The 71,136-nt window shown below is 40.6% G+C and overlaps 3 protein-coding genes, 1 long non-coding RNA gene and 4 other non-coding genes across 12 annotated transcripts; 4 read left to right on the top strand and 4 right to left on the bottom strand.

The window, feature by feature from the left end:
• Nucleotides 1-23,226: 23,226 nt before the first annotated feature.
• On the top strand, nt 23,227-37,957 carry ctps1a (CTP synthase 1a). Of its 2 annotated transcripts, none has more exons than XM_030740709.1 (18): nt 23,227-23,405; nt 27,842-28,024; nt 28,103-28,273; nt 28,363-28,463; nt 29,116-29,232; nt 30,100-30,183; nt 31,066-31,146; nt 31,232-31,383; nt 31,485-31,617; nt 33,181-33,269; nt 33,364-33,458; nt 33,569-33,631; nt 35,709-35,752; nt 35,904-36,000; nt 36,081-36,136; nt 36,396-36,492; nt 36,593-36,737; nt 36,822-37,957. In XM_030740709.1, the coding sequence occupies exons 2-18, from the start codon at nt 27,856-27,858 to the stop codon at nt 36,904-36,906; spliced, it is 1,779 nt and encodes a 592-aa protein (XP_030596569.1). In that variant the 5' UTR covers nt 23,227-23,405; nt 27,842-27,855; the 3' UTR covers nt 36,907-37,957. The 2 variants fall into 2 exon arrangements, with proteins under 2 accessions (XP_030596569.1, XP_030596571.1); XM_030740711.1 differs by lacking the exon at nt 23,227-23,405 and adding an exon at nt 24,587-24,676.
• LOC115787917 (uncharacterized) lies at nt 37,951-39,885 on the bottom strand. Its single transcript, XR_004020553.1, has 6 exons — nt 39,802-39,885; nt 39,153-39,203; nt 38,842-38,907; nt 38,611-38,666; nt 38,327-38,396; nt 37,951-38,153 (listed from the first exon to the last, which is right to left on the bottom strand). It is a non-coding gene; the product is annotated as an uncharacterized LOC115787917 (long non-coding RNA).
• LOC115788856 (small nucleolar RNA SNORD99) lies at nt 38,215-38,288 on the bottom strand. The gene has a single exon (XR_004020647.1). It is a non-coding gene; the product is annotated as a small nucleolar RNA SNORD99 (small nucleolar RNA).
• LOC115788848 (small nucleolar RNA SNORA44) lies at nt 38,452-38,582 on the bottom strand. The gene has a single exon (XR_004020639.1). It is a non-coding gene; the product is annotated as a small nucleolar RNA SNORA44 (small nucleolar RNA).
• On the bottom strand, nt 38,982-39,119 carry LOC115788840 (small nucleolar RNA SNORA16B/SNORA16A family). The gene has a single exon (XR_004020631.1). It is a non-coding gene; the product is annotated as a small nucleolar RNA SNORA16B/SNORA16A family (small nucleolar RNA).
• A 613-nt stretch (nt 39,886-40,498) lies between the features above and the next one.
• On the top strand, nt 40,499-46,205 carry rab42a (RAB42, member RAS oncogene family a). The gene is made up of 2 exons (XM_030740712.1): nt 40,499-40,833; nt 44,338-46,205. Exons 1-2 carry the CDS (start codon nt 40,619-40,621, stop codon nt 44,777-44,779), a joined length of 657 nt encoding a protein of 218 aa, XP_030596572.1. The 5' UTR covers nt 40,499-40,618; the 3' UTR covers nt 44,780-46,205.
• A 5,207-nt stretch (nt 46,206-51,412) lies between these two features.
• On the top strand, nt 51,413-51,545 carry LOC115788853 (U11 spliceosomal RNA). Its single transcript, XR_004020644.1, has one exon. It is a non-coding gene; the product is annotated as a U11 spliceosomal RNA (small nuclear RNA).
• A 368-nt stretch (nt 51,546-51,913) lies between these two features.
• Nucleotides 51,914-64,729, top strand: gmeb1 (glucocorticoid modulatory element binding protein 1). Of its 4 annotated transcripts, XM_030741788.1 has the most exons (11): nt 51,952-51,992; nt 53,544-53,630; nt 54,279-54,480; nt 54,615-54,667; nt 54,780-54,895; nt 55,847-55,950; nt 57,553-57,701; nt 59,333-59,458; nt 59,643-59,780; nt 60,070-60,207; nt 62,009-64,729. In XM_030741788.1, exons 3-11 carry the CDS (start codon nt 54,350-54,352, stop codon nt 62,863-62,865), a joined length of 1,812 nt encoding a protein of 603 aa, XP_030597648.1. In that variant the 5' UTR covers nt 51,952-51,992; nt 53,544-53,630; nt 54,279-54,349; the 3' UTR covers nt 62,866-64,729. The 4 variants fall into 4 exon arrangements, with proteins under 4 accessions (XP_030597649.1, XP_030597646.1, XP_030597648.1 ...); XM_030741789.1 differs by lacking the exon at nt 53,544-53,630 and having other exon boundaries at nt 51,914-51,992; nt 60,085-60,207; XM_030741786.1 differs by lacking the exon at nt 53,544-53,630 and having other exon boundaries at nt 51,914-51,992.
• Nucleotides 64,730-71,136: the final 6,407 nt, after the last annotated feature.

Genomic DNA, 71,136 nt, shown 5'->3' with positions numbered 1-71,136 from the left:
TCTTGGAGCAGCTCATCTTGAGGGACCATCTTCCTGATGTATTTGTGGATAGCTTGCATTTCATCCTGGTTTGTGGATAATTCAAATAAAGATGAAAATGTATTTTTAAACACAACATTAAATCTAATAACTTTAGCTTAGTACCACTCTATAATATATAAAATGCAGCAACTACAGACTGTAGGATGTTTCACCCCTGGTAACTCTGAAATCACTGATCTTCCCTCATGTCAAATCCCAGCCTACCCCATATGAAGCCAAACTTAAGTAACCAGGTTTTAAAGATATATCTTAGCATATTTAAAGTATTGAAACAAATTAATTATTGGATTTATCATATGCTTATTTTGTATATATATATTACAGTAAATTAAAACCATTCTTTTTGCTTTATACAATATTGCACTTGTAGCTGCACTATAACCAATTGTGTTACGTGTATGTAATATAGTACTGAAGAGCTACGTGTCAGTCTATGTTGCTGCTTTTGAATGCAGAGGAAATTTTGTATTCATAAGCTGTCTTGTGCCCACACACACTCCCTTGAATGCATTCCCTTGAATAAAACAAAAACACCAATTTAACTTTTTTTAAGTTGTAGGTGCTACATTAACCTCTGGGACAAACTGCAAACATTAAATGCAATTTCAAAGGCCACTAAAGTATAGCATATAATTTAAAGATAATTCACTTTTTATTTTACAAATCACTGTTTGTCAGGATTATTTTTCTCCCTGGAAAACAATATCATGAAATTGACTTTGGAGTGATAACTTTTGAAAACAATAATTAAAAATGAAGCTAAAACAACTGTTAAAATTTTTGTGAGATAATACACATACAGTGGGGAAACAATTATTTGATCCCTGCTGAATTTGTAAGTTTGCTCACTCACAAAGAAATGAACAGTCTAATGATTTTTATGGCAGCTTAATTTTAATGGATCGAGATTGAATATTAACCAAAAATCCAGAAAAAAAAACACATTACATGAAAGTTGGAAATTGATTTGCATTTCACTGATTGAAATCCGTATTTGATACCCAAGCAAACCTTACTGATTTAGTACTTGGTGGAGAAACCCTTGTTTGCCTTACAACGGTAAGGCATTTCTTGTATTTGCACAGATCACAGGAGGGATTTTGGCCCACTCCACTTTACAGAAACTCATTAAATCCTTTAGGTTTCTTGGCTTTATTTGCCCCACTGTATTAACACCTGCCTTCTTGACATGATCAATAATAACCATGATGCTTTTTTACTGTATTTTAAGCCAACCAATACGACAGTCATAATCAAAAGTATATATTACCCAACACGACTCCCAACCCCATTCACAAATGTAATGGGAATTGGAGCTTCTTCTCCTGGTATTTGGTTGTTGGTTTCGAAGTGCAACAACATCCTTGCTACTATCAAAACTTGCTGACAGGTGATATTTTTGCTTGTTCCTATTTGGAAAAGTTCCCTCTTGACAACAGTTGTCTGATTTTAATAAAATATGTCAAAAGTGACCTCGTGTCTCCTGTGTGTTTTGTGTCATTTCCCTCATAGGTCAAAGGGTAGCTCAGTAGCAAACAATTTAAACAAACTGAGGTCCAAATCTCTGAGATGGTGATCTTCCTGGTGCAGATGAGCTGGAGTAGTAAAAGGTTTGACCACCACTGAAGTAGCCAGCAGTACTTTATTTCTGTGCAATTCAGCTGCAGGTGATCAGAGCCTCCAGTAACACTGTGAAGAACCTTGTAGTCATTTTTGACCAGGATATGTCCTGTAATTTGCGCATTAAATACATATCTAGGACTGCTGCCTTTCATCTACGCAATATTGCTAAAATTAGGCACATCCTGTCTCAGAGTGGTGCTGAAAAACTAGTTCATGTATTTGTACTTCCAGGCTGGACTATTGTAACTCCTTATTATCAAGCTGGTCTTAAAGCTCCCTGAATAGTATTCAGTGGATCCAAAACACTGCAGTGAGACAGGACTAGAAAGAGGGATCATATTTCTCCCATATTAGGTTATCTTCACTGGCTCCCTGTTAAATTCAGAATTTAATTTAAAGTTCTTTTTCCTCACATACAAAAGCTTGGATAATCAGGTACCTGTCATGGTCCTGGGCCGGTGGCCCAGTGTTTTGTTTCTTTTGGTTAGCTCTGTTTTGTTGTACTTTTTGAGTTGTGTTTCTTAGTGGTTCTCCTAGCTTTCTGTTTGCTTCTTTGTATATTGTCTGATTCCCTTTGTCAAGTTTTCTGTGTTTAGTCTGCGTGTGTTATGTTGGTCACTTCCTGTTTTATTTTGTAGTCTCGTGCTCCTTGTGTGTTGTGTTCAGGTTACTTCCCCTGTGTTATTAGGTTCATTTGTTTCACCTGTTGTTCCCTGTTGTTTTCACTTGCCCCTTGTGTGTATTTAAGCCCTTAGTTTTCCTCTGTTTGTTGTTGCGTCATCATCTTTGTTACCTTCAGTGTTTCCCCTAGCTGTGTGTTTTCTAGATTGGTTTTTGTTTTCTACTTTCTCCCAGGCTTCATTGTTCATTACTGCCCTGGTGGAGATTTCAGGATTTTGTGTTTGTGTTAATTAAGTCTCCTGCGAATAAAGCAGTTTTTAGTTTATTCTGCGTCCTGCGTTTGGGTCCACCCCTTCCTCCACACAGACCGTGACAGTGCCGTCATATCTTCACGTTCCTAGAGTTTCCAAAAGTAGAATGGGAGGTAGAGCCTTCAGTGATCAGCCCCCTGTCCTGTGGAACCAGGTCGTATTTTGCACTCAGGAGATAGACACCCTCTCTCTGTTTAAAAAAAAAAAAAATTTACCTTAAAAAGTTTCGTTTTTCATAAAGCCAAATAAGTTTATACTTGAATTTGACATGGTTGTTGGTGTCAGATGGGCTGATTTGAGCATTCAAAAACTGCTAATCTCGATACACAATAATTTCACTTGTGGGATCGATAAAGTATCTATCTATCTATGAAAAAAGAGAAAATATCCTGTGAGCAGTCGTTAGTTCTCTTGGCAAAAATGCCTTGTTGATGCCAGAGGTCGAAAAGGATCTGACTGCTTCAAGCTGAAGGTGACAGTAACTCAAATAACCATTCATTACAATCCAAGGTATGTAGACAAGCATCTCTGAAGACACAGCATGTTGAACCTTGAAGCAGATGGGCTGCAGCAACAGAAGACCACATTGGGTGATGCTCCCTGACTCTTGGCTGACAATTAAAGGTTGGAGAAACATCGCCTGTTCTGATGATGAAAGTGAGGCTATCGTGGTGTGTTCAGAATTAAATAAACAACATCCTGCCAAGAGTCCAGACTGCTGGTGGTGATGGGATATTTTCTTGGCACACTTTGGGCCCCTTTGTCCAACCTGGTACTGGAAAGGTGTACCTAACAAAGGGGCCAGTAGTGAGATTGAGAATCGGTGCCACTTGAGAACCAGTTTCAGATTTTCCAAAGCATTGGAATGGTACACCTCTGAGCTTTTCATTTCCTTTATCAGTGCCAACAGGTTGTGGCAATGCCCAACAATGTCATGCACATACATCTGATGTTGCACTCAATGCACAGGCAGGGGAAGTCATGAGCGAGGAAAGGGTGAACGAGTGTCACCGTGCTGTCGCAAAATTTGTTGTGGAGGGCTTGCTCGTTGGTTGTGTCAATGAAGACATTCTATGTGGCAAAAACTATCCTAACAGAGAAGCAGTGACTCCTCAGTAAGAATAAATTCAGTACTACTTTTATTAGATGTTAATACATTCAGCATATGAAGATAAATAAAAATTATAATAAACTAATTCAGGGTAACAAGACCGAGGAAGTAAAACTAGAAACAAGACACAGAAGACAAACAGCTACCAAAATAAAATAGGAAGCCACAGCCTAAACGTGGAGACAAGACTATAACACACTGAAACCTGACAAAGAAGAACATGAGGAGTTAAGGCAAAAATGGAGAAAAATAATATAAGCAAAGATAAGCATAAATAAACCCTGACCAGAATTCACATGAAAATAAATCCCTTGATAGCACAAGGGAAATTACTGTATTACAGCAGCAGAATGCAAAATAAATTTAAATAATATAAAGTTAAAGTACCACAGGTGCATAGTGAGGGGCTTATACTATTTTATATATACAACAGTAATAGAAAAAACAAAGAAATATAAAATTTTAAAAAGGAGAAGTTAAAGAAGAGTAAAAAATAAGACTGAGATTGTGCAAGAGAGTAGTGCAAATTCCATCAACAAATAATATGTACGTTATAAATCTAAGAAACAGATGCATTAAAGCGTGATTAACCACACACACACACACACAACACACACACACACACACACAGAGGCGAGAAAGAGAGAGCAACAAGAAAAAAGAGAAAGAGAGTGCATCAGCCTAGCTTAGCTGGTTGGCAGACCATTACACAAAACACACACACACAGATATTACACATATATGTTTTTGGGGTTTTTTTTGTCCTGAGCTCATTTGGAGATTCCTCCAAATTTGTTGTGGCACTCGGTCTGTCTTCTATTACTGTGCTTCAAGGTCTGACAGGTTGTGCATTCAGAGATGCTCTTCTGCATACCTTGATCGTAATGAGCAGTTATGCGTCGTTTTGACTTCTATCACCTCGAAGCAGTCTGTCTTTTGACTGATGCTCAGTTTGAACTTCAGCAGGTAGTCTTGACTATGTCCACCTAAATGCATTTGAGCTGCTGCCATATGACTGGCTGATTGGGTAATTTTCTTTAGCAAGCAGTTGTTTAACTCTTCAGTTAAGCAAAGAATAGCACATTTAATATCCAATCTTTTTGGAAAACATTAATAGCCAGCATGGCTCATGAAGATACAAGAAAGTGCAGCATGAGTAATAAATAACTCCAGTAAGGAATATACAGTTCTGCAGATACTCTGATTGACAAGGGATCTTTAGGGATAAAAAAAAAAAAAAGTCTTTGGGATTACCACTTAAACGGTTTAACAGTAAAAGGTTTCAGATACGCAGTAGTTTCCAGGAAGGGGGCTCTTTGGATTCAGGCCACACGTCCATCAGCTAAGTTGTGATGACTCATGCTGTTACACCATGCCTACGCATCTATCCCTCTGCTGCACACCAGCTTTATCTGTTTCTGCCTTTCCCTTCCCATCCTTCTCTGCTATTGTCTCTCTCACACACACACAGACCAACACACATACACACACATTCATGAACTAACCCCTTCCACCCCCTTTTATCCATGAGGCAAAAAAAGCTAGAACACAGTATTCTTCACTGCCACCAATCCGTGCCCTCATTTCAAACATATCTCCTGCCTAATTCACCCAGTTACATACAGACAATTACACAACCAATTCAGCACTCCTCAAAGACTAGCCTCACAAGGGCACTCCAAGCGCAGCAGTAAGCAGAGTGCTGATGATATGGGAAGAAGAGAAAATGTGTAAGTAATTTTAATAAGAGATGGAATACTGTTAAGACCTATTAAGCACTACGATAGTAAATAAAAAATGGGGGAGGGAATGAACCAGTGTGAAATTGTCAATTAGGATTTTCTTCCTGTGGTAACTAGAGGGAATTTGATAAGCCGGAGGCAATAGCAGACACCTTCTGTATATGAAGATCACACAGGCCCTTTTCTCCTTCTGAATGTGAGCTGACACTCTACAAGCTGAAGGCAAACTGCAGATTAGAAGATCTTTTCAGTGAATGCACTGAAGCGGTCATGGTGGAGGGTGTTTTAGGACCAAGTAAATGCCATCCACCTCTGCAGCATCAATGACAATATGCTTATTTTTTATGAGCTTTTTCTGTTTGTACATGTAGACTCTGAAAATAGTTTACATGTGATCATATTTTATAATATGTATCAATTTTAGGTTATCCATGTAGGAGTCTAATCCTGAGGGTGAAATAAAGTATTTCATGTCTACAAAGCAATTGTAGCAATATTGAGGCTACCAGTGAAGCTCTGTTGATGTGTCAGCTGGATTTCCCTTGTACTGTGCTCTTTCCACGCTTGTTTCTGCAGTTGTGTGGATGTTTGTACCGGTCTGTTGTGATAAAGCGATAGCTGACTGTGAAGATGAAGATGACCAATTTTCATTCCTACATATTATCACGAGGTGGGTAGTGACCAGAAGATAAGATTGCGATACAAGCACGTGATTTGTGTCCCTGGCCAAAATGACCCTTACTTAATGTCAGAAGCAGCAACAAGGTATAAAGCTAGGGGGGTAACAATGCTTTCATTTTCAATAATAGTCCTGTTAAATCCTCTCTTACAAACCTAGAAATATTAATCCTATTATTGCAATAGAAGCTCCAAATGCAATTGTCTTTTGTTTTTATTTGATTGACAATTAATTTTGGTGAACAAGGAATAGCATCGGTTGTCTGACATTTCTAATAAAAAAGATGCCTTTTGTGTATATTTACACAAGGTTATTCTAGACATCTGGAATTATCACAGTTTTTCCACTGATCCAATAGAAATCTGTAGTGTGCCTTTTGTCTGTGGAAACGGTCAGTTGCTTGATAAGTAAAGATGCATTGTTACTCATCTTAGGGTTGCTGGTACAATCCCTGCTTACACCGTCATTTGTTATATTTCTCCCCCCTTTTTAGAACCTTCAAGGTCAGTGGCTGATTTCCAAGGAATGTCCTGTACATTGGCACAGCTTTCATTTTGAAACAATATTGAATCATAATTTTGATATGTTGATTGACCATTCAGTTAATGGTTATTCAACTTGTTAGTGTTGCCTCTTTTATGGGAGAATGACTCATACCGGAGAAGGATCATGAGTCAATCATGCTTCAGAACCAAGCAAGAACTATTTGAAGACCAAAGGAGTGTAGTGTCGTAGACTTTCCCACCACAATCACCTGACCTCACTGAGCACCTCTGGGGCACTGGGACAGGTTTGGCCAAACTTGTGAGTTTCATGTAGTGTGTGGGCTGCTGTCATTACAACAAAAGATTGGGAAAAGAAATGCTTAGATATTCTGAATTTCAGCTTCTCTGGTGTTAAGTATACATCATTTTTTTGGTGAGAAAAATCTTTGATAAACTTAAAATGAAAGCAAGAAGAGGCAAATTACTGGTTGTCTCAGTGTGCTGTTTGAGAGCACACTGAGGCTCACAGGACTTTAGGCACAAAAAAGCTATTTAACAAGGTTACAGCATAAAAATAACTTGATATTGAAAATATTGGTGTCTGGGTTAAAATAACTCCCTTTCTAAATGATGAACCTGTATGTTGAAAAATCAGGGGTTCTGAGACAAGTAGGCAGTGAGACCCATCAAACCATTTCCATCATTGTAATAACACTGATGCCAAAGGACGCTGTGGGTGCATCTCTTGTTGCCAGAGACAAAATAGTGGTATTTGACTCCATTGTGTTACCTACACAGGTGTAGTGCCATTTGCCCATGCATGTGCATGTTTGAGCCGTTACTGGGTTGTTTTTCCTAAGGCTTTCAACACAGTGGTAAGTTTATATTATTCGACAATAACAAAGAAAAGCGATCAAATGTCACAAATTTAAGAATATATAAAGTCGCCTGTCTGACCATCTTCATCAGTTCTTATATGCTGCTTTTAGCTCTCTTCTCCCTGGATGGGTCTTCTCTTTTTCATTCTTTCCACTGTGATAGTTGCCTGCTCTCTCACTAACTTTGATTGCATCTCTAAGCCTCACGTATTCTCTGGTGAATTTTGAATGTTCTCGCTTTCCACTGAGTTAATATCAGAGTTATAGATATATCTGACACCTCAGATGGAGCACAGGATTCATCCCAGAGGAGGGCTGCTCTGTGACAAACTATAAACCTGAAATCTGTGTTACAGCTGACCTGTACAGTGTGCAGAAGAACACAAACTATTATTTAATGTGTCGCATAAATGCACACATCGCCGCTGACTTTTTCTGTTTAGCGTGTAATGCTGGGTATTTATTAGAGTCAGTACTAAATACTGTGAGATTCAGACATTAATCCAAGACACTTCCAATCTTTCTGAGTCCCATTAATTGTACATTTGACAGATATTTCAATTTGTATTACATATCTGGGAAAAGAAGAAAAACAAACCATATGAAAGTGATTTGGAGCTGTATGAGTGCCGTTGTGTTCACTGTGCGCCAATTTCTATAATTTGACTAAAAATCTGAAACACTGCAAATCAATCCGCTCACTTTAAAAAAAATATTGATCACCTGCATGCATCTTGTATTGTGGCTCACCTGCAGGCTCAGAAAGGAAATCTAAAGCATATTTAATAAGTTAGCTGCATAATAACTGAGCCCCCAGGCCAGATTTTACAACGCTGTACACCACAGCAAAACCCTCTTTTGGTGTCAAGAAGCCACTGTCGGGATTTAATGAAGAGGCATCGTGTCAGTTTTGAAACTGAAATGTGTGGCCAGGTATTATTGTATATGTATGGCTCAAAGCTGTGAGCGCAGTGTTAAACCCTTGGCTCTGCCCTGTAACACTTCATCAGCTCTCATGCTGAGTGTTTAGATCCAGGTCCCTTTCTGCCTCCTCAGTAATAATCCCAGTCTTTTATTGAAACTGAGCAGAATGGACTGAACTGTGTTCCAGGTTTTTAATCATATTTCTGCACACAGATTAATGCATAATTAAAATGCCTCTGCCTCTATTTTTTTTTAAAATCATACGCACCATAGAAATGTCCATCAAAATGCATCTGTTAATGTGACAAGAGAGATGCGCACATTCACACACATGGCACAGTAACAGTATTTTCATTAACGCACATGGTAGTATTAATCCATAACACAGGTGGAGAACATTTTTCTTCAGCATAATTACTTTCACTTTTGATCATTTTTGTGCAATTTGCCAGTAATACACGGTGATGTGTAGTGAGGTGTTTTATTTACTTTTGCTAAAGGGCTATTTAAAAAAATCCTCCACCACTCATCATTGTCAGCTAATAGTAAATATGTAGTTGATAACTGTAAAATTAAAAATATTTTATATTTCTTCAGCCAGAAAGGTGAAGGAGACTAACAGCATATGTAAAAGAATAAAAGAGAGACAATTCCTGGTTGTTACACAGAAACTCCCGCAGGTATTTCCAGGTAATCATCACATTACTTCAAGTTTGCTTTAATAGGTTATTAACATGGAGTTAGTTAGAAACATGAAATTCATATGCAAAGTTGACAACAGGAAACATTATTCTGAACAAAAACAAGAACTGGGCTGTAGATTGTATAGACTTGGTATGGGTGTTGAGTTTTCAGCAATACTTTGATGTGTTTTCAGTTTGCTATATCCTGTATATTTCTGATGCAATATGGACTCAAACTTTTAAAAACCGAAATCGGAGTATCAAGATAAAATTTGCATGACTTCATTAACTATGCTGATGAGGGGTCAGGTCAGTCATGGGCCATGCCGCTCAGGAATGATCCATGAGCACAGTGAGTGGGAGAGAAGTGTGTTTACAGCATTAATAAATGTACTTACATTAAAAATATAAGAATTTCCTTATTATTTTGGGGACATTGTTATCAGACGTATCAACTGCATCCTCAGTATGCAGGACATAATGTTTATGAAATCGTGTTGGTACTCAAATGTGAAAAAACCCAATGTTCCAGCATGAGTTTCTTTAGCAGTATTTTTTTTTATAAAGAATTCCCCTTTCATTGCATTGCATTTGTTTGTGCAGTGTGTGAGTGATCGAAGGTGTAGCATGTGTCACATAACCTTGTTTCTAGTTATTGGGCTGTAAACCTATCATCTGTGAGTCAAAGACAGTATATTATCAAGACACATATCAATATTAAATGTTGCTGCATGATGACTACAGAGGATTTCAGCAACATCATACGTTTCTCTTCAGTCTCCTCTGGTTCATTCTTATGACCACAAGCTTCCTGCTGATCACCAACAACATACCCCAGCATTCCAGGGACCATGTGATTTTTTTTCTTCCCCTCTCTTTCCCTGTCCCAACCTATCCGACCACAAAGTTTTGTGACCACAGGGCCGTTTCTCCCAGGGAAAACAACACAGGCAGGCACTTAGGTGGGAAGAACAACTCAGTGTGCTAAAATAAGGGACCTGCTATACCTACCACATTGGACGATGGTCACCGGTCGCTGGTGGCCAGTGGCCGGTGTCACCAGACAGCCACATCTATTTATGTTTGCTGTTATGGCGAGGATACCTGATGCAGTATTCTCTGTATCACCACCCAGACAGAACGTATAGCTATAAGCACAGGAATTACAGCTTTTAACAGATTAAAAGAGCCATTGACAGAGAGAAGGCATCAACAGTGGTGATTAACTGCTACTGGATCGTAATCAGTAGAATGACATTGAGTGCATTGGCTGTTGTGCTATGTTCCCAGTTGTTAGCATCAGAGTGCGTAGAGGGAGTAACGGGAAGTTATATTCAGTGTAAAAGGTTTATCCTGGACTAGATCTCTCACAGAATGCAGCAATACTGGACAACACTCCTAAACTTTCATTTCTTCTGTTATATCCTTACCTAACCATCCAGAACTGTTTTGTTTTTTTGTGCTTTTCTAGTCTTCCAACATTGATGTTACTGTGACTGGAGTTACTGCTAATACCACAGATAATACCACTATTAATTGTATTGCCATTGATGTAATTAGCCAAAGTGAAACTGTGGTGTGTGTGGTACATGCTCCATTTGTGTACTGGTCAATAAGAAGGTCATAGGCCAGCTGTTAGAACAAGCTCTGTGTTGGTTTTCTGCTGCAGCAATTAAAGACAAGCTTTGTGGGGCAAAGTTTAAAATGCCACAATATTTCATAAAGGTGTACACTGTACAGGCCTTCCTTTGTTTATACCGCTGAACTTGTCAGTTTGGCAGTGCTTTCGATTCTGATGGACTGACAGTAAGAAAATGATTCTTTTTATGTTGCAAAACTGGTTGAACACAGAACGCTGCACCAGCCCTTTTCATATACCCAGAGAACCAAGGCCACTTTAACATGCTGGTAATTGATGGTGGGTGAAATGAGTTGGTGACACTGGAACTCGAGCATGTCAAGAGCAACTTTGGTTAACAGTGGTGTGGATTACAGTAACCTGCTGGCTAATGCAGCGATCTAATTTGAATCTGAATACAAATTTATTGCAATTGATGAACACGACCGATCCAAGTTTGGAGCTATGTAATAAGCATTCATTAGTAAGGATGTGTCACTGTTCTTATCACTGTATCATTATACTACATCTGGTCACACCCTTGCTTAAACAACCCGGTTATGACCAGATGTAGAACAACGTGATCAAAGTCAGGACAGTGATGTTGGGGGTGGACATCAACCCTTCTCTAGGCCAAGTTCAGTATGTGTAACATTTTAACTCTACTCCCATTTTACGTACTAATAATAATTACATTATGAGGTGCTAAAGAATAAAGAAGAGGACAAGAGAAGCATTTACCCGTCTCTTCCCTTCCTTGAGTCTCAGTTGATGGCAACAGGGGGAGTTTTGATTTATGTTTCCGAGGATCTGTGCTCTAGGAACAACCCCAGCTGTTCTATTGACACAGCTGAGGCCAGGGGAGAGACGAGTAATGTAATTAACAAGTGAATGAAAGGAGGAAGATGGTGAAAGATCAGCCTGCATGAAAGGGGGAGTATAGCTGCCCGCTGATGTTCCCACACGACAGAGCTATATCTCAGTGTGTACCGATGTCCCACTCTGATGTCCTCTCAGCATAATTAAATGAGATGAATGTGGAAGAGGAGTAAGCATTAAAGGCCAGCAACTGCAACGTGCTGCTCTGTGCCAGGTGCTTTGTTTCTGGGGTACAAATATGTGCTGTTATATCTGTGCACATAGTGAAGAGGAAGGATGTATATATATCTCCTTTTACCATGATGACCAGAATAAATGAACTCTGAGAGTTCACGCTATTCACAAGAGACTTTAATACTAATGAATTAATGACTTAAATCACAGTTATTTCTTTATATAGTGATGAAATAGTGATGAAAATAGTGCTAACCATAATGAAAGGTAGTACCGAACAGGGTTATTATTGGGTTTCAGATCATTTCCAGAGTGGGTTTATTTGTTTCAGTTTAGTTTTTATCATTTGAACATGCTTGTTTTAGTGTAGTTTTTATTAGTTTCAGTGTTGGTGTAGTACTTCTTTTTAATCATTATTGTTTTAATAATGGAGGAGTATTTTTAATTATGGGGTATTTGTCAGAGCAGGATTTAGGAAGATCAGGATAGTTTTTACAGAGAGAGTATAAAACGTGGACAAAGCTTCCAGGCCAGCACTCAGCTGCCTTTAAAGCAACTTTGATGTGCCGAGATGGCAACAAAATGGGAATAAGATGGAGTCAGTTGATAAGTTTGTGACTGAACAGGATCAAGTTGCCAAGTACCTGCAATTTTGATAATAATCAATATATTAACAGATTGATTGTAACATGTTGGTAATCTGTCTACATTTATAAATTAGCAATTATTTGCAGATCTTTGCCAACCTGTGTGAGAGTGATTAGTCAATCTCAGTGGGACGTGAATTTTATGGAGACAGGTTGCCTCTCACCAAGCAACCAAAATTTGTCACCCACAGGTTAAGGGTGTTGCACGCTCAACTTGTGGGTGACCACTTGATTGCCACATCTTGCAGTCAGTCTCTAAGAGCAAAAAGCATCAGTGCAATCACTGGGCAACCGGTGAAACCACCTATTTTTCCTACTTGCAAGGAAGTTGCTATTTTTATTCTAGTGTGACTGAGCCACAATAAGGCTACTTTAAACTAATAAGTCAAACTGTGTCAGGTTCAGTTATGATACTTTAAGGCAACAGGTAAACTTCCACTTCTAAAGTGAACAAACCTGAAAACTTACACTGAGTGCTCACTCGTCCCAGCTGAATTCATTTAGTACTGAGAGTGTTAGTTGTGCCTACAAGCACGCATTATTTATTTATTTATTTTTTTGTCAAATAACTCCAGCTAACTCTGCTCATACATAATATGGAGGGGAAAAAGCAGCTACTTTATCAATTTAAAGAGCCATAAATTTTTTACAGAAGTTGTTGTAGACTAGTGTTGATTCATCTTATGGATTTTTTTAAATTATTTTTTAATTATTTTTTATTTTATTAATCTGAGTCACTCACTAATGTGATCCAGATTAATTAGGTTGCACGTTTTTATTTTATATTTTTATTTTCATTTTAATTTCACACAACCTAAGACACATAACAACAAATTAAACAAAATTACAAGATAATACAAATTAAAATATGTTAAATGTAGAACAAAAACAAAATGGAAACAATGAATAACGAATGTGCAAAAGGCATCACTTGAACATAAAACAATAAACACAAAAAATGCAGTGTGCAAATTAGAATACAGACTGAGAATTAAAATTTTTAAATAAATAAACAAAAACAATCAAAAGGCTAAACGTGCAAAAAGTATATAACTATATACATAAATATAAATACATAAATGTACTAAGAAACATTCAAAAACGCTCACAAATATGTGGAAAAAGTCAAGAACTGCAAAGAAAAAGGAATTATTGGAGTGGATCAGTAATTACAGATCCAAGATCAACTTTAAGTAACATATTACTGACAAAGTTAACATTCTAAATTTACTTTATGACTTTTGATATTTGATAAACTGATTATTTCAAAATAATTATACATTTAAAGGAACCTTCAGTGACTGTAGATCATAGAAGAGCTAAACAGTTCCACAAATGCTGGAATTTGTGGTTTGTTTCTCTAGTGGGAAAGAAAACAACTAATATAATTGTAAATAAAGTCAAGTACAAAAACATGAATAACAAAAGAGAAAAAAGTGTAAGAAAAACAAGGAAATTACTTATACTATGTTCAAATCCCACACAATGATGCCTAAATTTTCAACATTGTAAGAATAAACAAATCTGCAGACAAAAATATTCCTCTTACATTACAAAATATTTGTTAAATTGACACACTTACTGTTCTTTATTGCTAGATATCATGAACTAACTGGTATGCAAACATAAGCTGTAAATGCAACCAAGACAGAACCACCACAGAAAACTGCCAATAGCAGTAAATGAAGAAGTTGACAGATATCCCATAATTTATTCCAAGACACGCCACAATACAAACGAATACATTTATGTGATCATTCTGTTTTAAAATGGCTTGACAATGTAAATAACATGTTATTTGTGCATCAGTGCACAAAGCCTGGGAAACATGTCAGGAAGACCAAATTAAAGCAGCACGATGTTGCACCAATCTCTGCAGTGTACACAGGGTTTGCTCTTGCAGTCTCCATTCTGCTTTAAGTAGTAAATGATGTCAGTAATGAATGTACATGGATCAGTGCTTACATAACACTTTTCTACTCTGAGCACTCAAAGTGCTTTTTTACTACAAGTGTTATTCACCCAGTCACACACATTCATACAGGTGCTTTTTTTCTACACCTAAGCACCTTTCCAAAAGGCAACATTCACGCACATCCTCACACTCAACTGGATGTCTTGGAGGCAACTCAGGGTTCAGTCTCTTGCCCTGGAACACTTTGATATGCAGAACAGAGTAGCCGGGAACTGAATCACTAACCTTCTGATTGGTAGACAACCCACTGCGGCCACAGGGCGGAGAGGTAAAGTCTCCTCACTGTGATGCTAATGAACTTCTCAGTACATCAAACCCAGAATAACACAAGGTAATAATAAGGTGAAGTGAGACACTGCACCTGTAAGGGCACTGTAAGAAATGCCTTAATATTTTAACTGACAAGTTTTCTTGCATTTTACACCATTTAATCTGTAAGTCAATGAACAGCACTAATCTTGAATAACTGGACTCAGAGGGCTATGAAAGCTATAAAGAGTACCATGAGCAATATAAAATGAGTGTTTAATGGTATATAGATACTATTTACAAAAAATATATATATATATATATATATATATATATATATATATATATATATATATATATATATATATATATATATATATATATATATATATATATATATATATATATTCTGTCCACATATGCTTTTACAGCACTGGTACAAGGTCTGAACTAAAAATAAGTGAAAGAAACAGCCATATCAAAAGAACAACTTCTAAAGACCTTCAGAGGGACTAGACAAACATTGCTCAAGGCAAGTACAAGGCTATTACAAATATATCTTTAGTCACCCTTCTCATATATATATATATATATATATATATATATATATATATATATATATATATATATATATATATATATATATATATATATATATATATATATATATATATCCTACAGGGTCACTGAGCAAAATGCAAGCAAAAATTGTGCAAGCCAAAATCTGTGAGTGACGAGTTTTTAGTAAACCATCACTATGCTGGGCATTAATCTTATCCCACTCATCCACTGATGAAACTGTAGATTTGTTTTGCTACAGCCTTAGTAATAATGTGTGGGTTAAAGCCAGAGTAAAGCTGTTTAATTCTAGACTCTCTTTGCATGCAAGTGTGAGAGCCCACAGCAGAGTGGAGTGGGCAGATTACTCTGTCTTACAGCGTGGTGTTGATGTTGCTCTCTTTCTCATGTTGATCTCATTCCTGTTCTCAATCTCTCTCTCAGTTTAGACAAATACGGGAGACCGATTTATGTAACCGTCTGATTCCCGTTAATTCATTTCATTTCAGTTACTACTACGACACATTCTGCACAAATCACTCCCTTCACTGTAAAACAAAATACTATGAATTAATCCATTTACACTTTAAAACATTTGGTTCTTCAAATTAAATTTAACAGGTTAAACAAAAGTCAAAATAAATGTTAAAAAAAAGTTATTTAGCAATAAAATTTGCATTTACTAAATAATTGTAAATTTCAGTAAAAAATATGATTAACATTAACAAAATTTTTGTTCGCTGAGCCATACAACTAAACTGGTTCATGTAAAAAAAGTGAATGTTTCTATTTATCCAGTTATAATTGATGTTTTCTGTTACATTAAGCTATTAGTTTGTACTCATTACTTTTCCCCAAAATTTTTAAATGTTTGTAACTGTCAGTACAAATGTTTAACTCTCTGTTTCAACAATTTAACTGGTATTTTTGCCATTCATTGCCTGCTGCTGAAAGTTTTTATTCATCATGTTTTGGATCTATCTTCAATCTAAGAACTTTTATTTATTACCATTAACCCCATTTTAATCCATTCTTTTCAGCTCAATATTTAACCTATAAACTTCTTCAGCTATTTAAGTATACACTCACTTTATCAGGTACACTTTGCTAGTACTGCATTGGACCCCCTTTTACCTCACGAACTGCCTTAATTCTTCATGGCATATTATCAACAACATGCTGGAAACATTCCTCACAGATTTTGGTCCATATTGACACAGTAGCATCACACAGTATCTGCAGATTTGTTGGCTGCACATCATGTTACTCTCCTGTTCCACCACAAACCCAAAAGTGCTCCACTGGATTGAGATCTGGTGACACTGAAGTCACTGTCATGTTCCAGACACCAGTTTGAAATGACTGGAGCTTTGTGACATGGTGTGTTATCATCCTAGAGGCAACCATCAGAAGATGGGTACACTGTGGTCATAAAGGGATGGTCATGGTCAGCCAGAGGCACAGAAAGCTGGAGACCTGGACTGAGTAATTATTCCTGTTATACTGTTTCCTTGAAGTCTGCCACTTAGCTGTCTAATTTTGTGATTTCATGCAAATTGTAGCCTCAGTTTCCTGTTCTTATCTGTTATGAATGGCATGCAGTGAGGTCTTCTGCTGCCGCAGTTCATCTGCTTTTTGATTCAATATGTTGTCCATTCATAGATGCTCTTCTACATACTTATATTGTAACAAGTAGTTATTTGACTTACTGCTGCCTTCCTACCAGCTAGAAGCAGTCAGGCCACTCCCATCTGACTTCTGCCATCAAAAAGGCATTTTTGCCCAGAGAACTGCTATTCAACGGATATTTTCTCTTTTTCAGACCATTCTCTGTAAACCCTAGAGATGGCTGTGCAGGAAAATCCTAGTAGATCAGCAGTTTCTCAAATGCTTAGATCAGTCCCTCTAGCACCAAAAAGTCACTTAAATAAGCTTTCTTCTCCATTCTGATTCTTTGTTTGAACTTCAGCAGCTCGTTTTGATCATGTCTACATGCGTAAGTGCTTTGAGCTGCTGCCATGTGACTGGCTGATTAGAGATTTGCTTTAACAACCAGATGATCAAGTGTACCTAATAAAGTGACATGTAAGTGAATATTCAGTTCAATTCCAGTCAATTCAATTTTATTTAGATAGCACCAAATCACAACAACAGTCAAAAAGACACACTGTGGAAGGGAGCCAGAGATTAATAATAACTAATGATTAAATGCAGAGTGGTGTATAAACACAGAGTGTGAAAGGAGGTGAATGAACAAGAAACACAGTGCATCATGGGAACCACCTAGGCCTACTGCAGAATAACTAAGGGCGGGTTCAGGGTCACCTGATCCAGCCCAATAACTGTGAGCTTAATATTTCAGGTAATTATCTATTACATGCAAATGTTTTTCAACATTTATATCTGATATTTTTTCCATTAGTGAACTGAACTCTATTTTCATTAGTCAAGCTTCAGCATGTATTACATTAGTATTTTTAACTAAGAATTGGACCAGTTCATATTCTTTATCCATTACTTTAGTAAGGTGAAACTTTTAGGAGTAGGGAGGAGGACTTTAAAGATGCTCATCAGTTTCTGAAGTGGAGCAGAAAATAGCAGAAAGATTAAAAAGAAAAAAAAGTGGGAGAAATATTCTCTTACTGCTGAATGGCAGTAAGTTAATAAAACATGTTAGATTGTGAAAGGATAATGATTGTGGCTGACCTTATTTGAGACACCCAGTAATAACACTATATGGCAGAAATGACATGGAAAAATTAAACAGTGCAACAATGATGATGGTCTGTCAACCTTCCACCACACAAATTAGCACAGTCCTTTAACAGTCATATATATTAACACAGTTCATTTCATCACAGAGACTGATAAATGCTGAGCCGCAGTCACATGTTTGTGAATATAATTCAACTCAATTCAGTTTTATTTATACAGCACCAAATCACAGCAAACAGTCGCCTCAAGGCGCATAAATACAGACTCTGGTTTTACGGCTTAATTCTTTTCTTACATGATTTTGTCAAATCTTTCTGCAATCAAACTTGTCAGCTGCAGAATACCCCCCAGGGTACAAGTACACAGTTGTCAGAATCATTGCATTAAAGGTGCAAATTAAAGGGCGTGCATAGCCACATAGGTTTGATTAGACATCTGTTTAGCTGAGGTCATTCACATGAAGGTTAAGCAAACAAAAAACATGGTAATTAGTGAACTTCAGTGTGTTATACATTTTCATTTTGCACAGAGCACGGTTGCTTGCCCCTTCTTTGAGTCTTTATGTTAAGCTATATGAGTACTGTATTTCTAACATTTTATCAAATTTATTTCTTCCTTTGTGAAAGATGATTTGCTCCAAGAACAGATGGAAGTGTTCGAGCATATTAGTCGCAAAAATAGCAAACTAAAAACTGACAGGCACCATCATAGAGTAAGTGTGACTCCATAAATGGTGCACTAAAGCACAATGAAGAAGGTACAGAGTTGGAGTCTGTGTGGAGTTAGTCTGGCTGTGTCGTATTACAAAATACGTGTCACAGCACCTCTAAAATGTGACACTCAGCTATGTTTTCAGTCTCTCTGAACATTTCAAGTACAGAATTGTTAAACTAACAAGCTGTTTTTGGTTTAAACTAAAGCATGTTAATACAAGAAATGAGATGCTAGTGAGCTGTAAAATCAAGAAGTGCAGTGAATTTACCATGTTTTTATTTTGGGTGAACCGGACTAGCTGTTTTCTAACAAGAAGGTGACACGAGAAGACACAGCTCAGCTCTCTTTCAGGAGAAAAAGAGAAGATCACCTCCCTGCGATATGCATAGAGACACAGCAGGAAAAAATCTAAAGGTCATTGAAATCTATGTGGCTATTCTGCTGCTTTATGGTACTGTTTTTATTTCGTTTATTTCAACTACATATAAGAGATGTTAAATGTAATTGTACCTCTGCACAATAATATGGCACTGAAGATCATTCTGGTTAAGCTGAGCTAGGCGAACCATATACTAACTCAAGCTCAGTAGTAATGTACAAGTATGGCAATCAGTACAGCTCTATATACCTAAATATTAGAGTACTGTGCAAAAATCCTGAGCCCCCCCCCCCCCCAATTTTGAGATCTGGGGCTCCAGGGAGGCCAGTTCATGACCCATTGTGTTTTTTTTATCCAAGTATGGTTTCCAGGTAGTATTGCATGGTGGATCACAATTTGATGGTACTTTTCTTTGCTCGTAATTCCATAAATTTTAGAAAGATCCCCAACACAGCTGACTTAAATGCAGATCAAACCATGCCTAGATATTAGTGATGGGTCGGTCCCTCGCACGTGATTGGTTAAGCTGAATGGTAGCATATGATCGTCTACACTGAGCGGGAGGGGAGGGTCCACGGACACACTGCACAGTGAGTAAACAAACACCAGAGAGGGAGGGGCTCCTGCAAAATGTGCTTGTTGACAGGAAAGAGCCAGAGGAAGTTGCGCGTTACATAGAGGCTACATGCGGGAACGGTGAGGAAAATGAGTGACGGAAAGCGTAGCAAAGACTGGAAACATTTTAACCTTATACCGCCAAACATGTGAGAAACAGCGTACTTCAAAAGTGCCGGTGTTGTGCCAAAAAGTGATCGTCTGCCAAAAAGTGATTGCCAGAAAATGATTGCCCATATTTAAAATGACTTGCTGACCTATAATCTGTGAAAAATATGTCAAACATATCTCTCGTGAATGATATCAAGTCATTTTGCGTAAGAAACAACATTTCTGTCACAAGGTAGAAGCTGCAATCAGTTTTTGGCAGCGACTGTTATATATTCTTTATCAGGGTAAAACTGTGATTGTAATACCGCAATACCGTAATACCACTACATGACTGTGAAGTGCAATTTCTGAGCTTTCAGAAACCCTTTGAATTTTTTCGATAGCACGAATGGTCGCGGAGTTACGGTGAAAAGCCAGCTGATCAAGTTTCTCTGACCAGCTGACTCTGCGGTGAGAGGCTACGTCTTAATCAGCTGTTCGCGCCTTGTAAGGTCAAGAAACCCGCGATTCAGCAGCGATCGCCTGGCGTTAAAGGCTTATTCTGATAGACAGAGAGTAGACTGCAAATTTAGAATTTAATATTGAGCAGGCTGCAGAAACAACCTACATAGGTATACTGTATATGAATTGTTCATCCCTCAGTGTAATTAGAAGAACAAAACAGGGCAGGTCATCAGGCAGGAGAAACAGGATCAACTCCTCAAAGACCCTTTGTGTTTCTGATTTCCAATGTTTTGTTTTATAATTTGTATTTGGAGCACTCTATTATATGTTGAGTATATAAAGAAATGTTTGATATAGGCCCAATGTATGTTTTTACATTATTAATTCATTTTACACTTTTTAAAAAAATTAAAATCTAAGGAGCCATTTGGGAGCTGAAAGAGCCGGCTCTTCTTTGGGAATCGAGCCTAAAGAGCCGGCTCTCTGAAAAGAGCCAGAATTCCCATCACTACTAGATATGCCAACTTTTCGGCTAATAGCTCTTTAGGAATCACTTTGTTGTTATATGCCTGTGTTATCTTTGGAATTTTTTATGGATTCAACTAAAGAAATTGGAGCAAGCTGTGTTTTTGTGACAGGGCTGCTAACAACAAAGTGCCTAAAGATACAATATACAATATATTGGTAAGTTGTGGTTAAGGGGTTCAGTTAGGTGCCTTTTGTATGCTTGAATGAGTTATAGGTCAGTGTTAAGTGGCTTAACAAACAAACAAATATTCTGCACTGAAAATGAGTGAAACAGCAGCGAATGTCCAAAGAAAAACAAGTATTGCTCAAGACCACAATAAAAAAAATGACAGTAGGTCTGTCTCCTTGGAAGCCAAACATATAGAAATGAAGCCTGGCTCAAGACTTTTGCACAGTCTTTTTCTCTAACATTTATGAAGAAAATAAGCACATTTACTTCCCTGCATAATAAAGTCTCTATATAGATGTACAACAGAATGCAATCTGCATCAGAACATTAGCAGACCACAAGGTGCACCTAGCAGCAGATACGTATGCTGTGCTAGAGTATATGTTTCCATAAAATATATAAAAGACAGTCATATCACACTGACCTGCCTCCCTGCCTGCTGCTTCTGTTACATCTCTAATAGGAGGAAATGGCTTGTGGTGAGGAGAGGATCCAAGCCCTTCTGTGGGAGTTTAATTCAATCACAGCTCTGGTCAAAAATGAATTAAAACTCTCATTAAGCCCCCTCCTGTGTTCCAGAGACTAAGCTGACTGCTAAGGCTCACAAGTATGATTTGGGTGTTATACAGAAGCATCAGTCAGCTCTGGAGCTATCTGTGTGAGTCAGCCATCAGTCACTAAGTCCATCATTTTTGTTATTTTAATTTGCAGCGCTCACCCACACAGCGCACGCAGTGAACCCGGTTGTGGATGATCCAAACAAGCTGCGGACATCTTGTTGTTCAACCTGAGCGAATCGCAGCGTGGCAAAATTGAGACTTCACATCTCACTGAGCACAATGAAAATTATACACCGCGATTCACACCACAAGACCACTGACCTTTCCACAGCACACTGTAACTAACCACTTTGCACTGTGGTCATTTATTGTATAAAGTGTTATTCTGTGTCAGTGGGAGAGAGAGGAGCTGGTGGGCTGTAACCTTGCAGGAAAACAACTCTGCCTCGAGCCACTTATGTGTTTCTGCTCCTTTGCTTTGTCACTTCTGTGAAGCAGCTTCCATTATCACTGGAGTCACACTGATACACTGTTACATCTATTGTCAGGACGCCACAGCTTATTCTATTCTTGGACAGTGATTGTCCTTTACTTATTCTTGTGTGCGTTTAAAAAGATGAATGTGATGTGAACAAATTAGTTTGCACACGAATTGTGCAAGACATTGGGATTCTCAGCCATTTAAGATATACACAAAGCAAGAGGCTCCAAGCAAGATGATCCAAGGCAGATAGATGCTGCGTGTGTGTGTGTGTGTGTGTGTGTGTGTGTGTGTGTGTGTGTGTGTGTGTGTGTGTGTGTGTGTGTGTGTGTGTGTGTGTGTGTGTGTGTGTGTGCGTGTTAAATCAGCCTTCATACATGAGGAAAATGCAACCTTTTCCCTCTCTATCCATTAACCATGAGGCATGAGCTCCCCCTGCAGATCCAGGAATACAAAGTGTGTTGGCTTGAAGGGCCAGTAATCAAATGCAAGCACGAAAGGTATTTGTAAATCTGAGGAATTTGCTGTGCTGATGGTTTGCTCAGGGACCCAAGGTACCTCAAAGAAACAAAATAATGACCTAAAAGATAACTAAGAGACAAAAAAACCCCTTCAAAAACAAAATAAATCAACAAAAAGTCAGAGAGACAATAAGGAACACGAGAAACAAAACAGCAAACATAAAGTGAACTTTCTCAAAAGACACACAGAGAGACACACACACACACACACACACCACAAAAACTAGTATGAAGATACAAAACAACAAAATCAAAGAGACAAGTAACAGACACAAAATGACAAAAAAAAAGACATAAAACACTCCTAAAGACACAAGAGCAGAGACAAAATAGGTTCAAGCACACAAACAAAAATATATTTAAACCCACAAACCAAAAACAGAAAGAAAAAGCAAGAAAGGAAATGGCTCTATAAACACAAAAAATCCATCCATCCATCCATTCGCTTCCGCACATCCTGTGTCTACCAGAAAACAGTCACCATTTGATCAATTAATTTGCTTTTTGCGGAATAAACAAATAGTTTACTGGTAAATTGTTTAAGTCATCACTGGTAGGGTCAGTGATTAAAATTAGCTGGCATCAATTTTTTGTTTGTTTGATTTTTGCTTTTTAAATTGAAATATTTGCATTTTTCTGTGACAGTAACGTTTGCTTTTCGACTGTCTTCAGGAATTTGAGGCTTTCGACTGTTCAACCTTAACAAGATTGAAAGCAAACAAAGGGCCACAACAGTTTCCGAGACGTACGTGAAGGTAGCACAACGTTGTCTGAGCGTGCTGAATGACGTACACAGCCCGCAGTCGTGCTTCATACACGTGTTGGGCTGGTGAGAGGGTAGATGGGATTTTAGGGAAGCACAGTATCAAATAGCACCAATATTTGGATCGAAGTTTGTAAAGGTCCTTTAAACTGTTTTCGTCGGCGACGCTCTGTTTTGAGAGGAGTCTTTGACTGCGGAATATTTCGGTGAGTTGAAATCTGATGCTGTTGATAGAGAAGCTGTTGGTAAGCTAGAAAATGTTGGTACGCACAATACATAATTTTCTTTTCCGGTGAGAATGAATCAAAATAAAATTCTACTGGAAAGACCCTGTACTTCAGTGCATTTTTGTAGTAATGACTGGTTATATATTGTTCACACTGTCGTAACACTAAACCTAGTGTATTCTTTTGGATAAACGCAGCGTTTCGGAATTTTCGTATCTAGTTTGTCATACGCGTGTTATTAAACACTAACTATGCTTTTACTTTGAAAGCAGTGTTGTGTATGTAACTAGGCTAGCTTGATAGAAAATGAACATTAGCCACGCTTTGTATACAAAGAATTTCAATAAATTGGCAGCTTGATCAGCAAACCTTAAGCATGTCCTTTGTCTGCGGTACATACTAATGGAGGCCTGGATTTGGTGTACCTGAAAGTAACTCTCGTAACGATCTTGACCATTAGCTAAAAGCTAACTGTGCTGGCGGGTTGATTTTGTTCACTTTGGCAACTGTGACGGGCGGTCTGCTCACTTCTCACCACCTTAAACCTCTCCAGCACAGCGTTAGCCTTCGGTAACAAAATGTTTAAGACCTGTGCCCACTACATGTGGACTTAAACGATGTTCACCAATCAGAATAATCTAAAAAGTATCAAAATTGAGTCCGGTAAGATGTGGGAGTCACTATGACACATGATTTGAAGGCGGGATATCCTTTTCATAACTGGAGCACATGGTGTGAGAAGAACCTAAGAATATTTTCCCTAGTAATCATATTTAAAATGACATAAAGTGTAAATAAAAATACATGTATACGGTTGTAGAGAGGGGTTTTTGTTTGTTTTTCATGTTTTTTTTTTTAATTTATTTTGCATGTTCAGAAATGTAGTTTTTCTTTTTGTTATCTCAGGGCAACGTTGTGCGAAAAGGGGAACTTCTTGAGGGAGCGGTATAGCGTTAGGATTAGCAGGGTTCTAGCCAGTGGTTGAGAATTTGACCGGTTTTCTATCGGAACTGACCACTATGACCACAATTAGCAAGCAGGCACAGATATTAGCATTAACAAGCAGTTGTCCGATAACCAAGGGAACAACATAATAATAATAATAAAGCAATAAGAGAGGGGGAACCAGTGGGAAAATGTCTCAAAATTATGAGGGGCAAAGGAAGAAACAGGGACCCATCGCTCCCATCCTGAGTCAGGATGTCCGCTTGAACAATACACCACACTGGCCAACAATTCGTGACAACAAGGTAAGATGCAGGGTTTTTCAGTTCTTTGTTTCATAATTTGTTGGCGTTGTTTGTTGAGGATTTTCTAAAACTTTGAGGGTCACACCATGATCTGACACGGTATGTTACAGATACTTTGAAATAAATTTAGTTGGCAACCTTCTAACTTATATACCGTTACTTAAGCATTGGTTTGGGAGCAGAAACACTTATTTTTATTTGGCTTCCTGTTACCTTAAAAACAGCTAACTTAGTGTGAGTGTGTGTGGGGTACCATTAGGCTATAGACTATTCTGTGGAGTACATCTGCCTTCACGCGCACAGAACTTGAGTGACATCCCATTCTGAATCCATAGGGTTTAATATGATGTCTGTCCACCCTTTGCAGCTATTCAGGGAAGGCTTTCCACAAGGTTTAGGAGTGTGTGTATGGGTATTTTTGACCATTCTTCCAGAAGCACATTTGTGAGGTCAGACACTGATGTTGGACGAGAAGGCCTGGCTTGCACTGCACCATAATCCCCCCCCCTCCACCAAACATTAGACTTGGCACAATGCAGGCAGACAAGTACCATTCTCCTGGCAAGCACCAAACCCAGACTGATCCATCAGATTGCCAGATGGAGAAGCGTGATTCGTCACTCCAGAGAACACATCTCCACTGCTCTAGAGTCCAATGGTGACATGCTTTACACCACTGCCTCCGACTCTGTCCATTGTCACCTGCTCCCAACCAGGCTACGTGTTCAGCACAAGTTACCATGGTGATTTAGCCAGGTAAAAAAGAGAGCCACTTTTGTGATACAGAAAACTCTGAGTTTAAGCTCAACATCACTCCCTAAACCATTCATCTGGCTTTGTAGCACAGGCCTATGGGCACCTTGCACAGTTGACCATGAACACCTTCGTATGTCAAAGTATTCAAGAGTCAAATGTGTGGCCATCTGTTTGGCAGCAAAAGCTTGGCTTAAATTGGGTCAAGCAACAGGACAATGACCCCAGCACACCAGCTAATCTACAACAGAATGGCTGAAAAGAAAAGAATCAAGGCATTGCAATAGTCCAATCAAAGTCCAGACCTGGCCTGATTGAAATGCTGTGGCAGGAACAAAGAGGTGTGCGTAAGCAAATACCCACACACCTCAATGAACTGAAGCAGTGCTGTAAAGAAGAGTCAGCCACAAGTCCATCATGATGTGAGAGACTGATAAAGTTATGCAGGAAACAATTTAAGTTATTGCTGCTAAAGGTGCTTAGAGTTTTCATAGTATGAAGTAGGGGTGGGCGATTTAGTCTCAAAATTATATCAGTATTTCAAGAAAATTTGCAATAAGGATATTTCTGACGATATAGGAAAAAATACTTTGAATTTAGGACATTTTCCATCCTTTTCCTCTGAACTGCTGTTATCAATGACACACTTCTGAATTTGAAGTGTAAATCTACTGAAACAAAGTGGCAGCAGCATCTTTATAGTGCAATAGTAGACTGTATTATATCCAGTAACACAGGGTAAGTGAAATGTAAACAAAAAGTACCCTAGGCTTTACTTGCTGTGGAAATTTTAAGTATAAAATAACTGCTTAACACTTCAGTTTAACAATAATTAAAGTAACTTAACCGTGTAACTTGTCAGGAGCTTTCATAATATTGTCAGATAATAAAACTGAAATATTTTCAGTCTGTGTTGTATCTTGGGGCGAGCTTAGAGCCCAGCTTTTCCCGTATGTAGCCACATCAGTAATTTCCATCCACTGTTTGCTCTTCCTGTCATAAGAATGCAAATAGCGAGTGTTCCAGCCACGCTCGCTGAAGTCATTTGTTTACATTTGGTCACACATCTGCAAGCAGCTAGTATCGCCTCTTTTGTTGCCTGGTTGTGTTTTTGTCTAAAGTGGTGGCTTTGTCACTTCCATTTTTAGCTGGAACAATTTTCTTGCGTATTTTGCAAAGTGCAGTACTTTGTTGGAGGTTGTTGAAGTAGCTCTCTTTTTAGGTACTAAATCGTCATCTCACGCTGACACACGACTCTCAGTTGTGTGCACTGAGGAACGGAAGCGCACAATGTTGCTATAGCACTGATATTGTAGTATAACATTTTTGTCTACCAGTATTAATGCAGACGATACAATATGGCACAGCCCTAGTATGAAGGTAACCTTTTGCATGGCTTTATTTGATATGCTAAACTGATTTCTGATGGGTCAGAAGGTCACTGATTTTCCACGGAATAAACCAAGTGGAGTTTGGCCTGGTTACTTGATAAGTGTTCGAGGGAGGCAAGATTGTAGTCTCTCATGCAGACCAAAAGTGGTGACTAACTGCTTTGAAGAAAAAAAATCTAGTGTGTGTGGGTGGTAGAGGGCGAAGCTAACATGACCTAAATAACTATGACCAGGAGGGGGAAAAAATGATTGAATAGTCATAAGTTAGCAATATACTGGAACTAAGTTGTAAGCACAGCTTCCTAGTGACTGGCCATGAGCTATGGATTCTGTTGTTCACTGACCACACCAGGTGAGCTCCATGTCGCTACTCTCATGCATGAAGCATGAATAAATGTGATGTCTTTATTTTAATCATATCTTATGTTGGCTGATGTCAGGCGACTCTTCTAACATTTCACCTTATCACATGATCTAGTAATAGCCTATCTAGGAGACTTTAGTTTGACACACAGTGTAACCTGTACAGTTCAGTGTGGAGTTCTTGCATTTCAGAGGTCAGGCGAGAGAAATGGTCTGTGAGTGCATCAATAAGACCAAAAGAAGAAAATTGAACAGTAGTTAGGTGCTAATTGTAGAACTAAACAAAAGTGTCACCAGAAACAAAGAATTATTAATTTACTGGTAATAGAGCATTCACATAATCCCCCAAAATTAGCACAGGGAGTCGCATAGAGACACAGATGTTGAGATAATGGGTAGTGTTGACAAGAAGTGCTTTTATTTTGAAGTGTTTGTCCCTAGTTTTAATGATGTTATGGGTTGCAACATTCTGTTTACTTGTGTACTGGCATATGTAGTGTCAGTTTGGGTCATTAAGCACAGCTTCCTCTATACCAGTGATTCCCAAAGTGTGGGCTATAAAGGTACCGCAGGTGAACCTCCACAAATGACCAGTTTAAATCTCTTGACTACTTTTTAATGGCCTACTGTTGGATTCTAATCACTCATTTACCTCCAGATACCAGAGCAACAATGATGAAGTACATCCTGGTAACCGGAGGAGTCATCTCAGGCATTGGCAAAGGCATCATTGCGAGTAGTGTGGGCACAATCCTCAAGTCATGTGGCCTGCATGTAACTGCCATCAAGATCGACCCTTACATCAACATAGATGCAGGCACTTTTTCACCCTATGAGCATGGTACGTCAATGGAGATGGTCAGTATAAATGAACATGTGTAGGTGTGCCATCTGATTGTTTCCCACTCCCGCTGTCTAGGTGAAGTGTTTGTCCTGGATGATGGAGGCGAGGTGGACTTGGATCTGGGGAATTACGAACGGTTCCTTGACATCCGGCTGACGAGAGACAACAACCTGACCACGGGCAAGATCTACCAGTCAGTCATCAACAAGGAGAGGAGGGGAGACTACTTGGGCAAGACTGTGCAGGGTATACAACTGCTGTGTCATTTTGAGAGAGGATGATGTAGAAGATAAGTCATAAAAATAAAAATACCTTTACGCTTTGCTCTTTTCTAGTGGTGCCACACATCACAGATGCAATCCAGGAATGGGTTGTGAAACAGGCCCAAGTACCAGTTGACGATGATGATGTAGAACCTCAAGTGTGTGTTATTGAGGTAAGCTGGCTGGTTGAATGAGGGATGGCCAGGCGAGATGAAAAGCCACTGTCTTTTTTTTTTTTTTTTTTTTTTTTTTAACTGTTCTGTATCAATTTATTGATCTTAAAAATCTCCTTTGGCAATAACATGAGTTTGATTGATTTAATAAGCTGGAACTCAACTCTGACGACACAGCACCACCCTCACTTCTCTAACACCATGACGCTCTGCAGGTTCATGAAAGTGAACACTTTGGAACACTCATGATTGTACAGTTGCATAATTACATAATAGAATTGCGTGCTGGGTAATGCTAGCCAGCCAGGTAGGATAACCTTTGAATACACTGGCTGCATTTCTGCAGCATCATGTCTCAGTCTCAGCGCAGTTTTGTTCCTTCCTTGGCCTGGATTTAAAATTACTCCCAAGAACATTTCAGAAGCAGATCTTTTATTTTGAAAATTGACTGGATTCTCTATACTCTTCCTGTGTCTGACTTCCTACACATGGCAGAGGGCTAGAGATGGCCAAAGATTGTGTAATTTGATCATATCTTATTAGAATCTACGCTGCTACGTGGTTGAGATTTAGTGTTTTACTGTGCAGGATTATCTATTGCGTAAAGGCTCCCCTGCCATGGTGGTCACTGCCAGTGTTTGTGTGTTTGTAGCTGGGAGGCACTGTCGGAGACATAGAGAGCATGCCGTTCATCGAGGCCTTCAGGCAGTTCCAGTTTAAAGTGAAGAGAGAGAACTTCTGTAACATTCATGTCAGTCTGATACCACAGGTAAGCCTGCAGCCCTTTGGCACCTCACCTTACATTTAACCAACACGTGAAACTGCTGCCACGTTTACATTATGCACACCTGAATGGAGCTTTAATGCAAACGAGTGAGTTGTTTTTCAAATTATGGCAAAGAATTTATAAACTTGTGTATAATTTATGTGCGTAGAATAATTGTGAAAAAAAATATTTCTATATTGATTGCTTAAAAGCATCACTGCAAAGCTGCAGTTATTAAAATGAGAACAATTTAAGTATAAAAGAACTTTGAGCTGATTGAATCTCATCCAACTTTATCTGAACAATTATTACATTTTTAAAGTCATTTTAAAAAAATGCTCTATGAAAAGGTAATTTAAAGAAAATAATTTTAAACTCCCTAATTAGGATGTCAGAATAATTCCTAGAAACTGACTGAAAGTTTGCATCAGGTTCTAAGCCAGAAATTATGAGAGTAGACGTCTAAGGCAGAATTCTGTAATGGCAAAGATGGCGGTTGTCTTTCCCCTGAAACTAAACGCCATTTAACAGCCAAATCAGGAAAGAAATGAGCCAATCGTGTTGCTGAACTCACTTATTTGCACAGCACAGGTTTACAACAATTTGAACCACACGGTGGTAGGCATCAACAAATCATAGTAAAGACAGCTCTTTATTTTTTCACTGTTATGTGATGAAATGAGCCAGACACACTGGATGTATTGGCATTCTGGATCAAACCTTTAATGAAGCCGTAATGGTGTGAAAATGTGGGCACGACTGCCCAGATAGAGGTGTTACCAAGATGCCGCTGAGAGATGAGACTTCTGGAAGGACATTGGTCTGCAGTCTCATTGTGTGCCTGTGTGTTGTTTGCATGGTTGTGTCCAGCCCAGTGCAACAGGAGAGCAAAAGACCAAACCAACACAGAACAGCGTCCGAGAGCTGAGAGGCCTGGGTCTGTCTCCCGATCTGGTGAGTTTCTAATTACACGAGAATACGTGATGCTCATCTGTGTTTAAATCACATTTCTGAATTCAAATGGATTTTAGATGTTAAATCTCAGGATTTTTCATGCACAGATCATTCTTTGACCCTTTGATTCATAATTTCACTGTAGGCATCAGGGACTACAGCGCTGTGAAAAAGTATTCGCCCACTTCCTGTTTTTTTTTTTTTTGCATTTTTTTTTTTTTTTTGCATTTTTTTTGCATTTTTTTGTCATATTTAAAAGTTTCAGATCATCAAACAAATTTCAATATTAGACAAAGATAACCAGAGTGAATATAAAATGCAGTCTTTAAATCATGGTTTCATTTATTGTTCGTTTTTGTCAAGATTTGTTTTTGTACCATTCATAAGACATATAATTTTAAAAGCAAAGCTAAAAAACATGAGAAATGAGAGATAAGTGCTCTGATGGGACAACTGGTTCTGCTATTCCCAGCATGTGAAGTCAAAACAGACACTCTGGGAAAAAGGAAGGCGTTTCCACAACTTCAAAGCTGATGCATGCTGTAACAATCTTTATTTATAACTGCTTCAGATGCAAAAATGGATTTACTGTTCATCAACACTCTGTGGCAAAAAAATTTGCACATTCTTTGCACAACAACGATCCGGTAACCAGCAGCACTTGATTGATTAATAATTAGTGTGCTATTGTTCTGATAAGAGTTTTGTATCCATACATGATGTAATTGTATTAAAACACCCGTGCAGTTAAAGGTTAAAGCAGTGTTTCTCACCGTCACCGTGTTTTGTGCGCATAGATCTCTTGGACCACATCTTTTCGACACCTAGCAACAAAGTTGCAATCTGTTCTTTAATGTTTTTGTTTTTTATCTTTGCTGGCAGATCATGTGCCGCTGTTCTACTGCTCTGGAGAACTCTGTCAAAGAGAAGATCTCAATGTTCTGCCACGTAGAGCCTCAGCAGGTAGGTGGAGCACCTTTCAGTCTCGAAAAAGCCGTAACTCACTCTCTCTCTACAGCTCTAAACTGGATGGCCTGTCTTGCTCCAGGTCATCTGTGTGCACGACGTGTCGTCTATCTACAGAGTGCCGTTACTGCTGGAAGATCAGGGTGTGGTGAGCTACTTGAGCAGGAGGCTGAATATGCCCATAGAGACCAGACCAAGGAAGATGCTGACTAAATGGAAGGAGATGTCTGACAGGTGAGTCAGCTCGTCTGTGGGTTGAATCTTTCCCATGAGAGGTGATTATTGTCCTCCAGAGCAGATCAAGTAATAGACTAATACCCATATTGTCCTCACAGGTCAGACAGACTTCTAGAGCACTGCTCTATTGCACTGGTGGGGAAGTACACAAAGTTCTCAGACTCGTATGCTTCTGTTATAAAGGCTCTCGAACACTCTGCACTCGCCATCAGCCATAAGTTGGAGGTTAAGGTACGTACACAAAGTCAAAGTCTTTCACGCAGCTGATCTGATTAGAACCCAGGGGTACAGACAGGGTAAAGTTTGGATTGTTGATTAAGTTTTTTTTTTTTTTTTTCCACTGACACTCTTCATGGGAAACGTTACATACTAAGAACAAGAGAATTTCCCTTAAGCAAGCACCTTAGTTCTGTTAACTGTCACTCACTAAATACATAAGAAAAGAAAATAATAAAATCATTCTCTGGTGAGCTCTGGACTCAGTTTATTATTCTTCTTATTATTTATTTATATATTTTAGCTTGTGATGGTATGTTTGAGCAAAAGTGAAGTGTGAATTTGCTTGTTAAAAGAAGAACCAGACATTCTTGATGGTTTTGAGTAAAGCTAGCTCCGTCCATGTAACTGTTTCCTCATTGTAGATCACTGATTTATGATCTTTGTGTCTTCTTCTGTATTCCATGGATTAGATTTGGCTGTCTTTGTGGGATCTTTAAGTTTCAGGGCATCTCAGTTCCAGAGTAGGGGGTGGGGTGGGGGGTTACATAGCACTCAGTACCATCAATAGTTATGCTTTTATTTATTTATTTATTTATTTTTATATTTTTTTATTTATTTATTTATTTATTTATTTATTTATTTTTTTTTTTTTTTTTTTTTTTTTTTTTTTTTTTTTTTTTTTTTTTTTTAATTTTTTTTTTTTTTTAATTAAATTTTTTTTATTAATAGTTATGCTTTTAGTTTGGGACTTCCAAAAGCTTAATAGCATATTCATCAAACGTCTTGGAACCCAAAACCCAAATGTCATAAAGGCCCTTTTTCCATTGACTGGGTGCCGGTATTTAAACCATTCAGCATTTTTACCAACACGTATGCACTCTGTGCTTGGACAAAAACTGGGTTCAACTCCAGCACCGCAAACTAGCTGGTCTCGAACCAAGAACGCGTGACGCAAGCAACAGAAGGGTGTAACTCTGCCATCTCAACGTAAAGTTTTCTACCGCTATTTCACTGCATGGTGTGTATTACATGATAAAAGCGATGCGATTTTTCACAGCTGTGAATTATGTTGGGCTCTTAGGCTGAACTTGCTGCTTTGTATCAGTTCATATCACAGATAAAAGGATGCAAAGTGTGTACTTGTCGTCCTGCTCGTAATCACTGTCTGTGTTCACCTCTGTGCTGCACACAGATGCTGCAGTAGTTTCGTTTGGACCGCAAAATATGTTTGCAGCACAAGAAAGGGGAGCGTGTTCTCCCACGTTTGTGCGCTTCAGCATCCGTGTCCAGACGAGGACCCGCCCACACTCATGTAAAGGAGCAGTTCACAAAGCACGGTGGAAACGCGGGCCCGTTCTTAAGCGTTTCACCAGTTCATTGAAACTGACACCAGCACTGGCTTGAGCACCAGCACCTCGGCGGTGGAAACGTAGTAAAAGGGTGTCTTGATTTGAACTGAACATAGACTGGTGGGGGAAAAAAGTCTCTTGGTGCACTTCCAAGCTGTACTACAAAACCAGCTTTATTTGTGCCTTTGAACCAACCATGCAAACTGTGTACATCTCTTCTTCTCAGTATATAGACTCAGCGTACTTGGAGCCAAGCGCTATGCAGGAGGACCCAGTGAAATATCACGAGGCATGGCAGAAACTCTGCAGCTCTGAGTGAGTGCCATGTATAAGCAGTCTCGATAGATAATCCAGCCTGGATATTAAAAGAGCAGTTTTATCAACATGACATTGTTTCTGCTGTCCTCAGTGGCATCCTGGTTCCAGGAGGTTTTGGTGTGAGGGGAACTGAAGGAAAGATTCATGCCATTAACTGGGCCAGAAAACAGAAAAAACCCTTCCTAGGTACAAGAGTGTGTGGATCACACTCCATCTTTTATTGCCTTACTCCCTATATAATGTCAGTGAGTAGCAACATTGGCAACACTGCTTGACTGCTGTTCATACTTCTGCAGGTGTGTGTCTTGGAATGCAGCTGGCTGTATGCGAATTTGCCAGAAACGTGCTCGGCTGGACAGGTAATGTTTTTAATGTTATTCTTATATTAAAGAAATTAGTTTGCAAGCAGCATTATTGAGATGGAGACAGGCTGATGGCCCAAAATGAACCATAGCGATCCCAAGAAGGAAACATGCGTATTGCTTTATGTCAGAGTTACATCCACATGAGTGGCAGAACCTGCTTATGATTTTCAAATATTTTAATAGTCAGTTAAATGGAAAAAAAAAAAAACACTAGTTATGCAACTATTTCTTGGCTTAAAATGTGTATTAAACCTTGTTTGCCTTGCCTGGTGGGAAGTACCACACTACTACCACCAGAAGGTGGCAGTAATGCATGCAGAAGCTGTTTGCCAGCCATCATTAAACAACAAAAATAGAATTTGCAAATTAAGGGCCGACCTCCACTGCTGAAGATGGAAGCCAACGCACAAGTGCCAAAAACTGCAGTTCCTCTTGGTCTTTTATGGGCAATTAATTTTCCCAAGGAGTCACATGAGAAACTGGGACTGTTGTGGAGAGCTACATCAATAAGCTGAACTCAATTCTGCTCAACATTAATTTCATCTCTTTATAAACTGCTACTGGTAAAAGTAGATGTTACAGGTTGATAAGGAAAATGTGAAATAAGTATAGTAAAAACACCAACATCACGATTTAGTCAAAGTACTATTATCATTGTTATTATTATTATTTTGCTTGTAGTTTAATTACATCATCTGCAGTTTTCTGGTCTAGTCTGTTTTGGACTTAAGCAACTGCATTAAATTCATATTCAGTGTCTGTAGTGGAAATGCAAAGGATGATGGGCAGGCGATCACTGGGAGAGGATCTGTATCTGGATGTGTTAAACTTCCTCACCGAGAATGTTTGTTCACGTATGTTTGTAGCTCCAAAGAGGAAGAGCACAATCTCAGCGTGTGTGGAAAGTTCTTCTCTTTGAGAGAAGAATAAAACTCCAGCAGGGATGCTGACTTGAAGTGCTCGGCCAGGAATGAATCAAAGTGCAACAAACTGTCTGGGATTCGGAGCTATTGCCCTGATTAAGTTAACTATTTTAGTTACATCATCGACAATATGGGTAGTTTTTAGCGCTACCTTATACAACACCTCCTGGTGTATAATACATTGCAAAAATACCAGTTTCACTAATGGGTTAATTTCTTTCACTTTATCTTTCTTCTGCTTTAAAAGTCTGATATTTTTCCCTCAGATTTGTATAGCCATTGGTTGTAACACCTGCCAGTTTGTCCCATTTCAGCCCCAGCCTATGCAAGCATGCAGTTACCTCCATCAATGTATCACTCCAGTTTCTCCATAATACGAGTCTTTCATTATCCCACATACAAAGATGAGTAACCGGGCTCTTGGACATCGCAGAGCCCAGGAGAAAAGGTCAAAACCGTTCACTTTGTTTTTCAACCGAGTGTCCAGATTTCTTGCAGTGACCTTGATCTGTCTTGGTACCATTTGCCTGGAGAGCTTCTTTTTCCTCAGGGCATATTAGCACGGCAGAGTCCAAACACTGATGAACTTGCCATCAGAGAATGGTTACTGCTTTTTGTGATTTTTGTGTGAAATCACAGAACTGGTTCTGACTGCTCCATCCCTGGATGTGTAAAGTTTGGTAAAACTTTGGCTGTTGGTGTTTTATGGAACCTTTTTAATGGGTTCTCTCACTAAAATCATGGCTTGCATTGAGGTACAGACCATCCTGCAAGTCTGTGCTTCAGTTTTGGTGTGTGCGTTCATGTGTATCTTTGCATTGCACCAGTACAGTTTATAATATGGCGATTTCCAAATCCAAACAACTAAGATGCCGGCAGCCAGAATGCTAGCATGGCTACATCCAGCTTTTATACTGTTTATTGTGGAAAGCAAAAGACTTGATGAGGCGACTGTCCTGTACAAACTGCTGGAGAAAGCTAGTATGTAACAAGTCTGTCACAGCTATGTTTTTGGGGAATGGGAGCTGTCTTCAAAGAATAGTCAGTTTTCATCATCTTGAAATGCTCCTCCCTACTTCCAAAAAATGGGCACCGACGGCTGCCCGTTGTTTCAAAAAAACTGACACCTCTTTCTGTTTCATACTCAGATGCCAACTCAACTGAATTTGACCCAGAAACAAAACATCCTGTGGTAAGTTTTATGCAGTTCACAAATTCAATTAAATTTATATAGCGCCAAATCACAACAAACAGTAAACAGTTGCCTCAAGGCAAAAATCACCTGACTCCTGCATGCATCGTAACTGTATTATATTAAAATCCTTTCATTTTAACCTTTGCAGGTGATTGATATGCCAGAACACAACCCCGGGCAGATGGGTGGCACCATGAGGCTTGGAAAGAGACGAACCATTTTCCAATCCACCAACAGCATACTACGTAAGTAAAGCTTTTAGTTCAGTCTGGACCAGCTGGTGATGCATTTGTTGCTCCGTGCTTACAGCTCGTCTGTATTCCAGGAAAGCTTTATGGAGATGCAGAATATGTGGATGAAAGGCACAGACATCGATTTGAGGTAATGCTGCCCTCATAGTTCATCATCATAAAAAAAACAGAAAAGAAAGAAAAAGCTGCTGACAGCTTTTGATTATTATTTTTTGCCTTTATTATATAATACGTTGAAGAGGAGACAGGAAAGCAGGGGGAAGATACGCAGCAAAGGCTCCTGGGTCAGAGTCAAACCTGGGTCGCTACATTTAGTCTTGTGGCATTTTGCCGCCTCCTCACCCTGTTAGCCATATTTTTTTTTAAATATAAACTGTGTTTGTGAACAGGTCAACCCTGAGCTTAAGAGCCACTTTGATGAGAAGGGCTTCCGCTTTGTAGGCCAGGATGTGGAAGGAGAGAGGATGGAGGTCATTGAGCTTGACGGTACAGAAAACCAAACAATTTTCAGGGTTTTAATATACCAGCCTTTTCCGTGTACCCTTCTGCACACTCGACTTTTTAAAAATATCTTCTCCATTTCCAGATCACCCATATTTCATTGGAGTGCAGTACCACCCCGAGTTCACCTCACGCCCCATCAAGCCATCACCCCCCTACCTCGGTTTGTTGCTTGCTGCTGCCGGGAAGCTGCAGAGCTACTTACAGAAAGGCTGCCGTCTGTCTCCACGGTAAACAGATTACATCTCAGTTTCCTCATGCAGTAAAAGTATGCAGACCGAGGACTAACTGAGCACTGCTTTTGTGCCACACAGGGACACATACAGCGATCGGAGCGGCAGCAGCACACCTGACTCTGAGATATTGGAACTGAAATTGCCTTCTCTCTCAAACGAATGACCGATCTATGAAGACATATTTTAATACATTACTTATGAACTAAGCCTGCTACCCTCAAGTGTTGGACTCACTGGAAAACTATACTGTAGACATCTTGTGATACTAAGGTTGGCATTTCCTTCAGTGCAGAGCTGATTACAGGCAGCTGTGGATTATACTATGGAGCTTTCACCTCTAGAGCAAACTATACTCATGAAATTTAACACCACTGTCTTTATTTTCAAATAAAACCTAGTAGTATTCATACCTGAAATTTCTGTAAATGTTACAGAACACTAGACTATCCTAATTGGATTTTCAGTTGTCACTCATCTCAAACAACTGCACTATAGTGCAGGTTTTAAAAACAAAAAAACAAAAACATGGAGCCATGGGATTGGTAACTTAAGTCTAATTCACTTTTTTAGGGGGAGTCAAGGAAGTAAATTGACAAGGTCAGCTTAACCTCAGGTGGTAGGGCAATAGTTGATCAGCTATACAAATCATGTGTTCCTAATGTACTTAGACTCAAATTTGAGTCTCATATTGTGATGTTGGGCTAGTATCCCTCCTGAGACCTGAGCTCTTGTTTGTGATGCATTTTTAATTTCTCCCAGATATTTGTGACTAGATGGACCTGATGTGTGTATAAAATAAGCTTCCTCTTTGAATGGGAAGTTGTATTGTTACATGGTTGTTACATTTGTGAAAACAAGAATGTCCTCAGATGTGGACAAAGGGATTATTTTTAAAGTATAAAACACCAATGAGCAGAATAAAGTATAAGGTGCAGCAAAGCCAAACACAGGGTCTCAGGAGGTTAAGGTACTGCAGTCAGACAATAGCAAATGGTGACAAGTCTTCCCTCCCAATTTCCTTATGTTGACTTCCACAACAATAACTGCATTTCCATATGCTGCTGTAAAGCTGTTACTTTTGTTGCTGTTGTAGATCAAGTACCATTTAGTTCACGGTTACTGTGGCCTTAATATAAATATATGTACTACAGACTTGCAGCTTATTTCATTGCCTGTTGAGTACATTAAGAACAAGAAACACGGGGTGTCCGAGGTAGAAGTGTCGGTTTTATTTACATTCTATGATCGTCACATTTACAGAGTTAATATTTGATTACAGCTTCCTTAAAAAGGGAGCCATTACGCTACTACAGTCACGCTTCAGGTGCAAGTTGGTCTACTGCAGCAGTGTTCCCACCTAGTTGGACAGTCTGCAGCAGTTGATTCATGGGCATGTCATTTCCCTCCACCCTGAAAAATAAAGAGCTCCAGTTTAGTCAAAGTTGGTAACCTTTTGTTAACACATTCATTACTGTGATCTCAGTCCCATATCCGCAAGTGTCATCCAACAGTCCACACTGTATTAAGAGGTCATCATAGATCAAACCACCATTTGTGACCAATTTTAGCATATACTTACATACCTGTAAGTCCCATGTACATGGCCTCAGTTACAGCTCATTACCAGATAAGCTCATATAGGCAGACAGGTGCCTAAAACAAATGAGAGAAGTAAGTTACAAGTAGCACATTTATTTTTCAAACAATTGTCTGTAGGACAGCTGAGTGGCTGCTGATGGCAGAGAGAGGCCACAGCAGTCAAAGACCACCCTGTTTTCTTGCATGCACTTGGAGAACCTGGAGCTACAAACAAGCGCCGGTCCTTAGGATAGCATGCTGCTACATGGGCATGAGAGGAAAAAATTACCGGAGTGAGCAGTTTTCAGCCACCAAACTTGGTCATCCATAAATAACGTCTTCATTCTGAACAGGAGAAAATTTGGTTAGTTTTATTCAGCTAAATATAAAATCCAGTGAATCCCAATTAAGTCTTAATAAATATGGCTCAGGAAGTACAAGTCTCAATCAAGACTAGATCAGTGAGGGCAAGTGTGTCATCACAGCCAGGATTGTTTCACTTTAACATTACTCAAGTTACCTTCATGTTGTCCTTTCATTTGATGCTTTTGTCCTTGCACCTTTACCTTTGGCGTCACCCAAATGCCTGCAGGAAGACAAGTAAAGCAAGTCACCATCACATTTCTCTGAATGTGAGATCACTAATCCTGTGATTAGGTTAAATGTCCTTCCCCTAAATGTTGCTGGAGCAGTTATTTTCAAAACTGAACAGCGACCGTCGGTGAAAGTCTTGATCTCGGCTTCCTTTTGACCACTCACTGCTACACGGGAGCATGAATGGCTTCGATAGGAGCCTTTTAAGCATATAAGCTCAGAAGTAAAAAGACTCACCAGCATCCTGTATGGTGGGACACTTGATTGAGCTGCCTTTTTAAGTTAACCCTGTAAAGACAAAAAATAAAATAAAAACATTAAAATGTAGCCAGGGTTGGACGAGTAATTCACAAAGCTACTGTCAAGTTATTCGAATGGCTCCAACATTAAGATGCGTTACAGTGGCACGAATGCTTCTCTCAGAGGGCATTACAGACTTGATATAAAGTCACAGATTTAGCCTTTGCAGCATTAAAATACCACTTATGTAAACGGAGGGCTGAAAAAGACCTAGCCACGTGGTACCAACGCACTAGCGTGCAAGCTATACTATTGCTAGTCCTTAGCATGGTCACCAAAGCCGAGAGATATCAACTGCTGCCGAGTTTCTACTTTTACTTCAAGTCAGAGACATGTGTATATGATAAATACGACACATTGGTGTTACTTTACTGACCATTAGCTGGCCAAGCGTTACAGTCGTAGATGCACAAGCTAACATGATTAAGTGGTTCACCCACTAGCGCTTTTTGCCCATCATTAAGTTAGTTATATCATTAATCTATTTCTATGTCGAGAGGGACTGGATTCAAAAGCTACCCGTAATTACTCTAAATGTATGTACATATACGATTTTAATTAGCGACGAGACTGACAAAGGCCTTACCGATATTCTTTCTTGCGGTACATCTGGCCGTTTGGAAGACTCAAAGAGGAAGAGAGAGAGTGGGAGGCCCACTGCTGTTTTATATATGCACAGTGGAGCCCGCCGGTGGCCGCTGATTGGTGCGCATGACTCACGTGGACCTGTTGAATAGTGGGATATGTAGTGTCTGTTCTTTCAGGAACGCCTTTTTTTTTTTTTTTAAGTTTACTACCACTCAGGCACATCCCCGTAAACACAAATACAGACTTTTACACTTGGCAAGCCACGCATTTTTCACAGAAAACGGCACAACAAGACATACAGTGTGCAGTTAGAGGAGTGCTGTGAAGCCAGAGCATCGTCGGAAGTGACTATAGGCTACTTCAGAACCACGGACAGCAACACATCCCTGCCTGTGTGAGGTTTGCGATTTTGAGATGTCAGCAGTGCAGTAAAATAGGTGCAAAATGCTTTTCCGTGGTCGTGGAGGTCTTCTAAGAACACTCGCTGCAAACCGTGACCAACATAAACTTCATAATATACGGCTTAACTATAACACGAGTTCCTTTTTTCTGCTTAAAACCCCTTTAAGATCCTTTAATAACATAAACTAGCCAAATCAGGGCTGTGGCAGGTTTATGGGAGCGAAATCCCGACTAGTGGAGCATAGGTAAATCTATCACATGATTGCTGCGGCCGCTCTGTGCTCCGCGTCTCTTCCTGAACAGAAGGCAGCAGCAGCAGCAGCCGGGACTCCATGTAAACACGCCGCGCACAGGGCTTTGTTTCACACACACAGACACACACGCTCCGCAGGTATCTCCCCTCTAGTCATGCCATGGATATTTTGTGGCAATACCAGTTCCGAATCATTCTACTCGGGGATTCCACAGTGGGCAAGTCCTCGCTGCTGAAGCGTTTCACGGACGGGATTTACAGCGATGTGGCGGACCCGACGGTTGGGGTAGATTTTTATGCCCGCTCGCTTGAAATCGAGCCCGGGGTGAAAATAAAGCTCCAGCTCTGGGACACGGCCGGCCAGGAACGATTCAGGTACAGTGGGGCTAAAATACAGCTTAAATGAGATATCTCTCAGCTAAGTATATAGCCATCATCCTTCAGAGTGGTTTTCGGTTAATAATGGGGAGGCCTCGGTTTAATGTCGTGTTTGGTTGCTATTCTCGAACCCTTTAAATTTAATGAGAGCCATTGCCCGTCCCATTGGCATGTAATGAAATGAGTATAGACACCAGAGAAAGGGGGCCAGGAGAAGATTATATGATGCCCTGACCTGCATAACTACAGGGCATATCGACTTACATCATTCTTTCACGGATGATGGGCAGCCTCCTCATATTTAGGCCCCAGTTTGATTCCCTCAGATACAGTTTCCATGCCATTGCAGGGATGACAAGTCCCTGTCCAAATCTAGTTCGTTTCTTTCATTCATCTGTCCTGTTGCTTGCTCTGCTTTTTATGTGTTCCTGCTGTTATGGATAATTTCCTTTGAAGAACTCCCGCGTCTGGAGAGGCTCTTAGATCTGCTTTCCCTTTTGAAGCTTCTGAGGGTGTTTTCCTCCAGGCTTCACTACACTTAAAGGCTTTCACTTCAGCCTGTCTGGCTGTGGAATCTGTAGTTTTTAACACACCAAATGCAGAGATTAGAACCTGTATGTGCATATATGTTCATAAAAAGGAAACTAATATGCAGCAAATGTTTAATGGACCCAAATGACTCTTTGTTTAGTGTCTTACTTGGTGGAATTTGATTAATTTCCTTTTAATTGGGCATTTATTTATCTCCAGCTTGGAAATTAAATATATTAAACTTAAAAAATTAGTCAACTTTCAGTTTTTGACTTCCTAAATAATTGTAATAGACCAGCAGAGACAGACGTTCACAGCAATATGACTTACATGTATTTTTTGGACCTGTACTTGACTGTGAAGTCCCAAATGTTGGCTGACATCCAGCTTTATTGTTAAATTATTCATTCAGCCATTCATTGACACATTGCCATCATAAATGAGGTTTTGACACCACTCTCAAATCTTGACATAGGTTTAAATTGCCTTGGTTTCCTGCCCCAACTAAGAAAAAAACAGGTGCTCTTACAGTGCAGGAAATAATTATTTGATCCTCTGCTGAATTTGTAAGTTTGTTTACTTACAAAGAAACGAACAGTCTCTAATTTTTATGTTAGTTTCATTTTAATGGCCAGAGACAGAATATCAACCAAAAATCCAGAAAAAAAACACCTCACATTAAAATTATAAATTGATTTGTATCTGAAATAAATATTTGATCCCCAAGCAAAACATGACTTAGTATTTGGTAGAGAAACCCTTGTTGGCAAGCACAGTGGTAAAATGATTCTTGTAGTTGGTCACCAGGTTCGCACATATCTCAGGAGGGATTTTGTCCCACTCCTCTTTACAGAAACTCTAAATCCTTTAGGCTTTTTGGCTGCCACTTTGTAATTCAAAGCTTCACACCCTTCCACAGAGTTTCTATAGGACTCAAATCTAGAGACTGGGTAGGCCCTTTAACAATCCTGGATTTTTTTGGCAAATTTTTTTGGGCCTGGATACGGGCCCTAGTATTGTTAAAGGTTTAATGTCCTTCTTCTTTAGCCGCTCATTTGCTGCCTTGGTGGTATGTTTTGGGTCACTGTCATGCTGGAAGACCCACCCACAATCCATCTTCAGTGTTCTGGCTGAGGGAAGGAGGTTTTTGTTCAAGATTTTAGGATATATGACCCTGTCCATTGGCCTCTAAATGCAGAGAAGTCATCCTTTAGCCTTAGCAGAAAAATAGCTCCAAAGCATAATGTCTCCTCCTCCATGCTTGACTGTGGGCATGGTACCCTCTGGGTCATACTCAGTGCTTCTTTTCCTCCAAACACGGCAGATCAACTTGATGCCAGAGAGCTCAATTTTGGATTCATCTGACCACATCATTTTCTCCCAAGCCTTCTCTGAATCATTTACATGTTCACTGCAAACTTAAGACGGGCCTGTAAGATGTGCCTTCTTGAGCAGGGGGACCTTGTGGGCCCTGCAAGATTTCAGCCCATTATGGTGTGGTGTGTTACCAATGGTGTTCTTGGTGACTGTGGTCGCAGCTGCCTTCAGATCTTTAACAAGCTCATCCTATGTAGTTTTGGGCTGACCCACCACCTTTCTCACGATCATCCTCACCCCATTAGGCAAGATCTTTCATGGAGCTCCAGACTGGGAGCGATTGATGGTCATTTTACATTTTTTCCATTTCTGAATAATCTCCCCAACACCAAGCTTCTTTCTGATGGTCTTGTAGTCCATTCCAGCCTTGTACAGTTCTACAATCTCGTCCCTGATGTCCTTTGGCAGCTCTTTGATCTTGCCCGTGGTGATGGAGAAGCTGGAATAGAAGAAACCGATTCTGTGGACAGGTGTGCTTTATACACATGACGAGTTAAGATCAGGAGTATCTGTAATTGATTGACTGACTTTGCTGTGTGCCACATGGTCACACAGCCAATCTGTGGGAGCCAGAATTCTGGCTGGGTTGTTGATCAAGTACTTCACTCAGTGACATGCAAATCAATTTACAAAATACATTATGTTTGGTTGATATTCTGTCTCTCCACTAAAATTAAACTGCCATAAAATTAGAGACTGTTCATCTCTTTGTAAGTGAGCAAACTTACAAACAAACAAATTCAGCAGGGTATCAAGTTATTATTTCCCCCAGTGTATAGTTAACATGTTATTTTCGTCTATTATTTATTCTATAATGGCTGATCCCACTGGTTCAAATATGTAATTTAATCTGAGTGGGAGGGCCAGCGAAAACATATTTACTTCCAGTAATCTTACTAATGTAAAAACAATATTAACACAGCTTTGAAAGGAAAATGTGCCATTTTTGTGGTTAGCTTGTAGATAGACAGCTGAAAGACTTAAAAGACAGTTTGCAACTTCTTTGCTTGACTCACTTGGAAATCAATGTCTGAGAATTGATTTGGAATTGTGTCAAATGTGACTTGATATTTTCTTAGTTCCACTGTTTTGATACCTGAGCTGCACTTCAGGCCTTTCTTCAAAGGATTTAAGCTTGTTTTTCCACAACCTAACAAATGGACTGGTACTAGCATTTATCTACTCTAATTGAGCACTCAAAGCACTTTTTACCACAAGTCTCATTCACCCACACACACTCACACCAATGAACACATCATGCAACTTGGGTACAGTGTCTTGCCCATGGGTACTTTGGCATGCAGACTGGAGGAGCTGGGGAACAAACCACCAGTTTTCTGATTGGTGGGCAACCTGCTTTACCTTCTGAGCCACAGCTACCACTATATTATATTTGAAATAGACTTTTCTGCAAAGACCCTTCAAATCATCTGAAGATACCACTTGAGCCTTGTTTGTTTGGTTTGACCAAAGTTGATTTGACTTGAGACTTGCTTTGATGGTTCATAAGAGGGGTCCAAGGTGTTTAGAAGTAATAATAAACCTAGATAACTGTGTTTAGTTACTAACACCAGTAATGTGTCTGTCCACCAGGTCTATCACAACATCATATTACCGCAACTCTGTAGGTGGGCTACTTGTCTTTGATCTCACCAACCGCAAAACCTTCGACCACGTGAGGGAATGGCACAAGGAGGTGAGTGAGCACATCCTGCCTCACCACATGGTCTACATCCTCATCGGCCATAAGAGCGACCTTAACAAGGACCGCAAGGTTAGCAGGGATGAGGCGGAGCAGCTGGCTGCCGAGCTGGGAATCCGCTATGTGGAGACATCAGCCAAGTGCAACAGCAATGTGGACCGGGCCTTTGAGCTGCTGACCAGAGACATCTATGAGCTGATGAAGATGGGGGAGATCGTCACCCGAGATGGCTGGGACGGCGTGAAGAGCGGCCTCACTGCCAAGGTCCTCTACCCTACAGAGGATGAAGAGGAACTAGCTGCTGCGTCAGCTGAAAAAAGTTGCCACTGTTGACTGAGAACTCTTTGTGTCCCATCACCATCCTGTCACACCAAGAGCTCACTTTGTCTCACAGCCGTCCATCAAAACCAAATCACTCAGACTTAGCACACCCTGTGATATCACCATCCATCACTTCCTCACCTTGTGCTTCGTGCCCCGTCTGTGTGTTGGTTTTTCTGACAGCTGGGATTATTTTTGATCAGGGCGCTAGAGTAACTACCGATGTGTATCTCTTAGGAAAGTTGTATTGTTAATTTGATATGATGTAGCATGAGTCGAGTTGTTTTGAGCCTCATCCAGCTCAAAAAATCGAAAACATGCCAGTGTGATCAGGTCTTGTGGCTTAAAGTGTAGCCAGTACTCCTTTTCATAGCAATGGCGCTAAAGGACTGCTAAGCATAAGAAAGTACAAATGGACTATTATGGTCTGGCATCACTTACATTTCATATGGAACTATTATGGGTTTCTACTTGTCAAAGTTTGTGCAATGCTTTGCCTGCAGTCTTTAGTGACTGTAATATTGTAAATAATAGTTAAATCTATACAGACGAGCGCTTAATACATAGTGTGAACAGGCACCGTGCACTCTGAAATAAGTGTCACCATATTAAATCCATGTGCTGCTCCTGCTTCTGTAAGCTGTGTGTGCACTTAAGCCAAATTGATTTAAACCTTTGATCATTATGTGAGCAGATAAATAATGTTTTTTTGTAAAATGCTAGAGATTATTTGTAGTAAAGGCATATACATGAATATAGAATGAATATATTGCAATTAGAGTAGGTGGTCCCATTTAGGTATTTGTATGACAACATAAGCAGCAGCAGGAAGTGTGTCAGAGGTTCACCTCTGAGTCATCAGACCTTTAACAATGACAGAAAAAAGAGTTTGAGGTTGGCCTTCAGCTGAATGCAGCTTCAACAAATCCCTATTAAAGGCTCAGTTCTCAACGATAACATCACATTCAGGCTCTAGGTGGTGATAACTGCCAACTCATTTACTGAAATAGATGGATGTGTTACTTTATGTGCTGTTCAAGATGTGTAAGAGAATTGAGGTCCAAATGCATAGCATCATACACAGCAGAAGCTAATGACTTTTGACATGGTTATTGCAGGCTTCTAAACTGGCTTTAGTTCAGCTTATCTGGGCTATCAGCGGGCCAGCAAATGTCATATTGTGAAACCATGGTGTTGGATTTAGCTGTTCTCACTCACATTTTGTGCCACATATTTTTTTGCAATTTTGGAAAATTGATAGCTTAAGTATAAGAGCTGCAATTACCCTAGCTTAGCATAAAGACTTAGGCAGCTCAAGAAAAGTAATATGTTTAAGCAAATAAATTTTATGTTTTAATTCAGTTTTATTTATATAGCGCCAAATCACAACAGTTGCCTCAATGCGCTTTATATTGCAAGGTAAAAACCCTACAATGATTACAGAGAAAACCCAACAATCAAAACGGCCCCCTATGAGCAGCACTTGGCGACAGTGAGAAGGAAAAACTCCCTTTTAACAGGAAGAAACCTCTGGCAGAACCAGGCTCAGTCTCTGGCCAGCAGCCTAGGCCTATTCCAGCATAACTAAGTGAGGGTTCAGGGTCACCTGATCCAGCCCTAACTACAAGTTTGATCAAAAAGGAAAGTTCTAAGCTTGATCTTAAAAATAGAGAGGGTGTCTGTCTCCTGAATCCAAACTGGGAGCTGGTTCCACAGAAGAGGGGCCTGAAAGCTGAAGGCTCTGCCTCCTATTCTACTCTTAAATATCCTAGAAACCACAAGGAAGCCACCAGTCTGAGAGCAAAGTGCTCTGTTGGGGTGAAACAGTACTAGGAGGTCTTTAAGATAAGATGGGGCCTGATTAATCAAGGCCCCATCTTTAAATTCAATTCTGGATTTAACAGGGAGCCAATGAAGAGAAGCCAAAATGGGAGAAATATGCTCTCTCCTTCTAGTCCCTGTCAGTTCCCAGTGACCCAGTGCAGCCTGTGGCCCTCAGTATGTCATTTATGTCATAATATGCACTGGAATGCAAAACAGAATGAGAGAAAAGAGCATTTCTTGTTGAATTCAGCTCTTTTGCTTTGGATTATCTTAGCAAAATAATCCTCTCCAACACTGACAAATAACGTTGGTGTCAAGAAACATAACTGCCACCTCACTGAAGGTTCAATTAAAATCATAAATTCCCATTATCAACCTTCGAAAGCTGATTTTTATCCATCTGAATATAATTCCAAAACGACACTATGCGCTGAAATTCCTTGCTAGCTAACAAATGTCATCAAACCACTGATGTGACTTTAGTTTCTTCTGCGCTTGCTGGAAACGCTCAACAAGTGAAGTCAGTAAGTGTAACTGCTTCCAAAATCCCTGCTGATGTAAATGATTTAGATTTCTTTATTGAACACAGTTTAAACACTGAAGATAAGCTGCGTGACATTAGCACAGTGACATTTTAGAGCCGCTGGTAGGCCTAGCTGTCGCCAGGATCGCTATTCTCCCTGCTGCCAGTCTTCATGTTGAGCTAGGCTCGTCGCCTCTTGAGTCCCGGCATCCTTCTCAGCAAAATCATAAAAGAAAGCTAAATGATTATTCTTGAAAAGGGTTAGGCTAGGCTGTTCTGTAAATGTGACAGAGGAAATCCCTTATATCAATCTTCAAAAGCAGAATTTTCATCCACCTAAATGTAATTAAAAAGGGCAACTCTAGCATCTACAGTTAAAGCTGCTGAAATTATTATTTTTTAATTAACTAATGTATTGTAGCTTTTATAGATTTGTGATGCTTTCATTACCAGCTGTAATGGAGAATGAGTGGACGTCTCCACACCTGACTTCCAGACACTGCAGTGAATACCTTTAACGAAGAGGATAATAATCTGCTGTTTGCAGGCCCGGAGCTTGTTACAGGCTACAGCATGCTTTCCCTGGGACCTCTCCTCCACCACTCACCCACCAGCTTTTCACAATGAAAAACTCTCCACACGCATTGTAAACAGCAAGAAATTATGCATTCTGTACTTTTTATTTAGCATTCATGCAACATTCCTTTTTCATTTGTCTGACACAGTTAATAAAGTGGACATTATATGTGATTGCAGCTTAGTATTAGGTGAGGAATACGTTCCAATGGATTTCCACACCTTTATTTATTTTTGCACAAATTCAACCACAGCCTGTTATAACAGTTTATTATCCTATATACACTATATGTTTTTGTTTGTTTGACAATCATTACATGTTCTCAACATAGGTGAGGAGTTCAGCGTAGGGGTGGCAAGCCTTGGAATCATGCTAAATGAAAATAACCAGTCTGTACGACTACTTTTCTCACTTTTGCCTCTAATCTAAACAGGGTTACACTGTATGATATTGTATGTTAATACTGTGCTGTGAGCATGATTCCCATTCCTGAGCACTACATACAAGGACTGCAGACTCATGGAGTCTCACCTGAAAGATGAGCAGAAATATTATTTTGAAAGACTGAATCTTTGGGCTGATGTGAATAAATATAATTAGAAAAACTATAAATGAATGATAGCAGAAAAAATATGAAACATTTTCATCCTATTTGTAATCTTACAAGCTATACAACACATCTGCGGTGACTGTGAATAGTAATATTACTGTAATGATGGTGACTAAGCAACTTTCAGCCTCTGACTGGCTTCTTTAAAGAGAATTAGTGGAAACATTCTTATTTGCTTTCTTTCCCATCTCTCTTTTCCAGTGAGACTGATACCACACTGTCTTTAGCAGAAAACTATAACCAGGAGACAGTTACCCTAGCTTAGCATAACAACTGCCACCATCTGACTTATTTCAACAAATACCCTGCAAAGACACAGTTTGAAGAGTCTTAGCTGAATTATGTAACAAATACACTTGGATTATAAAAATCTTAATTTCTAGTGCTGACTTTTCCCAACCCCTGAAAATGATTTAAATATTATAATTCTGGTTTCAACCTAAACTCTGCAGGGAAAACACACACAAACAATCTTTAATTCTTCTGAATTTCATGAGTTTTGACTTTTCAACTTTTCAGTTTGTATTTATTGGTGGAGTTACCTGCTGGATCTTTTTTTTTTTTTTTTTTTGGTCAATAAAACCAAAACCCTACCATTTTTATATTTTAGTTTGTGAACAGTTTTATGGAACAAGATACACTATATTGCCAAAAGTATTCATTCACCCATTCAAATCAGTAAATTCAGGTGTTCCAATCACTTCTGTGACCACAGGTGTATAAAACCAAGCACCTAGGCATGCAGACTGCTTCTACAAACATTTGTGAAAGAATGGGTCGCTCTCAGGAGCTCAGTGAATTCCAGCGCGGTACCGTGATAGGATGCCACCTGTGTGACAAGTCCAGTCATGAAATTTCCTCACTACTAAATATTCCATAGTCAACTGTTAGTGGTATTTTAGCAAAGTGGAAGTGATTGGGAATGACAGCAACTCAGCCACGAAGTGGTATACCATTTAAAATAACAGTCCTGAGGCGCATAGTGCTCAGAGGTCACCAACTCTTTGCAGAGTCACTACAAACCTCCAAACTTCATGTGGCCTTCAGATTAGCTTAAGAACAGTGCACAGAGAGCTTCATGTGATAAATTTCTATGGCTGAGCAGCTGCATCCAAGCCTAACATCACCAAGGGTAATGCAAAGCGTCAGATGCAGTGGTGTAAAGCACGCCACCACTGGACTCTAGAGCAGTGGAGACGTGCTCTCTGGAGTGATGAATCACGCATCTTCATCTGGCAATCTGATGGATGAGTCTGGGTTTGGTGGTTGCCAGGAGAACGGTACTTGTCTGACTGCATTGTGCCAAGTCTAAAGTTTGGTGGAGGGGGGTTATGGTGTGGGGTTGTTTTTCAGGAGTTGGACTCGGCCCCTTAATTCCAGTGGAAGGAACACTTAATGCTTCAGCATACCAAGAAATTTAGTGCTCCCAACTTTGTGCGAACAGTTTGGGGATGGCCCCTTCCTGTTCCAACATGACTGCACACCAGTGCACAAAGCAGGTCCATAAAGACATGGATGAGTGAGTTTGGTGTAGAAGAACTTGACTGGCCTGCACCGAGTCCTGACCTCAACCTGACAGAACACCTTTGGGATGATTTACAGTGGAGACTGTGAGCCAGAACTTCTCATTCAACATCAGTTTCTGACCTCACAAATGTGCTTCTGGAAGAATGGTCACAAATTCCCATAAACACTCGTAAACCTTGTGGAAAGCCATCCCAGAAGAGTTGAAGTTATTATAGCTGCAAAGGGTGGGCTGAAATTATAATAAACCCTATAGATTAAGAATGGGATGCCATTCAAGTTCATATGGGTGTGAAGGCAGACAAGTGAATACTTTTGGCCGTATGGTGTACAAAGAGTAATTCACGGTGGCTCCATCAATGTATTGAACACGAGCATGGAGTGTATATCTGTGCTTTAGATTATAACAGCTATAAAAAAGAAAAAAAAGAAAGAATCCATCAGTTTTCTTATGCTTATCTCATTCAGGCTGGAACCTATACCAGCTGCCATAGGGCCAGAGGCAGGGTACGCCCTGGACAGGTAGCCAGTCTGCCGCAGGGCTAACACACACTACACACACTACACACACCCAACTATTGATACCAATTGTCTCTTGTCAGTCTTTGAAAGAAAGCAAATAAGCACATTTCTTAAAAAAAAAAAATCATGTTATTAATAGTGTGTTTTTATGCTATCCAGTCAACTGATAAAAATACGCACTGATCAGTCTTCTCTACCATGAAACATCAGCAGCTGTTAGACTACATACTGAACAGCACAGCTTCTGATCCCATGATCATATTCCACAGCAGTATTGAATAAATGTTATTTATTTTCTATTTTATGTATAAGGGAGATGCCTTTTTCTTTAATGTGACTTTATTGATTGGTTATAAAAATAAATAGATGTCCATTGAAAAATGTTTGGACTCATTGTCTGGTCTTTTTAGCAAAGATTTGGCGCCCTCTTCTGACAGATCTAAGAAACATCATCATGACCTATATTGGTCATTTTTGATTCATTTATGGTAGTTATGGTAAAAATTAGGACCAATATTATTATTGAGCCCGAGTCTAATCACGAGTTACGGCCTGTATTACAGTAGGTAGTAGTGTAGTAGTTTAGCATGGCACAAAACCACATAAAATCGTTGTTGTAATATTTCCTTAATGTTATGCCTGGAAATCTGAGCAACCCAGAACGCACACACCACACACACTTTTCAGTTCAGTTCAGCATCTCACATGACTACAATAGTTTGTTTCCTTTCAGTGGGATTTTGAGTTTCCCCACATCACCTGTATGCAACACTAAATAACAGCGCGTGCAGCACCCAATGGCAGCCAGCATTGTCAGAGCGCTCCGCCTTTATTACCCACCATGCTCCACGACGCCCGAATCTAAACATCCAAATACGGTCAAGTTTTGGTGTCCACCCGCTTAATACGTACATTAATGTGAGGGTGAAAGCTGTTTTGCCGTTTGAAGTTATATAAAACATTACGAACCATTGCAGCACCGACGTGCTCAGGGTTCACATCATGAACCCTGAGTAAGGAACAGGTTTCATCTGGCCAGGTTGCGGGAAGTCGCCACCAATGTTTAAAAAGGGCTTCTGCTGTGTTTAGCACAGGAGAGGTGGGGATTCCACTTCTTCTGCGGAATCGCCATCAAGAGATTTCGGAAGCATAATTTTTACACGTAGGGCTGCCGATGATCGTCTGTCTCGGCGCCCCCTTAAAAGTTGTTAAAAATAACAGAAAAATAAGCTTTCAGTTGCACTACAAATAATAACTAGACGTCTAATAGTTGCAGAACGAACTGACATGACGGCATTAGTTTCTGGGGGTCGTCGTGGTAATAGAAATTATTTGCAAGTTAATTACACTGCCAATGTAACACAAAGAGGGCACTTATTAGGAGAACATACAAGTCTTTGAGGTATGACCAGATAAGTTATGTGTTAAGGTATTACTAGCTTGAATATTCTTGCCAGCATTTATAAATTCGCTAATAAGCTGGCGCAGCGGTGGTGAAAGCGGTAAAAAGCTGCGGTTTGCGCAGGGTTTACAAGAGCGTGAAAACAGGGCGAGCGCTGTTCAGCAGGAAGTCGACCTATATCTACCAAGTGCGCATGCTCCGCAGCTCTCCTCTATCTAGGGATGCGTTTGTCTTCATAAAACGGTAAGAACGAGCTAATTTTTACTGTGTGTGTTTTAAATATACATGGCTGTAAAATACCGGCTGCTCTTATCACACAAGCTGTAGTTTTAGCGGGGTGGGGTTGGGTACATTGCGGAGGGGGGTTCAGTCAGCCAGGCTCGTACTGAATGGAGGGGCAACGCCGTCGCCGTGCCGTTGTTTGCTGTACGTGCCGCCGCACAGGGAGACGTCATTTTGAGGGGGAGCGGAGAGTTAAAATGCAGAGTTACGAAGGGACGTACGGTTCATAGACAAGCGGCACGTAGCCGTCACACTGTAAATGCAAAGCTTTACCGTCTCGGACAGTGGAGTTCACGTTATTGTTCGGATTCCCACACATGAAGTTACGCCCTTGTGTTAGCAGTAATGGCTACCGCCGAGCCTAGTCTGAGGAGCTCCAACAGCGAAAAGTAGTCAGCTGGCTGCTGTGGCAGCGATAAACAAGCCAACTTAAAAAAAAGAGAAAAAGTAAATTATCTCATTTATCTACAACAAAACGGATGGATGCAGTTTTTAGTTGCGCCGTGAATGGGTTAGTAACCTCTTGTTGGTTAGTACCCTCGAAAACACGCAAAACTGCGGTTTCTATTCCCTAACGCGCGTGGGGAAAAACCCGCACTGTGCTGAGAACATCGTTCAGCTTTAAAGCAGCTTCGCTTCGCCGGTTATCGTGGTTTCACATTTCAACATAACAGCGTTTGAACATATCCCAGCCTGTTATAATCTTGTGTGTAACCCTCACGCACACCAGCAAACCGTTACATAAAAATGACTTCAATTAACCCACTTAATATTACTCTCATATACGTGGACTAGACAGACCTTTACTAAAATATGGCGTTCTTTGAATAAGTTTGTATAACTTCACCTAACGCTCATTGATATTAATGAACTGGCCGGTTTATGTTAGATGAAAAGAGTTAACAATAAAGTAATATTTCTAAATTAGTTTGGCTGGTGGAGTAAAATGACTTCAACTAATGTCAGCTGCAGTGATTCCCAAAGCGTGGGCCATGAAGGTGAAGTTAGTACAGGTGGGCCTTAAGAAGTCACAAGAAATAAGAAGAAACTAGTTTCTGTTGTGTAATTTAGTTTTAAATTGCATCATTTACATGGAAACAAAGCCTCAGAAATAATAGCAGGATTTTTTTAAAAGTGCCTTTTGGTGAATGGTTTCCCACTAACATCCAAACTATTACTGGACAAACCAGCAACCGAAACACCACTTAACAGTTTAAAGATCAGTGGGATAAAAAGGAGAATCCCCAGGAATATTGGATAGGGCTAAACCTCAGCTTCTTTTTTATGCTCATAGCGTTTACACATTAAGGAAGTTGGAAGTTGCATCCAAATAAAACACTGCATGTGCTTGATGTGCTAAAGGCCTCTCAGCTTTAGTGTCCCACCCTGTCCCACACAAACATGCACTTAGTCCCACATTCAGGATTTGGTCATACACAGTACATCACCCACAGTAAAGTTTGGAAAAAGCAAGAGAAGCTGAATGTAATAACTTATAACTTCTTTTAGTAGCATCAAACTCCATCAGGCGTTTCCTGTTCTCCGGGTGCATTTTATGGAAGGAAAAATGAAGCGTCCACAGTTCCTGTCAAAAAAAAGGTAGACCAAATGAGCATTTCTGTGCAGTTCCAACTCTGCTGATCTACCCATTACAGCTGACTGAAGTTGAGCAAATACAGCTGATGGAAAGAAATCTCACCCAACTAGCAAAGTCTTTGATGTCTGCATTTCTCTTTGTGTGGACCTCTCATATGATCCAAAACACGCACTCACCATTAAACCTTTGCAATCATTGTAGCTTTTATAATCTTGTTCAGTGACCAGGAGGAATGTGGAAAGCAGCTGAAAGTAGCTCTTTTTCTGATGTTATCGTTCCCACAATGACCACAAGAACACGAGACTCTGAGATAGGAGAGTGACCTCAAACCTTGGCGCTCCCTCCACTATGCTTCACGCTGGCATGAATTTTTTGTATTAATGTGCAGCACTACTTTTTCTCCAAATATAGTGTTGTGTATTTTTGCCCAAAAAAGTTAAACTTTTGTCTCTTCTGCCTTTCAACAAACTTTCCCACACATTTTGGAGCATTCAGATAACACTTGAAGTGGCAACATTGTTATGCAGATTTTTTTCTTTTTTTTTTTGTGGTCGACAGGAAGTGAATTAGTTATTAGTGCAGAGGTTCACTAAATATTATCCTTATCTCACACCCATCCCTTTCTTTTTAATATATTTATGGCTTTTCAGATGAACAAACTCCTAGATAGCTGTTGCGCAAAAGTGGCCCCCTCCCTCTAGTCTACTCGAATGAGTGTGTGATGGCGACCACTGATGAGGTCACTGTGTCCATGGGAGAGGTGGTGATGGTGAAGGCGGACGGCGGTGAAGGTGACCCTGATGACCCTAATAAGACTCAGGTCATCCTCCAGCTCCAGCCAATCACCACTGGGTATGTACAACTCACTTCAGAATGATAAAATAGCACAAACACAGCTACAGGGATTCCAGGTGATCACCCATTTCCCAACACTTCCTCTGTGCTACCAAGAGCAGATGTGAAAGTCCCAACTGTTTTCTTTTCAGAGATGAGTCTGCTGAAACAGATGCAGCTGTCATGGCTGTTGAATCTCATCCAGGTAAGAGGCTGTCACAGTGATTCAGACAACTTGAGAGATAGAATGAAGCACGAGTTTTGCAGATTCCATTACATAAAGCTTGTTAAGTGTTGCATGCATTTTCTCCTTGTAGAGCAAACTGAGGGAGACGACGTTGAGATTGGCTGTCCTATAACGTGTGGTGACTGTAAAGCTGTGCTGCTAGTGAAGAAGTTTGTGTGCCCAGGAATCAATGTGAAATGTGTGAAGGTTGGTATCCTTATTTTTTCTTTTTGCCCACATGGACTCAAAGGATAAATCATTAAAGCATCACCAAATATAGCAACATGACAACTAGGTTATTCAATAGTCACTGAGCAGGAAACAACCATGCAGTGCTGACAAGTGTCCCAGTATATCTGCACAGAGTCATCCAGTTAATTTCTTCTCACTGTAAATTTTCAAATAACCATACGTGCATACAGCAGTTACAAGTTAAATGTTCTCTTTCATGCTTTTACAAACGATTTCAATGCTATTTTTTTTATAATAGTGTTGAATTACAGAGGTCTGACTGTCTGAAATGAACTGCTAAGTCCAACCAATCTTCTAAACCACATAAAATGTGTTATTGTGAGCGCTAAGACTTGCGAATAAATCCACAATGGTGAAAGAAAATAATTCATGCTGCTGTCAGCACTGCAAGAAATTATTATAGGTTAGCCAGCAGGCATTCAAGTATGATCGAGTAAAACCTTTATTTCATAAATTCAAGTTCACTAGCAAGGATCCCAACTCCAACTGTGAATGATTAACATATATTGATAACAATGAAACAATGAGCAAGGCCAGAGGGTGCGGTTTGGGGAAGCTCTCACCGAGGAGCTCCAGTTGCTCCCAGACATGGCAGAACCGTCTGGAACCTTTGAGAGAGGATGACGAACAGGAAAATAAAGGGAATCAAGCGTGGGCCACGTTGCATTAATTTAATACATTCTATAGGTAGGAGCTGTACTCCAGCTTCTACAGTTGCCCGTAGTTGACAGCATCAGAAATGTATCACAGCATGTCTGTTACATTTTCATATTAAAGGGCCAAAATCATAAAGAAGAAATGTGATATTCTGATGTGATGCAATAATGCTTTTAGTTATTTCCAGTGTCTTATCATCCACATTTACTGAACTGAACAATCTTACTAAACTAGTACTCTGTCTACTAGTATGAAGACCAGCTGATCAGTCCCAAGCAGTTTGTGCACATTTCTGGAAAAGCCACTCTGAAAGACTGGAAAAGAGCCATCAGGATGGGAGGAGTCATGCTGAGGTGAGGGGATTTGTTGTTGATATAGAACACTGACTTTTAGATGACTGTCATGGTTGGGTGCACTGCAACACATGGTAATGAGTTGAGATGTGACTCATCCATCTTGAATAAATATTCTAAAATTCTTCTTCTGCAGCTTTGTGACGGGAAACTAACAAGTCACCATTGCCTCACTTCTGAGCTGTGAATGAGATGATAATAACCTGATGATAATGGGCCTTCCTGTCTCTTTGCCTTTTCTATATGATTTTTAAAGCTGCACTAATCAATATTAACAATGAAATGACAATATTTAACGTGGAAGGTGTTGCTTGTGGTGGAAAACCTGGCTGGGAGTCTGCAGTCCTCCTCAGCTCTACAGATAGCTTCAAAGATCTCTGGCATTCTGTAAATAGATGGATAATTATTTTACTTCTAAAATATTTTTGCCTGTTTTTAACTGACTTCAATGATACACTGAGATTGCCTATAGTAAAGTGGACCTATTTTATTCATTTAAAAAAAAACTGTGTGCGCTGTGACTTAGCAGAGTATTACTTCATAGAAATCACGACTTTTGGAAACTTGGGTCTCTTTGCGACACACTATTGTGCCGCGGCACAGTGGTTGAAAAACACTGGTCTAAGTAGCCTTTACTTCCTGAGACGGCTCAGATCATTCAAAGTCTGCAATGGGGCGCTCCAGATGTTTCATGTGTCTGTTGTGGAAAGCATCTTTTTTGCTGTGGGTGCCGGCACCAAAGCAAAGGACGCAAACAGACTAAATAAACTCATCAGGAAGGCTGAGTCTGCTGTCAGCTCAAAGCTTGACACTCTGGAGGTGGTGACTGAGAGCAGAATGCTGACAAAACTGAAGGCCATCATGAGCAGTGATGGCCCACAGCCTTCAAAACACAGGAGACAATCTTGCATTATATGTGGCTTATTGTATAGACTATATATAGAAATGTTAGAGATAATCACAGAATATCAATGTCTTACAGCATGCTTAAAATTGTTTTGATTTAATGAGTATTGTTAATATTGAAAATATTTTTTTAATAGAATATGTATTATATCTTTACTAACCCAGGGGTGACTAAAGGCATAAAAAGGGTAAAAGTTTAGGTCAAGGCCTCCAAATTAGGGCAAAATAGTTTTGTAGAAGGTAATGAGGTGCTGCTAAAGGATTTTTCTATTATGAAATAGGACTGCGATGTCATCCTGACTTCTAAATTTATTTATCTACATTTATTTTCATTAATTGTGGGAGGATATAAATTTCGGGATCAGGATCAATGTTTCTATATTGAGTCTATTGCACGTTTAAAGTAAACTGCTCTGAATATTCTTACTTCTCGGGCGATCTGTGTGGGCAACTCCTGGACATGATTCAGTTGTTGCGCTTCACACAGTCGCTCCTGTCATTATTAATTCCAACCAAAATAAGTATACTGAAAGACAGGCACTACGCTGCCAGCCAGAAAATGCTCCTTGGGAGGTAACCGATCAGAAATGGCACATCACTTCTAAAAGATGCAAATGTTTTTGACAGCACTGATGGTATCACTTGTCAAACGAACTTTTTTCCCTTGTTTAAATGTCTTTCCTTTCTGTTCTCCAGAAAAATGATGGATTCCGGTCAGCTGGACTTCTACCAGCACAGCACGCTGTGCACCAACACGTGTCGCAGCACCAAGTTTGACCTTTTAATCAACAACACGCGCTTCCCTCCAGATGGCACTGGCCTTACCACACCCACATCCTCCCAAGGTAAAAATCAAAATATAAAAGACACAACAAATCCATATTTATTTTTTAGGCTCATTTAGACTTCAGTAAAGTCATTTGTCCAAAGTGGCTTTGCAGTTTTTGTGTTGTTTTTCAGTTGAAAGGCAGAGTTAACATAAGGGCCAGTCAGTGTGTTTCTGCTAAGCACAGTTATGAGTTTACTTCAGAAGCAAACTGCCTGAAGCAAATCATTATTAACAAGTGTTTTATGCAGTTACATTAAATGAAGTGTATGAAGCTGCTGAAAGAAAGCGGGAGTTTGTTAGTGTCATGGAAAACACAGCGGGAAAGTGATGCTGGTGGTGCAGGGCTCGACGATCCAAGCGGTTCTCCTGACCGAAAATAAATGTGTGCAAACTGCAAAATAAATTTAGGAGCACCCGTGTGCATGAAACCTGTTATAAGAATCAACTCAAGCTATTTCTATTTTTCTAAACAAAAGGGTGATAATGCAAGAAAAGTGAAGATGACACCATCATTACTGGTGTAATTTATGGTGCAGCCTCTCCTCTCTGTCTGACACAAACACAGCACTAAAACCAAGATGTGAACCCAGCTGGCATGAAAGATAACGTCGTTCTAGAGTTGATGACAGTGCTCGATGCTGTTACCTTCATGGTTAAAGAGCTAATAAGAGTCTTATCAAACCCCTGTTCAGCAAGCTTAAAGGTGAAGAAAAGCAATCTTTTCACCTACTCTCATCCAGCACTGATATGTTTTACACAGTGACAGCGCAGCTGAATGAAAGAGTGATCTAAAACAAAAGCTGTCTGCATGCAGACAAATTGCTTGTTTAGTTTGCTGTGATCTTTAAATTTGTCGAATTTCCTGTCAGCTTAGCTGCAGGGTGTGCGTGGTGGGATCAGCATTTAATATGCCGCATGTCTTTTAAAGTTTTAGATGCTAATTATTTAGCCCATGTAGATAAATTATATTTAAAAAATACCATTAAACTCTGATACACTATTAAAGATTAAGCTGCCCAGCAGTATATAAAGTAAAATTAGTTAAAAAAAACAAAGGATGCTAACAATTCTATCCTAAAGGGAGATGTCTCTTAAAGGATTATTGTAACCCTGTCCGTGGGACACAGGGGTTCACTAAGTGTTTGATGATGATGAAAATGATGTGACTCACATGTTCTCGTGCTATTTTGGTCACTAGATGGCCTGTCACAGTGTCTAAATTTGAACCTCTCTCACTGTGCAAAGGAGCGCCATTCTAAAATTACAACCAAAGACTGGGATTCACATTAGTCAGCACTTGTCTAGAACCTCTCAGAATCATACAGTGTATCCCTGGATTTACACAGCGTTCTCTGTTATCATGTTACAAGTGTAATGGAGACAATGTTAGATGGGCTGGACATGTGCAGAGGATGGATGGTGAGCAAAGGATGTTGAAGATGGAGCTGCCAGGGAAGAGAAAATGAGGAAGACCTCAGAGGAGGTTCATGGATGTAGTGTAGGAGGACATCCAGAGTGTGACAGAAGAGGATGCTAGGGATAGGGTGAGATGAAGGCAGATGAATCCGCTGTGGCAACCCCTAAAGGGAACAGCCGAAAGAAGAAGATGTTACACACATAATCTGTGTTCTCTTGTACATATTGCAGCTCAGGTGGTCCTGGGTAATGGCGGGGCAGCCGGAGAAGACAGAGCCGAGGTCCTGAGCGGGAAGTCGGACTGGAGCTTGAGTTCACTGGAGTCTGTAGACAAGAAGGGATCTACTGAGATCTCAGGTAACGGAGAACACACATCCAAACACAGATTATTAAGAGTAAAATAACAGCATGTATACTGGTACTGTGTGTGTGTGTGTGTGTGTGTGTGTGTGTGTGTGTGTGTGTGTGTGTGTGTGTGTGTGTGTGTGTGTATGTGTGCACTAGTGACTGAAACTGCTCTGTGTTGTCTGTTTGTCCACAGAGGACACACTGAACTTTTGGAAGGGCATTGCTGATGTGGGTTTGTTGGGTGAAGTTGTGACCAACATCAACACAGAGCTCATGGAGCTCTTAAACAACGTGCAGCAGCGCATGGATTCAACCACCCTACAGGAAACAGGTACAGAACAACACCAGCATGCACTCGTTGCTGCAAAACTGCATTGCCAAAACAGAGGTGCATGCAGGACTTATTGTTTTCATCGACCTATATGAAATGAATGACAAACGCATGGAAAGAAAGAACAAATTCAGCTGCTGTTGGAAACTGACAAAGGCTGTCCAACATCAGAAGGCTTTGTAGAGTAGGTTCTGTTACAATAACTGGTTTACTGTGTAAAACAGCTGAATTTGTTATTTCTTTCTGACTGACCAAGTGATTCTTTGATTGATTGCCGCACTGATCCCAGATTCCTGTCTGGTAGAGGTGGCGGTGCTCAGTAACCTTGCCCAGGTCTTCGATCTGCTTGACTTGGTCAAGAAGATTGTGGAGAAGAGGAAGCAGCAGACGGATCCCAGTCAGGAGCAGATCCTCAGCATGCTTACCAGTGAGTACAGAACAAAGACAAGGCTCCACTTCAGATCCACTTAATTCAAAATATATTTATTAAGTAATAACAACATTCATGGAATTACATAACTGTGGGAGCTGGTTCCACAGGAGAGGTGCTTGATAGCTGAAGGCTCCGTCTCCAATTCTACTTTTGGAAACTAGGAACAACAAATAAGTGCTGTTTTGGGGCCTCATCATTCAGGACTTTGTATCTGCAAATGATTATGGTCTTAAATTAATTTCTCTTAGTACTCTTGCTGCAGTGATTTGGATGAACTGAAGGCTTTTCAAGGACCTTTTAGAACATCCTGATAATAAGGAATTATAATAGTCCAACCTCGAGGCAACAAATGCATGAACTAGTTTCAGCATCACTCTGACTCAGGATGTTATTATATTGCACAGATGAAAGAAGGCAATCCTAGATGTTTGTTTAATGTGTGAGTTACAGAACATCCAGATCAAAAATGACTCCAGGGTTCCTGATGGTGGTATTAAGAGTAAATAATTGTTTAGGCACCATGTTGCAGAGATTTTATTTTTATCTCTGCAAAATTCTTCAGATACTTGTTTTTATTTACATACTTTCAGTTCCTGATTGTGGGACCACTGTGAAATATAATCCCGGCTCCCAAATGCGCTATACAATTACCCAGTGATAATTAAAAGGTGGTGTGCTGATCATCATTCACAATCATTATTATCAGTACATCATCCTAAAGTTTAAAATGCAGCCACATTCACGGTGTAGTTGTTCTCTTCTACACATTTTTCTGATAAAATGAGCAGCAGCACAGGCCAGTGGCAGCAGCTGTGCTGTGAGACTGACTATATTGATATCGAAAATGAGTGATTACACCCACTGCTCCCATCCAAGATGATAAGAGTCAAGATAATTGTCCCAGATGGTATATAGTCTTCCTAACTATGACTGGATATCATTTTTGGGTTTGATTTATTTACCTCTGTGTCCTGTGCTCTTATGCTGAACACTGATGGAGAGTCAGCTGGCTGCACAGCAAAGTTTCAGTAAGAAAGAAAATAATAAATAAATAAATGTAGAATATGTCACAAAGCAGTGGCTCTGAAGGATCCAAAGAATACATGAGAAGTTTGGATATTTGGTTGATTTTTTTTTTTTTTTATACAAAGAATTCTGTAGAGTGCTGAAATGTGACTTGGTCTTTTAGTGCTGGAGTCCACTGCTCCACTAAAATTAGTCTATAGGCAACATGGCAAACTCCATCTATCCATTTTCTTTCGCTTATCCAATTCAGGGTTGTGGTGGGCATTCCTATCCCAGGTGCCGTACGGCGAGGTGCGGGGTACATCCTGGACAGGTTGCCAGTCTGTCACCGGGCTAACACAGAGAGACAGACAACCATTAACACTCACATTCACACCTTTGGCCAGTTTAGAATGACCAATTAACCTAACCCCACTAACTGCATGTCTTTGGACTGTGGGAGGAAGCCAGAGTCTGAGAACATGCAAATAATACAGCAAAAAGTCAAACTCCACACAGAAAGTGTGGAGTTTGACTTTTTGCTGTGAGGCACTCAGGGCAGTTTTTGAATGCTTCAAATGAAAAAAAAAGACATTTTTATTGAGTTTATGTTGTGTAATTAGATTTGACATTTTCTGGCTTAAGTGTGTCTAGCCTGTCTAATGAATATTGATATCAAAGATCAACAGTAAGATGTGCACATTGTAATCTTGTAAAAATCTGGCCAGCTGAAGATGAAGGGACTCTTCTGGTTGACTCAGCCCTCACTGTCACTGTCGTGTCTCTGTAGATCTGGAGGTGCAGCTGGAAGAACAGAAGAAGCAGCAGCAAATACGAAATCTTCTCACCTGCCCACAGCCTGCCAAAAACAAAACTCCCACCAAGCGCCCAACCAAGCGGCCTCGGCTCCAGAGGCCCGCCTCCACCACCACTCTCCTGACCTCCTCTATAAACCAGCAGGCCACTCTGCAGCCCCAGCAGTTCACCGTTCTTTCCCCCATCTCGCTGTCCTCTGTGGGGCAGCAGTTCACCGTGGCAGGCTTGCCCATTGCCTCACTGTCCCAGTCTTCCAATACAGTCACATTGCTCCCTGCCGGCTCGCAGCTTTTCACCCGTTACATGGTGGCCGGAGACGGCAAGACAGAAACCATCACCTTGCATCCGTCTTCAGGCCTGACGCTGGTTGGCACCACCGCTCTGCAGGACTCCAGCCAACTGGGCACAGTGGTGAGCCCCATGGAGCTGGTGCAGCTGAGCCAGCAGGCTAGTGGTACAGAGGTGGTGCCCATAGAAGGCCAGGTGGTAGACGGCACAATGCTGGTGCAGCAGGAGGTGATGCAGGGCGAGGTGGAGGCCAGCCAGGAGCACACGGTCATCGAGATCAACCCGGCTCCTGTGGACCAGGCAGTGGGAGTGATGGAGCTCCAGCTGACCGGGGAGTCAGGCAGAGATGGGGCCACCATGGTGGTCCAGAGTGGCATGGAAATGACCATGGCAGCAGAGGCGGATGAGGAGACTCAGCACCAAATGCAGGAGGCACACACTGAAGGGGTTCAGGAGGTGCAACTGGATGCCAGCGGACAGTTGTCACATGTACAGATAGTGGTCATAGGAGAAAACACTCAGGAAGAAAACAAGGTCAAATAAGACACAACCATCTTTATCTAGCACAGCAGGTATGAACTCATGGACTGAGCCATCACGGACTCATCAAACTGTAAATACTCCGGATTTCCAAATTCACAAATTGCTTTGGCCTAAGACCAAGCACTAGGGTAGCCATTTTCCCTTTTTTTTGTGTTTTGTACATGTTCTTCTCAGCTTGCCATTTTTTATTGACGCAAAAAGGGATCTGCAATATACAAAATGCTTCAGGTTTTTTTTTTTGCAGTTGAAAGTTCGAGCTTATAATGACCGGTGTCTAATTTTTGTAGTTTTGGCCATTATTTCTGTTTTTTTGATATTAACTCTGTACTCACCAAAGTAACTGCTGCTGAAACCTGGGAACGCAGGGACTGTGACTGCAAAACAAAACTCCTACTTTTCAAAATCCTCTTAATTTTTTTGTAATAACCTTGAAATTAAGGCTGCTGATTTTGAACGTTGGTATTCTGTTTGGATTCTGTTGGAGAAACAGATAAATGCATTTAAAGGCTTAACACAATAAAACATGACACCTGCATGTGTTTGACCGGTCAGTGCAGCAGCTGTGTCGGATGATGGTGAAATGCAGCAAAAGCTGAGTCAAATTGTCATTTTCATTTTGATAGTGATGTCTGTGTAGTTTGGGAAAGCACATACTGTCCTTGCAGTGCCAACTGCCACTAAATATTAGGCTTTTTTTAAAATTTTGCGGTGTACATATTTTCACACTCTTTGTAATGTAATCCACACCATCGGTCCTGTTTACATCAGAACGTGTCACACACTTTGTTCTTTTTTTTTCTGTGCACTTATCAGTCCAGACAGACACAGTAAAATATCCATCAAACATTGTTTTTCTCAGTATTAAAAAAAAGAAAAAGAAAAAAAAAAGGGGGGGGGGGGCCCAAAGTTATGTATAGTTTGAATTATTTGACTAAAAGCTGAATATTTCAGTTCTGATTAGGTTTTCGCAAAAAATACTTGGATGTTTTACTTGAAAACTAGCTAAAACTGTAAATATATTTGTAATATTTAATTTTTTTTTTGCTGATGGATTTATCCTGGCAGCTCTAATAATAATAGAAAATAATGGCCAAAAGTATGAAAATGGGACCAAAGTCTTTATGAACCATAATTTTACTTTACACCTCTGTGAACAGCACGAGGTCAAGCGAAAGCACTGTAACTGTAAAGTCACTGTGCAGGGCTTTAGAAATGGTGCTGATGATCTGTCAGAGCAGGCAGCGGCAGGCTGGAAGTCTCTGCTGCCCGTCAGACTCGTTACCAGTAGCAGTGTTGGCGTCACCTGAGGCTGGGAGGAATTGCACTGTCTTTTGCGTGGTAGTTTTGCAAGCTGTTTTTGTTTTTGCACTGTGTGACGTCCTCGCGGGACTACAGGAGGATGTTGGCAGTTGATGCTCTCGCAACACTTCAGTGGAAACAGACTGAATTTCCCGGAGCTGTATCATTTATCCACATACTGTATTCTCACTATGTTTCATACTGCCTGATAGATTTTCTCCACTGTTCATTTATTGTGAGCACCTGTTGCTTTTTCTCAGTATCTTAGATAGTGTGAGCTGCTGGGCTGATTGTTTAACTGAGGATTTAAAAGAACATAATGTACTCAATGTCAGACTTGCTTGTATTTTACACTTGTCAAGTAGTATTTTATTTATTAGTTTTCAAACCTGAAGAAATGGGCTTCTCTGTTTAAGGTGCAATCATGGGTTCATTTGAGCTCTTGGTTAAAGCTCACACCAACAAAGACCCGTTCGAGACTCGTGCTTTTCAAATAATTTAATTTAACAGAGAGATGAGAGTATTTGCATACTGACTTTGTAATGTGTTTTAATATCAGATTAAAGCAACCAAAAAAAAAAAAGAGTGAGTGAGTGGTTGTTTAAAGATTTCACCACCAGAGTGCGCTGTGTGATCACTCCATTACGGGCTTGAGACAGTCTGCGTTGGTAGATGGTGGAAATAGTCTGCTGCTATAATCTCTAACTCCTCCATGTGTCAGACTTATTGCAGAGCATGGCTTAATCCAGGCTGCCGTGGCCTGTGATGAGCAGGCCTTTCTGGAGGATGAGTCGGGCTGACAGGGCACAGGGCTTCACTGGTTATTACGTTTCCCTGCTCTTGTAGCCCTTAACGCTCTCAGACAGGCTGCATAAGGGGAAAGGCGTGAGGATTCTGGCTGAGCTCAGACAGGCAAATACACAACCAGCAGGCTGAGATACACCTAGATGAACTTATTGTACGCGGAGTACAAAAAGGGAAACGGCATCAACATCAGCGGCTTGATGTGGAACAGCTTGGGGGGGGGGGGGGGGGGGGGGGGGGGTAGTAGTGCTAAAATGTTGAGAAACTGAACCAGAACAAATACTGTGTGGTGTGGCTGAGGAATATTCACTGTCAGAATAAACTGCATCTGTTCCATACACTCAGTTTCCTCACATGTTTTGCTCAAGACAAAGAAATCAGGCTGAGCACAAGCATCGGTTGCATGTCTGAAATGTCTTAAAGTCTCCTGGGGTGATAAAAGGCTGTTAAGAGAGAGGTTACCATGGCTGACGTGCTGTTGGTATCACCTCGGCTGTAGCAGCTTTAGCTGAGAATAAATTCTTGAACCTGACATCTGGTAGTCAGTGTATCTCAGGCAGGATGGCTTCGAGGTATATCTATAACACTAGAAGAGAGAAAAAAAACTGCCACATTTAACACATGCATTCGCCTTCTAAATGAAATGAAAAACACATGGATGAACCATGGATATTTATCCTCTGTGCTGATTTTCCATAATCATGAGCTCATCATAGGAAGTATCATATGTCAGAGTTTTAGTTGATAAATTGGAATGTAGAGCTCAGGTTCACACAGTCGAGCCCGGTCTCAAAAATGTGAAACGGTCACGAAAAACCATTTTATGCACTCTTATTCATGGACACACACGAGTTTGTAACACAACAACTTTGTAACTAATGTACTTCCATAGAAACATATTTGATGTCTACAGCACAGAAAAAAGGGAAACGCAAGATTGTTTTCGAAACCTAACCCAGCAGGTCTGAATTCTGCACCTAACCAAGTCGTATTTATAGCTGGTGGTAAAATTTTCATGCAAATCCATCATAACTTAAATAATCCTAACATCCAAACAGCAAACGAACCATACCAGCCACATAAATAAATGTGGACATTCCCTAACTTTACTTAACTGTAAAATGCTTACATATACTTTGCCATTAAAACTAATTCTCATACTCATGAGCGCAAACAGACCGCGCAGCATAGTCTCAACGAGGTCATGACCTCTGATCTATTGATTCATATCCTGTAAAATAGAAGAAGAAAGAAGAAGAAGAAGAAACAGCCTTTATTGTCCCACAGAGGGGAAATTTGGGTGTAACAGCAGCCGCAGTTATTATAAATATAAGTAAAAATATAATAATTCACACTAAGAAAAGAATATAAATATATATAAAATCAACAAACAATATTAACCTTAATACTACTAATAATAACACTATATACAATGTACATGATGTGCCTGTGTGTTGAACCTTAACAGGCCGGACTATTTACAGTATATTATATATTATCCTACATTGTGTAGGTTATTGTGGTTTTTGTTGGGAGCAGTGATGGTTATAAAGTCTTACAGCTGCTGGGAGGAAGGATCTACGGTAACGCTCCTTTGTGCATTTAGGATGCAGCAGTCTGTCACTGAAGGAGCTCTCCAGCTCAGCAACAGTTTCATGCATGGGATGGGAGACCTTGTCCATCAGTGATGTTATTTTGGTCAGAGTCCTTCTGTCTCCCACCACCTGCACTGAGTCGAGAGGACATCCTAGGACAGAGCTGGCTTTCCTGATGAGCTTGTCTATCTTCTTCCTCTCAGCTGTAGATAAGCTGCTGCTCCAACATACTGCTGCATAGAAGATGGCTGATGCCACCACAGAGTCATAGAAGGTCTTCAGGAGTGTCCCCTGCACTCCAAAAGACCTCAGCCTTCTCAGCAGGTAGAGTCTGCTCTGACCCTTCCTGTAGAGCGCATCAGTGTTATGAGTCCAGTCCAGTTTATTGTTTAGGTGAACACCCAGGTACTTATAAGAGTCCACTATCTCAATGTCCACTCCCTGGATGTTCACCGGTGTCCGTGTGGTGGGTCTGCGCCTGCGGAAATCCACCACCAGCTCCTTGGTTTTAGCGGCGTTGATCAGGAGGTGGTTCCGCTGGCACCAGTCCACAAAGTCCTGAGTCCACTGTCTGTACTCTGAGTCATCCTCACCTGTGATGAGGCCAACTATGGCAGAGTCGTCAGAGAACTTCTGCAGATGGCAGCGTGGGGAGTTGATGGAGAAGTCTGCAGTGTAGAGGGTGAAGAGGAACGGTGCCAGCACAGTTCCCTGTGGGGCCCCCGTACTGCAGACCAGCCTGTCAGAGACACAGCCCTGTGTCCTCACATACTGTGGGCGGTCAGTGAGGTAGTCCAGTATCCACTCGGAGATGTGGTGGTCCACTCCTGACAGTTCCAGCTTGTCTCTCAGAAGTCCTGGCTGGATGGTGTTAAAAGCACTGGAGAAATCAAAGAACATGATCCTCACAGTGCTTCCAGGCTTCTCCAGGTGGGTCAGAGCTCGGTGCAGGAGGTAGATGATGGCGTCATCCACCCCGATGCCAGGCCGGTAGGCGAACTGCAGCGGGTCCAACGAAGACGACACCATGAGGCGTAGATGGTTGAGGACCAGCCTCTCGAGGGTCTTCATTAGATGCGATGTCAGGGCTACCGGCCTGTAGCTGCTAAGATCCTTTGGATGTTTGGTCTTTGGTACCGGTACCACACAGGAGGTCTTCCACAGTTGTGGTACTTTCCCCAGCTTCAAGCTCAGGTTGAACATGTATCCCATGATGCCACACAGCTGATCTGCGCAGCACCTCAGGAGCCTGGAGCTGATGCCGTCTGGACCAGCAGCCTTTCGCACCTTGATCTTACGTAGCTCCTTCCTCACATGATGAGTTGAGAGGGACAAGATGGAGGTGGGGGGTGGGGGTTGTGAGATGGAGTCCTCAGAAGTGAAGGGGGTGGGTGATGGCTGAGAGCTGAGAGGTGTGAGGTCCCAAGAAGAAGAAAGGTTGGCAGTCATTAAAGATGGTGGGGCTGACAGCAGGGGGGACTGGGCTGGGGGAGGGGTGGGTGGCTGGTCAAACCTGTTAAAGAACTGGTTCAGGTTGTTAACCCACTCTAAGTCTCCCACAATCCTAGGGCTTGGTTTGTGGCCTGAAATTGAGTTCAAACTCCTCCAAACCCCACTGATGTTGCTCTGCTGTAGCTGGTCCTCCATCTTCTTCCTGTAGATGTTTTTTCCATCCCTGATTTTCCTTCTCAGATCCTTCTGCACGGCTCTCAGCTCCTCCTTATTTCCTGATCTAAAGGCTCTCTTCTTCTCCTTCAGGAGAGCCTTTATTTCGGAGTTGATCCAGGGTTTGTTGTTTGAAAAACACCGTACCCTCCTGGTGGGCACAGTGTTTTCCACGCAGAAATTTATGTACTCAGTGATGCAGTCCGTGATGCTGTCGATGTCCTCCCCATGAGGGGCACAAAGCTCTTCCCACACAGTGGAGCTAAAGCAGTCTCTCAGAGCTTCTTCAGTCTCCTCAGACCATTTCTTCACTGTGTGTGTCACAACTGGTTCTCTGTGTACCAAGGGTTTGTACACAGGCTGGAGATGAACCAGGTTGTGATCTGAGCCCCCCAGGGGAGGCAGAGGTGATGAGCTGTATGCCTCCTTGATGTTGGCATACAGTAGATCCAGTGTGTTGGTATTCCTGGTGTGGCAGGTGACATACTGGGTGAAGGTGGGGAGAGTGGAGGACAGGGAGACGTGGTTAAAGTCCCCTGAGATCAGAAAGAGGGCCTGTGGGTGCTGTGTTTGGAGTCTGCTGGTAGTAGCATGGAGGACATCGCAGGCTGCAGCAGCGTTAGCAGAGGGCGGCACATACACAGTTATCACAATAACATGTGAAAACTCCCGAGGAAGATAGTACGGCCTCAAGCTAACAGCGAGCAGTTCAATGTCCTTACTACAGAGCGTCTCTTTGATGGTTAGATGTCTGGAGTTGCACCATCTATCGTTCACAAACACAGCCAGACCCCCGCCCCTCTTCTTACCACTCTCCTTGGTTCTGTCGGCACGGATCAAATGAAAGCCGTCCATGTTTATGTGTGAGTCCGGGGTTAGCTCGGTTAGCCACGTCTCCGTCAGGCACATGAGGCTGCTCTCCCGGTAGCTCCTTTGATGTCGCGTTAGCGCCGCCAGCTCGTCCACTTTGTTGGGAAGAGATCTCACGTTTCCCATGATGATGGACGGGATGACGGGCCTGTACCTTCTCCTCTGGCAACGACGACCTATGCCCGCACGTCTCCCGCGTCTCTTCCTTCTCAGTTCGCGGGGAATATCGAGTCGTTCAGCAGGAGTAGGCACAGCGGAGCTCCCGATGGAGAACAGCTGGTCCCGAGAGTAAACAATAGGAGTGTGGCCACTCTCGCAGTCTCCAAACATAAACACCATAAAAAGGGTAAAAATCAAAAACAAAGTTTTCCAGAAAAAAGTCTGCTCCATCATGGGGAAAAAGAGCAGAAGATACAGAAACACAAAAACACATCTAATACTAAACAAAATGAGAAAAAACACGAAATGAGTGCGGAGCTGCTGAAACTGGCTGCCTGCTCGCGCGGCGCCGGAAGCGGAACTCTGATTTTTCATCTGTCTGGTCTTTGATTTGTGTCCATGCAATCCAGATTTTTCCACTGTCACAGGAAAAGAAAGCCCACATTTGGAGGTCTGAGGGAAGGGTTGGTGGTGGAGTGACTCAATTTGCCGCTCAACCCAGAGACCCGAGTTTGAATCATACATGTCGCACTTCAGTTGCGTAATTTTTTAAAAATAATTTAATAATTTAAAAATGCATTACTTGTTAAAGTTTAGACATTAAAAACTACTGGATTAGGGTCAGGTGGTGCTGGGCCCTTTCCAGAAATGGAACGCAGACCTCACCATCAGTGAAATATCTGATTGGTGGTAATCTACAGCGTAAACACTGCATATTTATTTACCTCTGTGAAACAAATTTAATATGCTGTAATTGCATCTAGAATGCTATTTAAACAGCCCAGTTTAACTCATTATGGCAGAACAATGCAGACACACGTGCTCAAGTAAATATGCGTGAATGTTTTCATTCTTGTTCACACTGGATCTGTCTGTGGTGTCGGTGTCTGTGTCCGTGGTGTGTGGCTGCAGCTGTCTGGTCATTTCTGAAAAGCAAATTTCTGTTATTTAAAGGTTATGTGAGAGCACTGGACAGTAAGTACAGTCAGCAGTATGACCGCAGAGTTCACAGTAATGGGATCTATTGTACTGGTGTAGAACAGGCTTTGGTGAAAATGCTCTCTAGTCTCACTTGCTGAATTTCACCCTTGTACTGGTGTACTGGCTACAGCTAGTTACATACTGCAGACTGCAGTTGGCTAAATCCACAAAGTAAAATAAACCTCAGAGCCAGCAGGAGCGCATGTCAGCTGATCACAGTTATTCCTCCACACCGCACCACTACTCTGGATCTTAGTCTCCATCAACCGGCAATTCCCACTTTAACCACTGCTTGCAAACTTTTGGAGTCAATCCAGGTCTGAATCCAGGAACGTTTGGAAGGATTCTTTACCTTTATGAGATAGGACGTTATATCTTAAACAAAACAAGGGAGACATTATCCTGATGTTCTCAAAAACAATATCACTCGCTAATCCAGATCCAGCATTCAGTGCCTCATTTCATGCATGATGTTGAGGTGATTTTCAGCCGTGTCAGAGGAATGCTGAGCCTTGGACTGCTCTCGTTATCAGAGTTTTAAATAAACTGATGGACCAGGAAACCAAATATAGCCTTCTGTAAAGGGGAACTGCAGAGTCTGAGGATGCTCTGCTTGGTTGCTATGAATGATATCTACACATATTTAATTGATTAAGGTTCATTTGGGTAAAGAAAAAGTAAGAAGACATCACCTAGGGCTCTGAGAAATTTCTATGGGTATTTTTACAGTTTCCTAACATTTTAAAGACAAACATTCAAATGATTAATTGAAAAATAATCTTCAAACCAAGAATAAAAAAAAAATAATGAGTTGCAGCCCTCATTTAAATCCTACAAAACGAGCATTGTGGATTGCAGCCTCGGCCTTCTTAAGCAGCGCTTTAAAGCTTAACTAAGC

This window comes from Archocentrus centrarchus, chromosome 11 (assembly GCF_007364275.1).
Source record: "Archocentrus centrarchus isolate MPI-CPG fArcCen1 chromosome 11, fArcCen1, whole genome shotgun sequence".
Lineage (NCBI taxonomy): Eukaryota > Metazoa > Chordata > Actinopteri > Cichliformes > Cichlidae > Archocentrus > Archocentrus centrarchus.
This window is presented reverse-complemented; position numbering and strand designations above follow the sequence as displayed.

Coding starts and splice junctions, on each gene's coding strand:
- ctps1a (XM_030740709.1), top strand. CDS start 27,856: ATGATGAAGTACATCCTGGTAACCGGAGGAGTCATCTCAGGCATTGGC. Junction 28,274..28,362: donor CTTGGGCAAGACTGTGCAGG/GTATACAACTGC, acceptor GCTCTTTTCTAG/TGGTGCCACACATCACAGAT. Junction 30,184..31,065: donor TGGGTCTGTCTCCCGATCTG/GTGAGTTTCTAA, acceptor CTTTGCTGGCAG/ATCATGTGCCGCTGTTCTAC.
- gmeb1 (XM_030741786.1), top strand. CDS start 54,350: ATGGCGACCACTGATGAGGTCACTGTGTCCATGGGAGAGGTGGTGATG. Junction 54,481..54,614: donor CTCCAGCCAATCACCACTGG/GTATGTACAACT, acceptor TTTTCTTTTCAG/AGATGAGTCTGCTGAAACAG. Junction 60,208..62,008: donor GATCCTCAGCATGCTTACCA/GTGAGTACAGAA, acceptor GTGTCTCTGTAG/ATCTGGAGGTGCAGCTGGAA.
- rab42a (XM_030740712.1), top strand. CDS start 40,619: ATGGATATTTTGTGGCAATACCAGTTCCGAATCATTCTACTCGGGGAT. Junction 40,834..44,337: donor GCCGGCCAGGAACGATTCAG/GTACAGTGGGGC, acceptor TCTGTCCACCAG/GTCTATCACAACATCATATT.